This window comes from Strigops habroptila, chromosome 3 (assembly GCF_004027225.2).
Source record: "Strigops habroptila isolate Jane chromosome 3, bStrHab1.2.pri, whole genome shotgun sequence".
Lineage (NCBI taxonomy): Eukaryota > Metazoa > Chordata > Aves > Psittaciformes > Psittacidae > Strigops > Strigops habroptila.
The window spans coordinates 57,371,047-57,442,240 of record NC_044279.2 but is presented as its reverse complement, the minus strand read 5'-3'; the positions used below and the strand labels follow the sequence as shown (position 1 = coordinate 57,442,240).

The 71,194-nt window shown below is 41.1% G+C and overlaps 1 protein-coding gene across 2 annotated transcripts; it reads right to left on the bottom strand.

Moving 5' to 3' along the window:
- Window positions 1–16,078: 16,078 nt before the first annotated feature.
- On the bottom strand, window positions 16,079–38,211 carry EFCAB6 (EF-hand calcium binding domain 6). Of its 2 annotated transcripts, XM_032919816.1 has the most exons (6): window positions 38,080–38,211; window positions 26,462–26,690; window positions 22,297–22,471; window positions 21,356–21,540; window positions 18,729–18,878; window positions 16,162–16,284 (listed from the first exon to the last, which is right to left on the bottom strand). In XM_032919816.1, the coding sequence occupies exons 2-6, from the start codon at window positions 26,513–26,515 to the stop codon at window positions 16,162–16,164; spliced, it is 687 nt and encodes a 228-aa protein (XP_032775707.1). In that variant the 5' UTR covers window positions 26,516–26,690; window positions 38,080–38,211. The 2 variants fall into 2 exon arrangements, with proteins under 2 accessions (XP_032775708.1, XP_032775707.1); XM_032919817.1 differs by lacking the exon at window positions 18,729–18,878 and having other exon boundaries at window positions 16,079–16,284.
- Between the last annotated feature and the right edge of the window lie 32,983 nt (window positions 38,212–71,194).

The following is a 71,194-nucleotide window of genomic DNA, read 5'->3' as shown; positions in this document are numbered from 1 at the left end:
CACTGCATGTCAATTAAAAAAAAAAGGGGATTATTTTCACCTCCTTCAGTCACATATGGCTGAGGATGTGAGATGTTCCTTGGCTACAAGGAACGAGCAAGCTGGGAGTTGGCACCCACCTGAGCAGCTGCCTTTTCCCAGGCAGCCCCAACCCACTGCAGCTGCACCCTAGCCTGGGGAACTGGGTTTAGGCTTCCACGCAATGCTACTTGGTGGCCCCTACAGCCACCAAAACTGCAGCAGTCTTCAAGGAGGTTGCTACAGGGAGCGAGGCTGGTGGCAGCAGCGCGCTGGGCTGGCCCTGGTCGGTGCTTCACTGACCAGGTGGCTGCGGGGAGGGAAGGGGAAAAGCCATTTCTTTGGGCGATCATGGGGACAGGGCTGGTGCGAAGGTACTCTGGCCTTGCTGCAGAAGAGAGCACATGGGGATAAGAAGTAGTTTGTCTTCTCCAGTCACTGATTGCTGCTAATAGAGTCATCGAATGGTTCGGGTTGGAAGGGACCTTAAAGCTCGCCCAGTCTCAACCCCCTGCCATAGGCAGGGACACCTTCCACTAGACCAGGTTGCTCAAAGCCCCGTCCAGCCTGGCCTTGAACACTGCCAGGGATGGGGCAGCCACAGCTTCCCTGGGCAACCTGTGCCAGTGCCTCAACACTGTTACAGGAAAGAATTTCTTTGTAATATCTAGTCTAAATCTACCCTTTGTCAGTTTAAAGTCATAATAGCCAATGTAAATGCTTCAGAGAAAGGAGAAACACAACATTCCTTAGAAGGCAATTTTTGGAATAATCTGCCCATGGGGATCTTTGCCCCACTCCCATTTATTCCTGTTTGTACAATTTCTCTCTTAAAACCTCAGTGCTGATATAACTCACATATAGTGAATATAACTCCAAATGTTCTTTTCTTTCAGGTACATTCCTGTCCCTTTTCTGCAAGTCTCTCTGCATCTGGGATTTTAACGATATTGTGGAACAGCGAGCTCTCTGGGTGAATATGCACACTGCATTAGAACAACAGTATTTCGCTTATCCTTGTACGTGTGCTGCTGTTTGGGTTTATTGACTGTCCCTTTGTTCTCTTTTTATGTGAAAAGTGTAAATTGGAGTACTTATATGTACCTTCTTTGCGCCATTCATTATTTTGTATACTGCCATTATGTTGCATTTTACTCACTTTGTTTAGAAATTAAAATAATTTCAATTGTAGCTAGATTCTATTTCTAACTCTCTTAACTTTCCCATCTCGGAAATGTTCCCCTCCTCTCTTTCTGATGTGTCCTTTGGGAATCGGTGAGAGGCAATGATGCCGGAAGAGGACCTCCTCTTCCTTCTTATCCGAGCATTTGGACACAGTTCACTGCTACTTTCTCTCCTGATCTTTATCCAATTCTGTTCTTCATTTGTTTAGGATTTTGGGGGGTAATAGCATATATTTGCAACCCCCAGTGGAGGACTATGGTGAGCTGCCCATGGCCCTAGCTGGATTTTCTCTTCAAGAGGTGACAGCTCCTCTGGACTTGACTTACCTGGTTTTCATAACCATCACCTCCTTCCTCTCAGGGAGCCCTTCCAGGGGTGTGTCCTTTTCCCTTTTCCCCTGCTGTGGAATGTTCCCTTGGCTTTGGTGGTGCCCTTGGTAATCCTCATCACCTGTGGTCAGGCTTTATTGTCAGGGGCACTTCATCTGCCGTGTGTGGTGAGCAGCCCTGGGGCTGGGGGTGCTGCTGGGTGGGGTACTGAGCCGAGTGATGTTTGCCCAGTCCTCATCCTGCATTTTGGGTTTTCCTTTCTTGGCTAGTGCCCAGCCCACGACTCCTCTTTGCCTCCCACAAATAGTTCTTTCATAAAGGTCTTCATCAAAACCTTTGCAAGCGTCCACACCAATTATATCAGAGATACCTCTTCTTGCCAGGACTTTGATGTACCAAAAGCTTTCAAATAGATTAAAGGAGCAGGCTTTTCTTTTCCACAGTCTGATTGGCTTTGTTCCCCACTCCCCTGCCCAGTGAAGTGTATTCCTGCTTCAGAGCACGATGGGCTAAAACTGAGCAGAGCAATTAACCTCACTGCCTGCCACCAGGTCAGCACACAACATGCCCTGGCACTCATGCCATTTGCTCTGATTCAGCGCAATCTGGGCCCAGTCAGTGAACAAATCCCTTCCCACCACTGGAGAAGAGGCTGTTCACTTACTCGGAGTGAAGCTGCTAGTGTGGATGCTTCTTCCCTGGTTTTGCCAGAAGAGCACCGCTACTCAGTGAGATGGTGCTCGGGGCTTGCAGGGACCCTTGGGGAGAGGGGCCAGCCACAGGAAACAGTGACCCAGACAGGTTTGCCATTTCTGTTACTCTCAGACATTTTTCTTGTAATACTTTCTGCCTTCTGGGTGGGATGAGCAGCTTGGGGAGAGCCGGACGGGAAAACGCTGGGTGCTATAAACGCTCTGCAATGGCTTACGGTCACGTTAAACTTCAAAATCAGGATAAGAAAAATTCTCTGCCCACCAGCTGACCTACCCAATGCCCAGCAAAGGCGGGGGAGAGTCAGACGTGACATTGAAGCACTGTCTTGCCAGCCAAGCCCCAATTGCCCCTTCCCCGCTGCACCTAGAGTCCAGCTGCAGGGACCAGGGCTGGCGCAGCTCCCTGAGTGCAGATTCAGAATATGAGAGGATAGTGGGATTGGTGGTACAGACCTTTCCACAGAGGCCACTGTAGCAGTGGGTAGGGATCACAGAAGGCCCTCGGGTGCCTCCCCCTGGCAAGTGCCCACTTGTTCATGGGGGGACAACTGGGGATGCCATAGTGTGCACCCCAGCAGGGACCCTGCCTGCAGGTGCCTGGGGCAAAAGCTGATGGCATGGGGTAGGTGATTCTGTCTGCACATCTGCATGGTGCAGAGCCAGGCAGCCCTGCTGTTGGGTGCTGTGGATTTCAGAGAGCCTTCCACCTGGTGTTTCAGGTTTCCATTTCAGGCTGGCAGTGCTGCCCATCCACCAAGACACAAGGGACATGGAGAAGTGATGTTTGGGTTCCCAGCTGCACGGTGCTGTGCCTCACCTCCAGTGTGCTGATGGAGGGCTTTGTGCAGGCAGAAATACTCTCATCTGCATGGTGTAATCTCCTGCCCTGGCAGGCTGCTGCTGCGGTGGGAAATTTCATAGCCTCCTGCAAACTTTGCTTCCCACTATAATGGCTTAGGACAAATTTTCCAGAAATAACGAAGTAACGCAGGATAGAGCAATTTAAGTGGAGTGGGCAATTAAACCCGTATTTATATTTCTTCTACTGTTTTATAAGACTGCATGGCGCAGCCATTCTGATTGCATCTGTTACCTGATATCTTAAAATGAACGGAGAGCTGCTTCACGCAGACGTGTGTTGGCTGCAGATTACCTTTCCTCTCTCCTCTGCTTCCCACAGCTGGTCCTGTCAGTCCTCATCACTTCATGCCACTCATGGTGGGGCTCCCCAAACAGCTTCTCATCATGGACACCCCATTCTAGGTGCCTCTGTAGTCTCCCTGGGGATGATATGCAAGCCTTAACCTTGCTCTTGCTTTTGAGCCCACAGGCAAATCCACCACCTTTCCCAGCAGCGCCACCTCCAAGGACCTGCAACAAGCCAAAAGTGGTGTAGGTCCTTCTGCTTGGGATGAGCCTGGGGACATCTCTTGGCACCACCCTGAGCCTCTCTGGGTGAGTGGGTACCCTCATATTGGGTAAATCCCCTCTGTGGGGAGGGAAGAGCCCTGATCTGGTGGGAGCAAATGCAAACACCAGCCAGAGCAAAGGCAACTCTTCACCAGGGTGGCCAAGCTGAAGCATGACAGGGCAAGCCTCCAGAGAGAAGTGCCCAGCAGGGTCCCTCAGCATCCCAGCATTGGAGTTTGTCCCATCTGTGCAATGGTCCAAATATTTGACACCTTGATAACCTCGTGGCCTGCCTGCAGCACTCTGACCAGGACTTCCACCCCTCATTCACCTGCCAGGTGATGCAGCACCTCGTTTGCAGTCCTCTGCAGCCATGTACACAGGAAAGGAAGAGCTGCTGTGAAGCCACCAAGGAGTCAAGAGAAGTAACTGCTTTCCAACTTGCTGACCCATAATTTCAGCCTGTGCCCCCTGGGTACGCATTGCTGGGGAGGGATGATTTACCTTCATACCTTCAAAAGCACCTTGTTTCCCTGTCTGTTATGCTTATAACACAGAGTGTACATCATTATGTTTATTGCTTGTTCAGAAAGAAATCATAGCTCTGAAGTGTTACCTATCTATCTGCTTTCTTTCTGCAGATGCCTGTAACAATAATTAATCATATGTATTAATATGCGGTCAAGAGACTTGTCAAAATTGGAGCTCTCGAGCAGTAAACAGAGCTCATGCAATTAGCAGTCCCTGCTCTGAAAACGCTTGGATTGATTCATTGTTCCTCCCAACACCTAAGAAAGTCATGGAAGTAATAAATCATGAAAATATAGACAAGGCATTCAGCAAACTATGATGAAGACACTTCATCAGCTGCCTTTAGCTCCGCATCAGTGTGTTCCACTGCAGTTGACACTGGCTGAGCTGGTTGCGTGACAGCTGTAACCAGCCAGCACTTACCAATGCTGCGGTAAACCTGGGAATACTGTGCTTTCTTCAAAGTTAAAAGTAGAGGATTTCTTAATTGCTACTAATCCACCTGCTACTGAGCACATTCCAGCCCTTAAAATGAAGGTATATGAACTTACAGTGCACAGATTTTAATCTGTAGAGTAGGACTTTCTCTGCCAAGGCCACAACATCGGGTAGACCAAAGGGGCAAAGGGTGCAGCTGTATTTGCTGGTCAGGAAAGGGTCCTTCCACCCTTCCATGAGCTCAGAAAGCTGCAGTGCGAGACACCTAGCTCTCCTGGATCCTGGGTGCACTTTGTTAAAGCAGCTCCTTTTAACTTGCAAAGAAATCAACATTTGCTAAAGGAATAAAAGAAAAAAGGACAACAGTGGCAGAAAAGGAACGGTTTCTCCAAACTTTGAAGCTGGTGTTATCTATAAGAAACAACAAAAGGAACTCAATGCTGAGAGATGGAAAGCAACAAAATATATGAAAGCAAATTACTTCAATGGGGCTTTCAGAAGTGATGGTGACGTTTTGTGCTCCCTATTGGCTTCATTTCTGTTTCTGAGTGAAAAAGGAGAGTGTCCTTTAAAGAAGTGTTGTCTCAGTAGTCTCCGCACTGGCATTATCAACAGCGGTTGTGTTGAACGATTGTGGTGTTGGTCTAAAAATCAGGAACTCACAGCCCACACGTAGAGTTGAAATAGGAAGGAGGCATATGGGGGTTTTTATTTTTTCATAAAGGAAAAAAATGATTTTATTCTTTAAAAGTCCTTTAGAGATGTAAAAGGCAGTTCCCTCTCTTGACTCCTCAGTGGCTTCACAGCGGCTTTTCCTCTCCTGAGTGCATGCCTACAGAAGATGGCAAAGTTGTTCACTCAAGACAGTGCTGATACCAGCGGGAGGGCTAAGCTGAGCTGAATTTGTGCAAGGCTCTCAGAAGCCCACAGTCCATTGAACCTGGAAACCAACTTACTGCCTGAAGAGTAAATGTCCCAAGTCTGGTTTCCACATCACTCAGGTTGGAACATCGCTGGTGGTACCCAGCCCAATCTCCCACTCCAAGCACTCGGGGCTTCTCTGGCTGTTTTGAGTATCTCCAAATATGGAGAGCTTATCACCCCTCTGGGCATCTGTGTGAGGGGGTTTGACCACTCTCATAGTGTAAAATGCTCCTCCTCGTAGAAGGGAAGGTTTATGCCCTGCATTCCCAAGGGAAGCCACCTGCGCTGCCTGGCTGCCTCAGCCACTCCGAAATGTCATGTGTGTGGGGAGCAACAGCAAAACCCTGGAGCCTGCTGCATTTCTTTCTTTTGCTCTGATGTCTTCAATGCAACAACTTTATTTCCTTCAGTTTTCAGAGAGTAGAAAGAAAACCTACTCTGAAGAAACCAGTGCTGAGAAGTGGTCCCATTGTAATCAGCAGAAGTATGAGCACTGGCCTAAGAAAAATGAGCATCCTCATCTGACTGCACCCTGAAACTTTTATGCAATTTTTCATTATGTTTTCAAGAGTGGTCAAGTTTATCTCTGCACTGTGCCCTTTTCTAGCTGAGCTGGAGACACCCATAGTGCTGAACCTTCAATTTGCTTGGCCACATGAGAGTAGCCTCCTTTCCAGGAGAAACACTCTGATCATGTTCTAATGGAAGACTGTGCTCATTATGTCTGAATTTATGATCCACTTGCACTTTATTTTTGTGACTGTTATCCAAGGGACATTTCAGCTTTTCAAGTCATTCCATCTTCAAAGTAGAATGACTCCTCAGGTGTGTGCCCCTGTGTCACCAAAGTTTTATCCCTGTAAGTGTCAGATGCTCAGCTTGCTGGGCTATGTAGTATTTTGCAAACCGTGGCAGTTTGGTTCAGGTTTAGCTGGGATATGAGAGTTCAAATGCAGGAACCTGAGCTATAGCAAGCAAAAAGATTCATTCTTTGGCAAAGAATTTTGCTTTAGGAGCTATCCAATTGATGGCTGCCTTTGATAAGTAAATACGGTGCAGAGTCTTTACTATTTCCACAAGACAAGTATAAGAAACTTTGTGTGCTGGGACAGTGAAATGCAGAGAGCACCCCCTCACTGGGTACCTGGAAGAAGCAGAAAAGTTGGGGAGGCAGTTGATCTGCAGAGAGGCAGATCAATTCCTGTTGCATGGGTAAGAGGGACATTCTCCAAGGGACAGGCTGGCACCAGAGTGATGAACTGACACAAAGAGTCTCAGCACAAAGGATGACACATCATGAAATCAGAAGACACTGCTGCACTGGATGCAGCTTAACAAACATTACACTCCAAAAGGAGCTGAAGGAGAGGGATGTCCAAGGTATCCTCCTGGAACTAAATGAAGGAAATCAGAAGATGCAATGACCTGGCAGTGAAAATGCTGCTTAACTAGGAGGTATAAGTTTAAGAATATGGGGTTTTACGACACCATATAAACTGCAGTTTGGAAGAGCTTCCCTTCTGCAGAAGACTTGGCTGTCTGGAGCTGCAAGAAGGGGTTTCAATTAATAGAAATGTGTGAAAAGAAGGGACCACCAAACCCTCAGACTACAAAATCTGTGTGTTGGTAACATATAACAGAGACTAAGACTGTGCTGTGCAGAAATTCGTCAAGATTAAAAGCCCAGGTAATAAATGCAAGGAATAGAAATTGCTTGTTTAGAAACATGCATTAGAACTAGCTGATATTAATGAAACCTAATAGGATGACACATGACAGGAATGTTGATTAAGTTGTTTATAATCTTTAGAAAAGATCAACTTGACAAAAGGGAAATAAAACTGGCTCACAGTATAAAATGGTGTTGCTGGCAAAATTTAGGTCTGTCGACTGGAATATTTCTTCATCCACTGGACCTAAGATGTGAAGCTTGTGGTGTCCCTCCAGATGATATGCACTTGACACCATTAAACTGAATTGAGCTTTATAGAGTCTTCTCTATAGAGGATGACCACTACTTAAACACAGATCAATAATGGTTGCAACATACCCCACACTCGGCATCAGAAGGTAGTTCGTTCTGAATGCTATAAAGTGGAGATTTCAGCCTGCCAGAATTTCTACAAGCCCCAGATGACAATTCTCTGACAGAAAGGCTACTTCCAGCAGGAACATCTACACCATGTCTTGTCTTGATGGGCAAGAACTGGTTCACAGAATGAGGACATTGAAGCAGCTTGTTGTATCCGTAGCCATGACTTTGATCACATCCACTGTGTGAATGTAAAATAACGAGATAGAATAAGTGAGATAAGCATTTTGTCTTTCAAAAATGGGAATTTCAGAAAGCCAAAAACTAATGAATCAATGGGGAGAAAAAACACTTAAACAGGAAAACATAGACGGTATTTGCTAACCATTTAAGAAAGTTTGCCAGAGAACAGTCCCAGAATCTAGGAATGCCCAAACTGGTTAAAAACCCCCCCAAAAAACCCCCAACCAACCAAGCCAAAAAAAAAACCCCAACCCACAAACCCATTTTTCAGGGTAAATAAAAGCAAAACAAATGAAGAATAAAGATGTATACCAAACTCATCAAGGAAGAAAATTGTGTTAAAAATGATGAGGAAAGCGAACATGCAGAGGGAGTATCAATGGCTTGAAATGGTAATGGTAAGAATACAAAATCAAATGGGAATGGGAGATTCATCGGCAGTATTAGTAAAAAGGTATAATCTCAAAATAAATCTCTCTGCTGTGGGCAGACAAAAAGGCCAGGTGGTAGCAGGACATTACCCACTGCTGGTGACTTTTCAGCCCAGCAGTCCTTAAACAGCATGTTAAACCACAATTACCAAATGTTATGAACTGGGAACTTTATATCTGAGAAGCTGAGGAGCTTTTTAAACTGTTAATAATGAATTTTCAGACACTTCAGGACATGAGAGAAATCTCAGCAGTCCATAGAAAGCTGAAACTGTGCCAATATTATAAAAAGGGAAATAGGATGGCCAAAGTGAGAGAGTGTTAGTCTGACTTTGATCCTTGGAAAAAAGCAGTGATGGGATTTATTGTACAAGGCTGAAGTAATAAAGAATTAGAAGGGGCTAATAAAATTAAATGATAATCAAGGTGTGTTTAAGTAAAATGGATCTTCTTAAACTAATTTGATATCTTTTTATGAGATTACAAGTTTGGATGACAAATGAAATAGTGTTAGGGTAATAGGCTTCTGTAAGGCACATGACTTGGCACCATTGCCTAGTATTTTGAGGAAGAAACGGGAATGATATAATTTCAACATGGCACATGTTAAATGAATTAAAAACCACCTAACCAATGTAATTAAATGAGGAATTATCTTTAAGAGGCTATATGTTTTGTAGGGTCCTCCAGGTAGTGGTTTCTGTCCCGACATGATTTAACTGTCGGGATCTTGACCAGCAAACCTGCCCCTTCCCCCATCGCAAAAAAGGGTGTTACTGAAACTTTTTATAGATGAACCAAGAGTTGGACCACAGGAAATACAGAATATGAGGGCTCACAGGTATGCCCTGATCTACATTTTTTTATTTTAGAAAATGAGGTAGAGCAAATTGGTCTACATTTCAGTTAGTCACGTATGAGGTCGTATCACTAAACACAAGGACATGGGCCAGAGTCACTTTGCCTCAGGCAGAAGAGCTCTAAGAACAGGACTTGAAGATGGGTCTGGTTGGCAGAAAGTGCCAGGTGTGCCCAGCCGCTGCCATAGCCAGAAGAGCAAATGCAGCAGTTGAGTGGACAAAGCTGGCAGAAGGAGGTTATATGTCCTCTGTATTTGGCATCCGTATGGTTAAGATTTGAAAACTTCCCAATTCGGACATCATTGACTCTAGCGTGATTTTGAGAAGTTGGAATCAACACCAGGAGGACCTGTGGAAATGGGAAAAGGACTGGAAAAATTGCTCTGAGAGGTGAAAATCTAGGGAGCTCACTTTGTCTTGCTGATAAAAGAAGAGGTTCATTAGATTAGATATTAAGGAAAAAATTTTTCACAATGAGGGTGGTGAGGCACTGGCACAGGTTGCCCAGAGAAGTTGTGGATGCCCCATCCCTGGCAGTGTTCAAAGCCAGGTTGGATGGGGCTTTGAGCAGCCTGGTCTAGTGGGAGGTATCCCTGACCATGGAAGAGGGGTTGGAACTAGATAGTCCTTAAGATCCCTTCCAACTCAAACCGTTCAGTGATTCTATGATTTCACCATGATCTTCATGTAACTGCAGGGTGCACAAGCTGGAAGTTGCACAGAGGCACATTCCTATCTAAAACAACATCATCTTAAAAATACATATATATGTATTAATATGTATTTACATGGTGTTTTCTTCACAAAGAGAGTAATTAGCCACTAAAACAACCTTCAAATGATTGCGCTGATTCTTTGCAAACTGGACAGAGCCTTGAGCCACATGGTTTAGGGCAAGGTGTCCCTGCCCATGGCAGGGGGGTTGGAACTAGATGATCTTAAGGTCCTTTCCAACCCTTACGATTCTATGATTCTATGATTCTATGAATTTTAAAATCAAGATCCGATGCGTATCTTCAGACAAAAATTAATTATGTGAGCCCCATTCATTAAAAATAAATAAACAAACAAATACCCACCCACCCATGTGAACTCTTTCAGCTTAACTTACTGGGCTTTGGATCAGGTTCTGCCTTAATTAGGGAGAATGCTGCTAAAGGACCACTGACCAGGGTGCTTCCGCCCCGTCGCCTTGCTGGGACTGTGCAAACCACTGGAACTAAGGAGAACGCTCCTTTACCCAGACAAGTCATTTCACACCCTGGCAGGCAATTAAAATGCAAATTATAAATGTTAATTAGAACTGTTTCAACATCTATTCTAATGCACAAGATGGGAATTCTGTACAGTGTACAGAGAAAGATGCATTGTTCCTTGGGCAAAACCCTCCCGCCAGTCTCGCTCTGGAGTGAGCAGAAATAGCTGCTACTTTTTTGAAAAACCTGACAACAGAAAAAGAAAGAAAGAAAAAAAGAAAATAAAGTGCCAAGGTCAGATCCTGATCTCAAATGCTGGGATAAATTCACCAAAGCAGTCACCGTAGGTTGTTGATTTAACGAGATGAAAATCAAGCCCTGTAAAAATATTTACACTGAAAGAAAGAGCAAAAGGGTATCCACCCCACAAGGAAATGCCTGTGTTAATACTACTTTTGCTATCCCCCCCTTTTCTTTTTTAAATCACTGCCAATTTACATGCAGTGATAAAGCCAGACACTAGCTAACCACTACCTAAACTAAGACTCAGACGTACTGGACGGCCGCCTGGGGCTAACCTTGTTCCAATGGGGATTCAGGAGGTGAGGAAGAGGCTGTGCCACAGCGCTCACCCCCTTGTAGCTCTGCACACACAGCACCAGAACTGTGTTTTTATAACAGCAGCTCTGTAAATGAATGCCAGCAGGTCTCCTTTCCGTGTTGAATATGCGATTGCTGCACTACAGCTCATTGCTATACACCCTGATGTTTAAGACAACTTTCTTCCCTTTCCTACTTAAAATCTACCTACATCAAAGATGAAATCTGGATGCTCCCAGAGGTGTGATGAGGTTATTTTTACAGCTATTTGAGCAGCATGTTATACCTGCTTATTTCAAGATGATGATATTTGTATTGTTGCTAAGAATTCATGCCAAGCATAATTTTGGGGCGTTGTGAAGATCTCATATTTGCATATTTTAAGTATTGATAAAATACAAAATTCTCTTCATGACTCTTTTCACAGCATAATAATACTCTTCCAATTGCATGGCAGCCTTTAGCATAGAAAAATTCAAAAACAGAATAAAATTATTTTTTAGAAAACAGATTTTTTTTAAAATCTGATTTTCATTTTCCCATATTTGGAGCACACCTTAGTACTCAGGACCTGCTGCATATCATCCAGATAAAAACAGTAATTGCACAGAGATATAGACACTTCACACACTTAATGCCTTAATCAAACAAATGACTGTATTCTGAAGAAGTTTGATTATTTTTTTTTCCCTGAAGCACGCTTTATTTCTGCCCTTACAGGCTTTATGCCACATAGAAGATGGCCCATATGAATCTCTTCTTTCTTTCCTTTCTCTTCTGTCCCTTTGTCTAACCTTAGCCCTCTTTCTGCCCTTCCCTACTTCATTCTTTGGGCACAGACTCTGTTCCTGCTTTTGCAGACTCCACACCAAGCCCTAGGACAGAAATAGCTGGTACAGAGCCTACAAACCTCTTCTTCCTTCCACTCCTCTGACTGATTCCCATCTTTCATTTCCCTTGTCCTACTTCCTTATGCTACTAGCAAACAGCTTTTGTTCCATGCCTTTCTGCCCTGCTCCAAAAGAGCTCTTGTAAAGCTGCTCCTTTCCCCCCACAAGCCAACCCCTGCTTCTTGGCAATAGCAGCAAGCTGGCCTCAGGGTAGGGGATTTGAAGAGGCCAAGTAGCTCAGGTGGGCTTGAGGATGTGCTAATGAGCAGCACATGTTTCTGGTGACCATCCATATTTACTGGGGCTTTGAAGTGAGAAAAACCTGAGAGGAAAGATGGGAGGAGAAGAAAATTTGCAGATAGATGCTGTCTTTCCTTCTATAGTCTGCTTCTACATGATATTCACTTTCTGTGTGGTGATGGGTATTTATATTGTACATTAATTCCCTGCAACTGTTATGGTGCTTGGGTGGTGTGAGCTTTCTTGCAGTATACCCCTAAGTCAGAGGTGCCATGCATGAGCGGCTGGCTGTTTTGCTGACAGATGTAGCAATGGGCAAAACTTGGCTGTGCAGGTGGGGAAACAAGATGGGTCTAGCAGGATGGTGGGTGACCTGGCAGTGACATGAGGCTCCTGTGCAGCACCAGATTTGTTAGTGTCTTCAGTCTTATTCAATTAGATTATTCTGCTCTAGAGTGAAGGAAATGAAACTTAAACCAATGATAGAACACTGCTGAAGGACCCATTTTCCTCCAGCCTTAGGAAGCCCTTTGTCTCCAGCGCAGAAGAGGCACATAAGCAGTCACAGAGACTGCTGGTGTGGTCACAGAGCAGCAGGGAAAGGCTGAGGCAGGTCTGACAATGCAGGTTTTTGTCCACAGTTGAGTTAACCCCAGGGATCCATGTCTGCTGTTCTCCAGGCTTTGCTAGAGAAGGCTGCTGAAGGCAGACATCCCCCCTGATTACGGGGTGTGCTTGGCCTCCCTTCACACCTCACAAGATGCCTGACAGTGTTAATCATGATCAGCCCAGCCAGATGCTTGATGGCCACCTGCTGCAAAGCCAAGAACGAGGGCTGGGCTGTAACCAGGAGGCCATGCCCTGACTTTGGTGTGTGAGAGCTAGTACTTCCCTTCCCAATACTGGCAGCAGGACCTTTGGGGAGGGAGGTGAGAGACCTTGCTTAAGGGCTTTTCTCCACTGAGCCCAGAAGGGGCATGTCTGGAGGGAACAGCCAGTGATGGGCTGTCACCCGCTGCTGTGTTTCTGTGGCAGCAGATGCTGCCTAGCAGGGAGCACTGGCAGGGACCCGTGCTGCCAAAATCCCTCCCTCTGCTTCCCCTTCCCAAGTTTCTAAAGCGGCAGCCCATGTGCCTGTGCTGCTCCCCCCAGCGATAACAGGGCAAACGCCGATCTTGCCGGAGCAGACACAGGATCGCTGTCGTCCCCTTGGAAATTACATTTCTGAGCTTTGCATTGATGCTTTTATTTTCATAACCACCTCAGCTTTGCTGCAGTGTTTACATACAGCAGCAGGAGACCATTACCCTGGGATTATGCTCAATCCCACTGACATTATTCGCCTCACAGTGGAAACACGGGATCTCTGCCAGCCCTTCGTGGCTGGGTGACTGACCCTTGGTTAGGGGGAGCAGCTGCAAAACAAATAAGACCTCTTCTACAAAGTTTATCCACCCAGCAGTTTGCAACTCTAATATGAAAAATTACCTTGGTTATTTCAGAACACTGGCAGTTGAAATTCAGTTTCTTTTGGGTTTGGTTTGTTTTTGAGGTTGGATAAACAGTTGGTAAGTGCCACCCCCGCCTTGAAGAACTCACAAAAAACCCCTAGCATGATTTGATTTGTTTGTACAGCAAAAGGATTGTTCTTCAATCCCTTCGGAGTTGTTGGATTTGATACTCCTGCCAGTCGAACTAATGAAAAATCCTCTGTCAGGATGTGTCAGGAAACCTAGAGACATCCATCCCCTTTGCCACATCGCCTCTCCTGATGGCGGTGGGTATCCTGAAAATGACAGGGCAAAGGAAACCATTCCTGCATCCCTTTGTGAAACACAGTAGCCATACTCTGTGCCAGAAAGCAGCGCAGGGATGGCAGTCCTATTGTACTTGATATAAAATTAGACCCAATTATCAACAGGAGGTATAGGAGGTTTTTCTGGGGGGAAAAAACAAAAAAAACCTACCAAACCCCCCCAACAACACTAACAAATAGTTGCGTAAGTAGTTTATCTTTTTCTCCTTGGTTAGACCAGTACAGTGAAATCCGCTATTTTTAAAATAATTAATCTTGTATTTGTGTTATAACCATAGGTATTTCAAATAGCAATTATTTCTTTAACTAATATGAATGATTAATTCAGTATATGAACTGTGTGAAATACTTACAGAAATTAAATTAGGAATGACTGGGGAGGAGGGAAGAAGTTGCTGTCAAGGAACAGAGCAGTTTGAGGCTCCACACCAGTTTCAATGATAAAATTAAACAAAGACAGGCCAGTTGGATCTTAAGTGGGGCTAAGCTGACCCCCTCTTGGGCTCAGCTCAGTTGTTGAAGCATGGTTACCTATTGTTGTTTGAGACGCCCTTCGACACTGTGCGGCTGGCCAGGGTTAACACAGGACCTGCCAGGGTGGGCAGGTGGGAATAGCCATATTGTGCCTGTGCTCATGCAGCTGAACTAGGACCAGCTCTTTTTAGTCTCTTGCTATGTATGTACATGTATTCTTAAACCCTACTCTTTTCCATTAGTTGAACTAGGAATTTTTGTATTGATTTAACATGGAAGAATATCCTTTAATACCAGTAGTTTCAGTCTCCTCTGTTAATCAAATATCTAAGCAGCAATTTCAGGGGCTTACAGACAGCCATCAGTTTTGGGGGGAGGGGGGGGAAGGTGTAGCAAGCATTTTTTATGTTACTGTTTCACATATATCAAACCCCAAATGTATTTATTTTAGAGTACAAATTACATGAATCTTGGAAGCTAAAGGAGAAACATTACAGAACATCCAACCTGAAAACTTCCCAATGCTTTTTACTCAAAATCTTCAAAATATCTCCTGAAAAGCTCCAAATGCAAAGAAACATTTTTTCAGAAAAAACATGTAATAAAGTGCTCTGCACTGGGAATCTTTCAGATTCATTGCAGTGGTTCACACATTCACTAGAAGTAATAAGAAAAATGAGATTACGTTCCACTACCCTTTCCCATTCCAAAGACTTCCCTTGAGATATATATGTGTGTGCATGCATGTGTGTTTGTGCACCCATAACTTGGTCTTTTTTTTTTTTTTTTTAATTAATTTTTATTGACTTATCTTTATATGTTACTTGGGAGAAACAAAGATACCAGATCAGTTCAGGTGGTGAGGACAGGGTTCTTTAGTGTCCCGATGAAAACTAATTCAGGAATCAGACAGTGAAACGTTTATCTAACAGTTCTTCAGAGCATGTATGCGCTTAATTGTTGATATAACCTTAGGAAGCAAGCTCTGATGATCGTATTATCCTTTAATTATCTCAAGAGTTCAACAGTCAAATATCTTTTAATTTTCTCATCAAGATTAGAGTACCTCACAAGATTTTAAACCAGAGTTTTTCTAAAATTGGGAAATCCAACCTGAGGTTTTACTTGCAGTTTACTGTTTGTTGTATAAATATGTATGTAGTATCCTTAAAAAATAAACCTCATGGCTAGCATTGGGAATATTTCTCTGCAAATAAGAAGCCAATGCTTATCGGTAAAGTAGCTTCTTTTCTAAACTGTGCTGATGGATGTAGAAGAACAGTTTTAACAGAGAAAGGTGTGGTGTCCACACACAGTTGGCATCTGCTCAGATTTCAACGGCCGGTCCCTATGAACATGTTCTTTGACAATACACATATGGCACTGCAAGTAGAGGAAGAAGATGCGCCAAGAAATAGGATGATTTTTTCAAATAATGAAGGCTAATATATTAAAAGTAATAAATCTGGAAAATGACAATTGAGGAAATTCAATAATATGTCTTGTAAACTTTTTCACTGAAGTTAAGAGTATGTCATTAATAAAATGCATAAAATTAAATGAATTACTTTTGGAGACGTCTTAGGAAGCATTATTTTGACAAAGTTAATTGTTGTCTTTTTCTTTTTTGATAAAAGGATTATGTAAAATTAATTCTCTCACTATGTAGATTTAATCCACAACACAAGACCACTGTCAGAATTTAGAAGTATTTTGAATTTTCTAATGAAAAGATACAAAAAAGCTATAGTCAAATAATTTATTAGTTTGAAATTTGAAATTATAAATCAGTTGCTGTCTTTATCAGGAGTTTTTTGCTTTTGACCAAATCCTACTGTATGAATGCCCGGAGAAAATCATTATAGGATATTTTTGAAGTCAAAGTTTTATCATAGTATTCCAAAATGTTGAATAACTCCTCTTCGGTTAGGTCAATGTTGTAGTCATGAAGAACCTGCAAAAGACAGAGACAACTTTAGAATTTATTTCAGTGCTTTGGGTGAGCAAGAAGTAAAAACATTAGTTTATCTTGCTAAAATTTCATTACAAAATATCTTGATGATTCAGCCCCGCTCTGTCTTAGGTTTCTCAGAGTTAGAAAATTGAACCTTCCTTTATTATCCCTTACCCTTCCTGTGCCAATACCAACTCCCTGAGATGTGTATCTGAAAACCTGCGTACACAGGGGTTTTGTCCACTAGCTCAGCTAGCACTTGTCTGAGGACACACTGGGAAATGGTTAGCAACCATATGCATAGAAGCTAATTTACAGAAAGCACATATTTAAAAGGCATCCACTGCTATCTGGAGATGAGATGAAGAGGTGGAATCTTCCTATCTATCCTCCTTGGGTGATCTGCAGCCTTTGCATGCAGAGAAACACAAGAAACAGAAGTCTCTCAAACTGTACAAACCCCTATGTATATGATAACGCCCATGATGCACACAGTGCTTTTCATTTCCATAGGACAAATGCTCAGCCTGAAAGCTTCCTAGCACTTCAGTGAGAACTCAACTTGAGCAGGATGCATCTAGTTCACCTGATGGTAAAAGCCGGTTTAGATACCTACATCTGTCAAATATTTTACCCAGTGTGTTTTTCAGCACTTCAGTGGTTTGAAGTGTTCTCAATGCCCTAACATAAAAGAAAATAATGCATTAATTTCTGAGGATTACTTCTGTGTTTAGAGGCACTTCAGAATTTAAATCCTGAAAGTGACCAGCAACATTGTGTGTCCTTGTGTGCTATGCCAGTTGTCATTAGTTTTTTGGCACTCTCAGATTAGTCTGCCCCTTTCCCTCTTAACAGCTCAGCATCAGAAATCACTAATGACCCCTTGCAAGGTAGTACAGCCATAAATAGAAGCGTTACTGAAGTTAGTAGAGAGCTAATTTCCCCATTTCAGTAAATTAAGTTACCTAGGAGATAAAGGGATCTGTACCTCCACAAATCACTTGACGTCTTGTCAAACAGCAGATTAACGCCTTTGTAGTAGGATTTTGCAATCAGGGATTGCTTCTTCAGGGATCTAGATCCACAAAGAGTTAATTTTCTGGTGTGGGTTTGGTGGTTGGGGTTTTTTTGTTGTTGTTTCTTTTGCTTAGCTTGTATCATGTTAGGAAGCTTGATATGAAAGTTGTTGACATTGCTTTAACTACAAATGGTAATCATATGTCCTAGAGGAACATAACAAATTAAAATCAAATGCAAAGGAGCCTGGTCTTCACTCCTCCTCCTCTGAGCCTAGTCTGCTGAGGCAGTGCCCAAGCAGTCAGAAAGCTGCAGTGATAGACAGGGAACCTCAGGCATGAAGTTGATATGGTCTCATTGACACATCTTGCTCCTCAGCCTTTGTAGAGCAGCAGGCGGGGACTCAGGTTTCAGCTATGTGGCAGTGCCAGAACGTATCACATTCCCACCAGTCCTAAACGAGTAAAGATTTGATGGAGCATTTCTGTGACCAGTATAATCGAACAGGTTTATATCTATCAGGCAACAACCCAGCTTCCTGCAGCTCTGGGGGAAGACGAGCATCAGAAACATACCTTATTGTTGCTTATTGCAGCCATGCATTTGTATACTATGAGCATCCCGTCTGCTAGTTGCTCAGTAGTAGTGATACCAAGGGGTGTCCTAATGCACACAGCAATTTTAAATGGGTTCAGGCCTCACTCTATTCTTTTCGTTTTTTTGTTTTTCCTTGCAACTGGATAATAAGTAGTCAGAATTACTCCAGAACAGACAGTGATTATTATTCCTAGTTAAAACAGTGTCAAAGACTTTGAAATCAGTAAAGCTAAGCAAAAATCAAACTCCCCATGGATCTTGATGAAGAATCACTGATATCCAGAATACACAGGCATGTATTTGCTGTTTGTGGAGATACGAGACGCTTAAATATTTGCAGAGGATACAGATCCCTTACTTAGTACAGAATTATGCTGCATACAGAAGAGAAAGGAGAGAAACCAGAAACAGAGGCTCTCAAATCCAGATTACTTGAATCCATTCTAAATTTAGAAGGGACCACAGCAGTTGGAGGGTCGCAGGATCCCGCAGCTGTAGCAGTGCCTGTGGAGGGATCTATCATCAGGTACGCTTCTGTTCTGTTCCCATGTGTTTGTGAAAGATATGCATTTAAACTTGGTATAGGGACTAAGGTAGGTTTTTCTCTGTTTTATCTATTCAGGATCCCACCAAGACCTCAGACCTCAAGGAATTGCAGTCACATGTAGAGAAAGATTACTGTGAGTAACGTTCAGAGCTAAAGTCACAGAGAGGAGCCAGAATGAATTTTTATGCTCTCGTTCAGTACCATTTTCCAGAAAAATTTCAATCAGGAAGCTTAGATTAGACAGCTGTAATTTTCTGACCATAATTTGGTAAATGCAACTTACTTGTCTGAAATCTGAAACATTTAATAGCCCGCTATGAGTTTCGTCATGAGATTTAAAAGTTCGCTTCATTGGTCTCCAGCAGTGCAGGATCTTGGGCTGAATTCTCAGCATTGCACTGAAAAATGATGTGGTTTGTGGTCCAGGACTCAGCTAGCAAAGTTGGATGAGAAAGACTCACATTTACTAACAGATCATGGACACAACTGGGCAGAAGAACTATAGTGCAGAGAGAAAAGATGTTGGACTGTAATACTGTCTTAATACTGTAAACAATAATTTGTTTACAAATTATTGCAAGATACTGTTTACACAAGATCATTTTAACCTATAACATTTTGATATTCTTGGGAAGTGCAGATGGTATATTTACTTAATCACTGTCAAAGCCCTAACTTTTTGTTATTTGAAACTGATTCTGAAGTCAGTGTTACTTCTGCTGAGATCTCAGTATTTTCACATGTATTCTGCTTGCCTTTTCTCAACTCCTTCTTTCAGTCATTTTTAATTCTCTGCACTGTTCATTTTTCAAAGTGAAATTTTTGCTTAAAAGTGACTGAATGCATAAGCCAACTGTGGGAGCTGTACAATATTTAACAAAACCCAAAACCTTGCTATACGCTTTTCTCGGTTTAAAAATACCTTGTAACCAGTTTTAGAATCTTTCTATGGTTCCACAGGGCCACAGGCTTAATTTTCACTGGGACATGTTGTGATCTGTTGTTTTAGCCTGGCTAAACTCATTACACTGGTGTACCCTGCACACCCAAGAACTGCAGAACTATTCATTAAGGCAAAATTAATTCCACTTGTACAAAACTTTAACACTGGTGTGATGAGCAAGGGACTTATCCCAAAGCCAGCAAGCCTCAGTCCACCTGCAGGCTCTGGATCTGCTCTACTACCTTTTTTTAAAATATAAGCCAAACCAAAGCATCTCCATCTCACTTTCCGGGTATTTATTATTGTAATTGGGTGCCAGTTGCCATGTCACTGGAGCCTCCACAAGCATCTGTGTGTGAAGGAAGTGCACAGTTGACTTTATACATCTGCTCTGTGGACACAGAGGCTGTGCTGCACTTACATGTGTTGTAAGAGGCCTGGGGGGCAGCTGCACCATATTTCTGTGCTCTTGGGGTGTTCCTCTGACAGACTATACAGCTAAGAAATGAGTGGGTACATGAATAATGCAGTTTCCAACCCAAACTACTGAGCTCTCCTTGTGGGCTGAAGGGAGAGAAAGAGTACTTTACAGCGACTGCAACATGGGTTATTTTCATTGCTTGGAGCCTGGATGCTTCCGTGAAGCCCTAGGCCATTGATTCTCTCAGGCTTTTGAGAAAGAGAAGGAATTGTGCCTGCCACTGAAAGAAAAGTGGTTTATTTGGGGGTTTTATGATTTCTTTTGATGTGTATCTGTACACTTCTTAGATGAAATGGATTGAGTAATCTATGAGGAAATTTCACTCTGCATATTACTTTATATAAAGGGGTTCAGAACATGGACTGAGACTTTCATTATTTTTTCTGAATAGAATAAATAAAATAAAAATTACTTGAAACAACTACATAGGGACTTAAAAATTACTGCTTTGTCCACTCCAGAACAATGGGGTGGAATTTTACAGCATCAAGTTTGTGTATAAAGGAAATCTTATGTAAGATAATGAAGTTCTTTGATGCAAAACTTAATGGTTTTACCTTACTGTCCCTACTGGTAGTGAATACTTGGTAATTCCTAATGATACTCTCTTCATACCTTGGTAGCAATCTGTTCATTCCACATGTGAAAACAGTTCAGTAATGTAATTTCTCTATAAAATGCTGCTACTAACCATATCTAAACTAGTTAGGCACAGTCAGAAACAGCCTAAAAATGTAGCAGGCTCGCTGAATGAGCAGATTTGGAATTTGGCACCGTTCCTACTATATAACTTGATTGGGATGCTATTACCAATGCCTTCCTTTCTGGCCCACCAGAGCCAGATTTCAGTGTCTCTTCTGATCTTTTCTGCCCTAAAGCAGTACTGCAGGCAGAGGGAAACAGCCTGTGTGTAGCTGCTTTGCTGGGACTCTTTTGCTTCTTCACTGTAGCTTAGGGAGATGGTATATGTGGCAGGGAGAGCTGCAAGGGCACAATGTGTGCTGACCAGTCCTGGATAACAGATATCTTTAATGTCCATTGACAGCACTGCAAGTGAGAGCTTCCTCTGGACTTTTCTTATGGTGCTGGGTGTGGAGCAGAGGCACAGCTTGCTGACAAGTTGGGGTCATCCTAAAACATATCCCATGCACTTTTTATTTCTAGCTTGATTTTATTCAGTTCAACAAAAGCTCTTAAACTGCCAGCTCCCATGTTTTCTATTTGGAATTACTGTCCAAATTCTAGCAAATTTGGCCAATTTACCATATAACCCGGATATACTGAATATGATCCCAAGGAGTTAAATCCTCTAACTGAAGGAGATATCAAATGAATACTAGGCAATTAGTACCATGGTATTAAATAAGAGAAACAAAAATCACTGTTTAAAAATGACTATAGAAACGGGCCATGAAATATCTTGTTGGTATAGCAGAAACTGAAAAAAAACAAATGTCGTTTTTATTTTTGTAAGCTTTGTACCTACTGGCTTTTGTGGCTTCTGTATAATCACCCTCTTCAGCAGTGAGGTTTCCTGTGGTTTTAAGAACAAGATACAACCCTGAAGAAAGTCATAGTATGCAAATCTTCCATTTTTCTTGAAATCATATTTTATTGTTATTTGGTTAATCTCCCCTTCACTTAAATCCAAATTGAACTTCCCTGCTATATCTGAAAGACAAAGAAAGAATACTCATTTTGTCGTTCTTAAAAATAGCCAATCGTTGTCCTATCTTCACAAGTTTTACCAGGAATATGCTGCCAGGTCATCAGTTGCAGTGACTGCTGTGTGTGTTATGCAGATCTTGCTACATGCAGGTGTATGCATATGCATATACCTGTGGGGTGGTAGTTCACTTTTTACACGGTTTCAGGGGACTGATAACATGTCATTTTGATTTTAAATGCACAAGATGTACTCCTTGATGTTAACTGAGATAAAAGATTTGATAAGCTAACATGTTGTTATAGCCATGACTTTACATTTGATTATACAGGTGTGCACTCATCTCACACACAAATGTGTGTGCTTCTAAGAATAAAATCCACGGTCCTTTCAAATCAGCAGGCGTTCAGCATTGAAACCAGTGCAACCAGAAGCACACACAAGCTCACAAGGAAAAGTCTGATGAATCTATTTACTGGTATATCCCCAGGCACAGAAAGGGTAGCAAATTGGGAAGGTAATGAGGAACTTCTATGCATGCCAAAAGTACCCACAAGCAAAGCTGTGCACTCCTTTTTCAAGGAGTAGATGATTCTGAATGTGAATGTATTGCACCCAAGGCTATTCTGCTGTGCAATAGCAAGGTGGAGCAATCATGCAGTGGGTGGCACTTCAGGCCAGATGTTCCTATGGCTGGGACACCAGAAAGACAACAGAACACATGTGAGAATGAATAAAGCACTTTTCAGATGGTAACAAACCTAGGAAGTCCGACACTGGGATTTCTCCTACATTGCTGACATCCTTTTCTTTGCACACTTTCAGTATCCCTTTCCAGGAATGTTGGATTTTCTTTCTTATCTTATTTTCTATTGTTTCGCAGTTAAGGTCACGTGCAGAACAAGTTGTTGTCTGAGGACGACTGGATGCTGGTATCTAAAAGCAAAAGATAATGTCTCATTTTTTTTTTTTTCTAGAGTTTTACTGGTTCTGTAGACAAACCACCAGATGACAAATCCAGTTTCTGGTCTTCCAGACTTGAGATTAATGTACCATTTGAGTCAGTTCTAAGTCTGATTTGAATTTGGTCTGCAAAGCCGTAGGTGAAAATGTGAGAACACTCTTAGTGTCAAAATGATACTATACATTTAGTGGGCCTTAATAATTTTTCTTAATTTGGCTTAACGTTTTGTATTAAACAACAGATACTATATGCAAAAAAAGCTATGTAGAACCATCTTAGACCAGACACAAAACAATGACAGTCACTGAATTATGAAATAACATTGCTTTGATTTGTTACTGGGAGGACTCAGTTCTGCAATGGTCCTATGCAGAACCACAGAAGCAGTAATGTGAGAGGATCCTGGAGAACAGTGCCTTTTGGACTGCTGCCTCAGAAGTACTGTAAGTGAGCTGGAAGCAAAGTCTCAGCCTACAATACGTGCATAAGTGCATATTTATGCTTCCAGATCCAATGTATAATCTCATATTTAGTGAGACTAACCAGTGCTCCCTAGAGGGTCTCACTGAATCAGACTTGCTGAGGCCTCATACTTATTTCCATGCAATGAATGCTGCAGGAACATTCATCCTGATTGGTGTTCAGGCTGGCTGGTGTCTTTCCTAACAGCCATAAGTTTGGGAAGATTTAAGTTCCCCTCCTACTGGCCAATCTAACATTCACAGGCAGTAACAAGAAATTTTCTGTTGCTTTCACCAGGAACTGGATCAAAGCATAAAGGATGTATGTAGCTAATTGTCTGGGCTCTTCAAGAAAGAACCTATAGTTAATGCAGTAATTGAGCCAGTGATGGGCCAACGTTTAGTTTTACCAGCCCTGACAAGTTGTTTGCATCTTTAATTTGCTCAATCTGTTATTTCCTTTTCAGTAGCTAAACATCTCCATGTAGCAGTAGTCAGAAAATCCAAGCATGTTCCAGGCACTGAATAATTCTAAATATTTAGGAGAGGATCAGGTTCGAGACCATCTTAAGAACCTGAACGTGCACAAGTCCATGGGACCTGATGAAATCCATCCACAGGTCCTGAAGGAGCTGGCGAATGAAGTTGCTAAGCCACTGTCCATCATATTCGAAAAATCCTGGCAGTCAGGTGAAGTTCCCAATGACTGGAAGAAGGGTAATATAACCCCCATTTTCAAGAAGGGGAAGGTGGAAGACCCGGGGAACTACAGACCAGTCAGCCTCACCTCTGTGCCTGGCAAAATCTTGGAACAGTTTCTCCTGGAAAACATGCTAAGGCACATGAAAAACAACGAGGTGGTTGGTGACAGCCAACATGGCTTCACTAAGGGGAAATCCTGCCTGACCAATTTGGTGGCCTTCTATGATGGAGCCACGGAACTGATAGAATCATAGAATCGTAAGGGTTGGAAAGGACCTTAAGATCATCTAGTTCCAACCCCCCTGCCATGGGCAGGGACACCTTGCCCTAAACCATGTGGCTCAAGGCTCTGTCCAACCTGGCCTTGAACACCGCCAGGGATGGAGCATCCACAACCTCCCTGGGCAACCCATTCCAGTGCTTCACCACCCTCACTGTAAAGAACTTCTTCCTTATATCTAATCTAAACTTCCTCTGTTTAAGTTTGAACCCATTACCCCTTGTCCTACCACTACAGTCCCTAAGGAAGAGTCCCCCCCCAGCATCCTTGTAGACCCCCTTCAGATACTGGAAGGCTGCTATGAGGTCTCCACGCAGCCTTCTCTTCTCCAGGCTGAACAGCCCCAACTTTCTCAGCCTGTCTTCATATGGGAGGTGCTCCAGCCCTCTTATCATCCTCGTGGCCCTCCTCTGGACTCGCTCCAACAGCTCCATGTCCTTTTTATGTTGAGGACACCAGAACTGTACGCAGTACTCCAAGTGGGGTCTCACAAGAGCAGAGTAGAGGGGCAGGATGGACAGCGGCAGAGCAGTTGATGTCATCTACCTGGACTTGTGCAAAGCATTCGACACTGTCCCACATGACATCCTTGTCTCTAAATTGGAGAGACATCAATTTGATAGATGGACCACTCGGTGGATAAAAAACTGGCTCGATGGCCGCACGCAAAGAGTTGTGGTAAATGGCTCGATGTCAGTTGGAAACCTGTAACGAGTGGTGTCCCTCAGGGATCGGTGTTGGGACCGGTCCTGTTCAACATCTTTGTCGGTGACATGGACAGTGGGATTGAGTGCGCCCTCAGCAAGTTTGCCGATGACACCAAGCTGTGTGGTTCGGTTGATACGCTGGAGGGAAGGGATGCCATCCAGAGGGACCTTGACACGCTTGTGAGGTGGGCCGATGCCAACCTTATGAAGTTTAACCAAGCCAAGTGCAAGGTCCTACACCTGGGTAGGGGCAACCCCAGGCACTGCTACAGGCCGGGCAGAGAAGAGATTCAGAGCAGCCCTGCAGAAAAGGACTTGGGGGTGTTGGTTGACGAGAAGCTTAACATGAGCCAGCAGTGTGCGCTCGCAGCCCAGAAAGCCAACCGTATCCTGGGCTGCATCAAAAGAAGCGTGACCAGCAGGTCGAAGGAGGTGATCCTGCCCCTCTACTCTGCTCTTGTGAGACCCCACTTGGAGTACTGCGTACAGTTCTGGTGTCCTCAACATAAAAAGGACATGGAGCTGTTGGAGCGAGTCCAGAGGAGGGCCACGAGGATGATAAGAGGGCTGGAGCACCTCCCATATGAAGACAGGCTGAGAAAGTTGGGGCTGTTCAGCCTGGAGAAGAGAAGGCTGCGTGGAGACCTCATAGCAGCCTTCCAGTATCTGAAGGGGGTCTACAAGGATGCTGGGGAGGGACTCTTCCTTAGGGACTGTAGTGGTAGGACAAGGGGTAATGGGTTCAAACTTAAACAGAGGAAGTTTAGATTAGATATAAGGAAGAAGTTCTTTACAGTGAGGGTGGTGAAGCACTGGAATGGGTTGCCCAGGGAGGTTGTGGATGCTCCATCCCTGGCGGTGTTCAAGGCCAGGTTGGACAGAGCCTTGAGCCACATGGTTTAGGGCAAGGTGTCCCTGCCCATGGCAGGGGGGTTGGAACTAGATGATCTTAAGGTCCTTTCCAACCCTTACGATTCTATTCTATGATTCTATGATTCTATTTTATTTTTCTGTTGTAGGTTTGGTTGTAGCTGAGGAATTAGAATAAGTAGGTGCAGCTCCACAAGTGGGATATTTCATTTTAATTCCTGTAATGATTTCCTTATCTTTCTGTGAATTCTAACACTTGGGTAAGAGGCCAGCATGGCAGTGGAGAGGTCCAAAGTGCTTTACTGACAGGAAGTATAGGCTTGGATGCAAAAATGAAGCAAAACTACTGCGTTCCTAATCCATTTCTCTTACCTCTCTTGGATCACTGGCCTTCATGGCAAGTCTGTCAGTTAGACCATCAGGCATTAACAGCTGTCATTTGGTATCCACCAGAAAGCAGGCAAGACCACCAGAATGATTTAGGACAGGCCAGCAAATATCTATTGGAAAACTGCAACTGCCAATCCTGCCTAGCTTTGTCAGATGATCACAGATAAGCTGTCTACAGTTTTTTATGCTGCTTTTGCAGCTATTGGACATTTGAAGTTTGAATTGTTTTCTTTGTTTTCAGAAATCTGATTGTGCTTAAACACAGGAATTTTATTAGCTGCACAGCTCTGATGGATATGTGTATGGTAACAGCAGGGAATATTACTGGTAAACATTGACATATATCCTTTGACTTTACTAGAGTTACTGTCTAGCCCAATTTTTGTCACTGTAATACAGTTTTGCAAATTACCTCATTTGCTTATTGGCAGGTGGTTGTGTCTGATTTCATGGGAAATCAATAAGAATACCTTCACGGAGTTCCACAGGTATTATTTTCAACCTATGCACGGAAATGAAAATCCAGAAAATTCACAGAAAAACCACACTTACGCTCTTTAGCACTGGAGAAGATGATGTCTCGGGACGTTCAGGCTGAGCAGACATACGTGGGTCCTGCACACCACGAGTTGTAGCTGACTTGGTAGAAGCTTCAGAATGAGTTGGGTGTTGGGAGTGCTTGTGGTATTGTTACAAGTTCAGAGCTGAACATTTTCAAAAAGTCCTGATATTTCAACTGTCCACTATCACCGACATCCACTGTGTTCCAAAGATTCTCAGACTAATAATGAAGCAAAAGATGGCTTTCGTAAATTCTAGTTTTACAAAAACAGAATCCCCTTACGTACCAATAATATGACAAAACATATATATAAAAAGGGTGAGGACGCCTTGGAATGGAAAGAATCCTAGGGCCCATCTTACTAAAAAAAAATAAATGACAGCTTCTCTGCAGAAGCCTGCACGAGGCTGGAAAAACAATGAGAAAAGGATTTCTGCAGGACATTTTTTAATTGAATTGGGCCCTTAGTGTGCTGTTTCAACTACTAAACCCTGTGATTAGACACAGTGATTGAGCTGCAGTATAGAAGAATAATGCTTTAACATGAGATGTAAATCAAATACATGATGCACCTATATCCTGGTTAAGTACCATGGAGGCAAATTTCTCATGCTATCAGGTGCACCTAAGTTTATACCACCATCTCAGGAGGCCATTAAGGTTCCTCAGTTATTGTATTTACATCAATAAATTATTTCATCCCGAGGGCAAAAATGAGTCAGCATGAAAGAACATAGCAGGAAATCTTTACAGCCTTGAGAAAGAATCACATATAGTTACGATGTACAGCCAGCCTACAGAAGACCTGGGAGCAGCTGTTGCTATCCTTGCTTCTGCTGCCCATGGAGGTCCATGTGCCTGCTTGGCCTGGCACAGGGCACGTAGCCTACCTTCTGGGCTTTGTATGGAATCCTATGGAACCAGCTGGGTTGATTTCCCGCTGAACAGCACTTTATTCAGTAAGTAGCTGCACTGAATTAAATGCACTCATGATATAAGCTACTAAGCAAAGCAAGGATTAGCACAGTCTGCCCTTAAATAAGCTGCACTCATTTTGTGAGTGTTTCAAGAGTCATCAGTATGCCTTTTTAGGGTCTTCATTATTGATTTTTAATATAAATCTAATTGGTAACCTCAGATTGCTTTTGATTTGATCTTTTTTGGCAGAGACTGAAACCCTAAAGGAAACTAGTCACCTCTTTGATGCATGTGCCAAGTTGCAGTCAAACTTCAAAGGGCAAAGGACACATTTTGAATTTCCTTTCAACTTTCCCCCATTGGCCTGGCTGCTACCACATTATGAATTATAAACAATTCTATTTTGCACTTCTGATTATACTTCTCGCTTCATACAAGGATCTCGAAGTGTATTACAAACTTCAATAAAATAGAACAATACCCTGATGAGCTGGGTTAGCTATAGTTAGAAACTATTTTAACACCCAACGAAGTTTAGCCATTTGGGGGATTGCCGATAGTTCAAGGGAGTTCAAGCAAAGAAAAGTGCCTGTGATAAAAAGGGGATGCCAGTTGGTGAGATATTAATCAAGACCTTGTTTGCAGCGTGTTTACCATCCTTAGCCTTTTATGAAAAAGGTCGCAGTATCAGAAATTCAGAAGACCAAGAAGCCAGACTTCAGGAAAAAATTCTTCATTCACTACTTGATGTAGACTGCAGCTGAGCCTTGCTAATAGCAAACAGTAAGCGGCTATCATCCAGGAAAGGATGAAAGAAGATGCTTTCTGTGAAGCCGTCCAGACTGACTATTAGAAACGCTTCTGTAACAACTCTAAGCAGTGACAACAGCCAGAATGGCAGGGGTTTGGATTAGCAGTGGCAAAACCTGTACCCAGATTGGAAGGCTCTCCTGGGGCATCTTCATATAGATATACGTAGGCATATCTTTGAGAAGCCTGTCAAAATCAAAATATCTCTGGAAATACAGGGCTTGAGTCTCACTCACACAAAGGCTGCTGTTTATATAAATGAAGCTCCTCAGGCCTGCTTCTCGTTGCTATTATGGATGACAGTTTCTATTGAGATTTTTTTTCTTCACTTGTCTGAGGTTCTTTTCAGTATAAAATAGCTCCTGTGTCCCTTTGCTGCTTCTGGAGTGTAAAGCAGTCAGCATCTAGTCTGGAGGACTCTTCAGCTGGAGATGCCTGCCTTATGCTTCCAAAAAAAGCAAAGAAGGAAAAAATGAAGATATTTTTCACATCTCAGGAAGGTGTGTGTTCTCCTGCCTCAGCCAGGGCTCAGCTGCAAGCTCACCCTGGTGTTTCTGGTCAGTGGTTCACAGGGATGAAGAAAGAGTATCACTGCATTTTCACTTTTGCTTTCACCTGGTGCTGAGGATCCAGGTTCAGATCCAGTATTTTAGTAGCTCACCAGAAGTGTGGTGGGGAATAGAGCACATAGGACATTTGGGTTTTTCTGCTATTTTCAAGAGGAAGGGAGGTGGAAGATATTCTAATTTTTAGAGTGCTTTCGTCTGCAAGTTTACACATGTGCAGCAGCACCTGATAACATGGCAGATTGTGCAATCTCTTTGTTGCAATCACAAGCAGGCCCTGCTCCTGTCTGCAATTTATAGACAAAAATGCTGGGCCAGAGGGTATATCTGTAATAAGCAAAGTATCAAAATATCTTTCTATAGTGCAGACATGCATATGAGTTTGGAGGCTCTGTGTCTTGTCTTTCGGTTTGCTGTCAAATGGCATTGATGCAATAATGAGCATGAAGGTTAGAATGCTGGTAAGTAAAATCTGAAGTCTTTTAGTCAAGGTTCCCTCTGTTTCATTACTCACCTCATCTTTGAATGAGGAAAACCCATGTTGAACCAGCATTAGCAAAGATTAAAAAATGGCTCTTTTTATTCTAAGATCAGCAGCAGCAGAATCTTATGAAAGACTGGCCTCTCAGGTTCCCCTGAGGCTAGCACTGGGCTAATCAGATGGTTTGTACTGCCAGATTCATGCCATGACTTCAGTCACTCAAGCTAAATTCAGGGTTACATAAACTCTGCTAACACTGACCTGGTGGAATCTTTTACCCAGAAAAGCGGCTGAGAGGTGGCCAGGAAATGTCAAATGCTTGCCCCTTTCTTTGTCCAAGCTGTTCAAAATAGTTACTGAGAAAAAGGAGTTTGCATTAAAGGAATTAGCTTCCTATGGAAATACCTTTTATTCCATGCTGAGAAGGTTTTTTTCCCCCATCAACTGGAAGAGTATTAATTTAAAATTGAAAAAAAAGAAACTTTTAAAATAGCAAATATACAGATAAAGAGCTAGTGAAAGAGAACTACTGTGCTTTAAATTCACACCTTCGCTATTAGCAATAGCATCTCCATGACTTTGCTTTAGAAAGCCTACGATTATTATAGTTCTTAACCATAATCAGAGATAAGGAAAAAAATAATCTCCCACAAATGTAGTAACAAATGTTCATGGAATGATAGTCTTTCTTAAAACATTTTCATTTCATCCAAATTTTTAAACTACTTGCCTAAACACAGCAGTGTGCAAACACATGTCTCTAGCCACAGCCAATTTACCCAGTTGTACACTTAAATTAACAAGACAAAATAACATAGGTTTCTTACTTGTTCTTCAGTCAGCTGCTGAAAATGTCGGTTACATATATCCCAGAACTCCTTTTTTTGATATACTGTAGTATCTTTTGAAGAGTAAATATCTTTAAACTCTTGTGCAATTGTGTTAAAGCCAGCAGTCACTACTTCTTGTATCTGTGAGAAGATACCTCTCTCTGACAGCTCCCAAGCAGATTTAGGCGGGATGACTTTTTGCCCTTCCTCAGTCTAGACGAAAAACATATACAGAGAACCACTAATGGATCCACTGAATAAATTATAAATTGTGGTGTGGCATTCAGCCAGTCAAAGAGTCCATGGAGAAGGCGGCCTTCGAGATCCTGCAGGCAATAAAACCTGCTTCCAGGAATTCTGGCTTGCACCACAAAAAGGAAAAGGGGCTATGCAAGTAGTTAAGGGGAAAAATAGACTATAAATGTGATCCAACTGGTGACAGGCCAACAAAAGCACAGGATTCCAAGACTGACCTAAACTTTAACAAAGGTCTAAAAAAAAATGGGTGATCATACAAAGAGGGTTATTCGGTTAATGCAGAAAAAAGGGAAGTGAGCACTAACTAGCCCAAATATCCCAAACGTATTCTTCTCATCTGAATAGTCTTTAGCAAGCAGTAGAAATCTCTTTGATTGAAAAGGCACTTCAGTCCTGAGATGAAAGAGAGGGCAATTAAGTCCCTTTCCTTTCTAAGTTCTAGGCATATATATGGCGGTACTTTTTAATCTGGTCATCCACAGTAGGAATACTACAGCTAAATGACGCAGTTGAAGGCTGCAAAAGTACAGAATGTGTGAGGGGAAAGCAGGGAAAGGGTTGGGTTCAAGAGGGTTAATGCTAGCACAAGGTGTGTGCAAATCCCTTTTTTTCAGTGTGCTGATTTCAAATCTAACACCAGTGTATGGCTTTTAAAATTTACCCCTGAAGCTTGTTACTGATTTAATTCCCATTATGCATTCTGCATGGGGAAAAGCACACTTTAGGTAAATACAGGAGAAGGTCAAATGGCAAGCAGAAATAAAAAGAACAAAATACAGTTGGTTGGAATAAAATGCAGAGTAAAATGCTGCTAGGCTTGGTACGGACATACCTGAGAACGCCAAAAGTCTAGCTGTGCATGCAAAAGGCTACATTTAATAAAGTTAAATATCAATGAAATCTACTCAGCATTTACATTCTACTTCCAGAATTAGCAGTAAACTGCAGTTTTTAAAGTCAAACCAAGTTTTACTTATAAAATTAGTCTCAAGAATGGCACAGAGTGGAATAATAATAATAGGCAGTTTCAGAATTTTGAAGACGAAACTACTTATTTTCAGGAATGGAAGATGACTTTCCACCCACTGCACTGTCTAAACTAAATATGTAAAATATCTTGAAAGCAAAGTTTTCACAAGCACAAGTAGCAGCCAGTTTTACTATAGCTGTGGTTAAGATGTCCTGGTAAAAACAAACCAAAAAAAAATCTGGTTTTGGTTCAGATATTTCTTTACAGCATGTTAAATGTTACTATCATATTTTATACCCCCATGTTTAAGCATACAAGCTTTGCCACCTTCTTGCTCCAATGCAGTATGAAATACCAAAAAAGAAACAGATGGCTTTTGGTCCTGCACTCCTATTTCCTTGTCACGTCTCACATGATCATTATAACTGGATGGAAAAGAAAATATGTTTCTTACAGAACTGCAAGAAACCTGCCTCCTAATCAGAAAAGACTCCACTATCTTCAGATGCAAATAACACTTTCCAATATTAACCATGCTTTACATAAAACATACGTGTGGGACAGGCATTGCGGCTGCGTTATTACTGAGGGAAGAAATACGAGAAGTGGAATTGTGGCTGCAGAAGCAGAAGCAGGTCTGTGCTGTAGTCAGGAAATGAAGATTGTTGGGCATGGTTCAGCGCAGGGCGCAGCTTCTGACTGCCTAATATTACTGCAACTAGAAAGCACTGTACTGCTGGTTTTAATTATTCTAATGAAGCCAAAGACTCAGGGAAAGTGTTACTGCCCTGCAACCTTTTAATGAAACATATTTCGTAAGTGCAAGGTTTCCTAATTTATTTTATTTCAAGAGCTTTTTGTTTATTTCATAAGACCTTACACACTTTGATCTTAAAATGGTTAGAGAGCCAATAAAAAAATAAATCACTTGTTCTTCTTGCAAACCACAGATTGAAAATCAGAAAACCTTTTATATTCAGTTATTGCATTACATTCATCTGCCACATGCAGTTAGTGCATCCAGTGTGTATCTATGATACTATCATCTGCAGTTAAAATAATCACCTTTAGCTGAAATAATGGAGCTGGAACCTAAAATCTCACACTCTGGACTGGGCATCTGGACATTTAAGTGCCATTTCTGCATTTGAAACTAACCTTATACACAGTGTGGGTACATTTCTTAGCTTTGCTGTGTCTGGCTTAACCTCATGAGCGAAAGGGAGCAACGGAATGAAGCTGCCTTAGAGCAGAGCTGTGTAGCGTATGCCCTAGCATACTCTTACAGATCATTTATAGAAGACTTTCTGTTGGATAGAAAAGGGGTTACTTCTCTTCTAGTGATTTCCTGATATTTGGTGCCGTGTGCTCCACTCTTCCCATCAAGCTCTGTATGTATATCACTCCAGAATTTAAGGGCCAGGACTCTGCTCCTGCTTCGCAGCTTCTCAGACTACCACGTGGCCTCTGCGCAGTACCTGCCCCATGCCGTGGCCAAATGTCAGCTGCTGTCCTAGGCTGTGAAGTCCAGATTACCTGACTGTCCTGCTCAGCTCTGCACAGGCTTTTTGCCCCTTCCTAACAGAATTTGAGGGCACCTTGGGAGGACCATGTAAATCCACTTTCACCTCCTGCTTTCACCAAGAAAGGGGAGGCATTATTAGGAGGTTTTTCTTATGGGCTACCCTATGTAGCTTCCTTGCTGTTCAAAGTAGGGCTGTATTTTTGTTCTTTAGAAAGTTCCTTCAGAGCCTCATGTCCTTTTCTATAAATGGCATAACTATGCTGATTAGTAATAAAAGAAGGCTCTGCCACCCACACCTGCTTAGTGAAGCTCCATTCCTGCAGCTCCTTCCTGTTTCTGGAAGATTTTTCTATTAAGAAGAATTCTTCATTAGAAAGTAAATCGGTACGTCAAGATAAATTGCAATCTCTCTAGTCCTTCTCCCTGCCCTGTCACAATTCTGACCTCCCTCCCTTTCTGGGGAGGCTCAGAAAGAAAAGGTCTTGGGAAACAGCTTACACAAGCAAGCCCTTATATCTTTCCCTGAAAAAGGAAACATGTACATTTCCCTCTTTGTAGGTGGGAATGACCTTTGCCAGAAGTAATCATCCTTTTGACAGTTACACAGTTTTAGAGGCTTCTGTGGTTAGCCCATGGGCCCTCCTTTATCCTGACAATACGTATCTTCAAGTTGTTTTCCATAAATGCTCTTCCCTATAGATGTGTGGAAGCAGCAGTTAGTTGTCTGAGCATGGACTGGGCTAGAAATATGCTTTTTCCTCATGTTCAGATAACTGGTGATTCACCAGCCAGTCTGTTCTAGCTCTCAGCACTATAGAGGAGCTTATATTTTATCCCTGGGTTACAAGCAGAACTGTATCCTCATCTGGCAGTGGTCAGTCTAGCTCCATTAACCTGAGTGCTGATTCATGCCTGCTGAGGATTTGATAGCTGTTGTGCAACAGAAGCTTGAAACAACAAACCCAATTATAAATAAAATATGAAAACTCTATTGAGGGTCATTCTGTAGTGTACCATTTTCCTTTTGACCAACCGTTTACAACAAACGGATTTAAGTTTTGGGGTCACATCTGCAGGATAAAATACCCTTGGCAATGTTTAGAATACACAATGGTATACAATGGTTTGACAAAATGATTTGACGAGTCAAAGGTGGCCCACATGCCAATCTCTGCCTTGTCTAGGGAAAAAAAAAAAAAGCCACATTCCTCTAAATGTAATTAAAATAACTACTGTATTAAATGAGTATGAAATATTAAGCCTAGGTAGAACTGGTTAAAGAAGCAGGAGCCACAGTGAGGCTTCCCTGCTCCTCTGTCTCTCCAAAAGTGTCTAGCCAGTCAGCAGTACACCTGGTGGTCTAATACTACGTTCGCTATTTTCCATTATTCCTACTTTCCCCTTCTCCTCTACTCTTAGTAAATACAGAGTGAAAGGCTTCCATCCCAAGGAAGAATTTGCCATTTTAAAATTCCATTAGAACCTTTTCGCCACTCATCAGTGGGGAAAGAGCCCAAACCAGATACCCTAGCACAATAAGGGACAGCATGTTATAGTCTTGGGGAGAGCACTGCACAGGAGAGCAGGGCAAGGAAGGAGAATTTTCAAAGCAGTTTTGCTATGGATAAAGAGGAACATGGAGTTAGATCATGGTGTTAGGAAAGCTTTAACCTTTCTCAACCTGATGCAGATGTAATATTCAGAAATAGATGCAAACATGCAGGCATCCTAGAGGGTGCCTGTAGCACAGGTGTTCTACATGAGCACAGACAAAGTTTGTGGTGCTGCTGACTGAGGGCAGGGACATAATCAGCAGGCCTGCAATCTCTGATGCTGGTGCAGTGGGTCATGGCTGATGACAGTCAGTTGTCTGATAATATCAGTGGCCCAGAACAGGAAGGCTCAGAGGTTCAACAGATGAGGACAATGAGTAATGAATAAACCTGTAAAATGCCCATCCTCAAGACAGGGAAAAGCACCACCTCTGTAGAGCAGGTCCTTACGTAGTCCTGCTGCAATTTCACAGGTAGATCATGGCAGCAAAATGAACTTCAACTCCCCGTGCCCGAACACAGTGCACAAGGGCTGGGTTAGTAACACTGTTGGGTTTAGAAAACAGGGTTGTGGAAAGACCGAGGATGTCACTTTTTATGTTGCATAGGTTTTTTGAGCTCTGAAACTGTATGGTTACAACAGATACACTATGGAGTTGCACTCTGTGCATTCCATCACTTGCTGGCAAATTGGTGTTTGGGGAGCCACAGCACAGCCACTCTCCATTCGTGGAGCTAGTAAGCTGTGTCAGTGCTGTCCCCTCTGTTGATTTAAGAATAGTTTCCAAGATCACATGAAACCTGTTTTTATACAGGAAGGGGCTGTAGCAGGCACTGCTGAGAGCAATGTGAAAGCAAGTGGCTTTAGCTCTATAGAGAGATATGAACGTGCTATACTCAGGGGAATCTTCTCATGGGTACTGGTCCAAGGAGAAGCAGGATGCTCTCTCTGGCAAGAACATCAGGGATGGACAAACAAGCCTGCAGTTTTGCAGGCAGGTTGATTAGATGGAAGTGGCCGGAAACAAAATGCACTCAGCTGGTGAAGAAGGCACTCTGCAGTATGAGACAGACTGCAGAGAAACTCAAAAGAGGAAGCACAAACAAAAATGGAGAATTTAGTGTGAAAACAGAAAGTTTAGGATGAAGCTAAACCAAATGCCTGATTTGATATTGAAATGTTCTGCAAATCTTTCTGCAAAGAAGTCCTGGAATTCAATCTGATTTCCAAATTCCATAATTTTAGATGAAATCCCCTTTAAAAAAACCAATAAAATCTTTGCTAAGTATGTTTCTACTCATTCCCTTTGTCAGCTGAGAGACACACGTGTGTCACATGCCAGAAAACTCCTAGTTAGCTCAGTTCCTGCTCTTGAACAGACACAAGAGTTAATCTGTCACTTCTTCCTGCCATCTCCTCAACCTGGCCTGTCCTCTTTCTCCTCACTACTGGACTTGACAGGTAAAGGTTTACTAAGCTTGCAGCAAATCACTCAGTGGTCCCAGCTCCAGGAAGGCTAAACAACAAATTGTTTGACATTGATCATAATCCATCCTTTCCCCATATATTCCCCCCTCCAGGCAGCTGTGCTGATGCTGTATGAATACCTTGCTGTTCTAGACCTGACCAGCATGCCCTGAACTATTGCTTTTTACACATTCTTTACTTTTTCTCCTTCCACATCTGAAATAGCTCACAGTGGGGAAGGACACATAAGTACATTTTCTTTTGGGGGAGTCTGATTCTCACCTGAGCTTTCACCAGGCCAGAATGCATTAGCCACTTACTTTAATGCAGAAGAGCTCCATTCAGGCCTTATTAATCACAAGACTGGCAGATCAGCCAAGTTCACAATGCATATTCCTAGCTTGACTTTTACAAATATCCTCATAGAGTCCACTGGTGGTTAATAGCATCCCATCCAAGATAATGTCCTCTCTGTCTCCTTCCTTTGCTCTTCTGTGGTTGGTTAGCAACATCCAAGCTAAGTGCTATAACTGTGGTTCTTTCTTATTTGAATATTAAGCTGCAGTCATATTGCTTAAAATGCTTCACATTTATTTTATTCTATTTTTGTACAGTGTAGCCCTAAAGCTTTACAGAGCTGTGTTTCAGTGAGCAACCTGCTCATATACAGATGCTGTAGTGTGTATTCTAGAGAGTTAATCAAGAATGTAAAGCTCATCAACATATGTCAAAGCCATCAAAAGATCCACATGATGCATAAAACATTCAGAAATAATTTCCACAAGATTTTTTTTCATGTCCCCTTATTCAGCTGTTTTCTAGGAAAAATACAACTTAAACCTGTATGGCGTATGGGTTTGTGAGTGTTTGCCTTTGTGGTTGTGGGGTTTATTTATGAGGTGACATTTGAGACAAAAGTCATCCCAGGCTCATACTTTACTAGTTCAGTAAATTTTCCATACTTTAATGATCAAGCTGCATACTTTACTTGTTACTTTTTAATATACTTCAGTGATCAAATTGTATAGCTTAATGATCAGTTTTCCTAATGTGCCTGAATTGAGTTGCATACCTCATTAATTTAGATACATACTTTACAGGCCAAAATTGTAGTGTGTTTGGATGAAGTGAATAATTTAACAACCAGCCTTCTCTCGGAACCTGCACAGGAGCCCAGGAGTATGTGTGAACCCAGGGTGGGACGAAATTGCAAAGGCGTGCGAAATTTTGGGTTGAACCCAAAATGAAAACATGAGATTTGAGAGCACCTGGAAGCTGAACCAGCACTGTGAACCTGGTTCGTATTTATTTTGTCTTTTCAAAAATGTTCCCTTGTGGATTAATTTGGGATTTTAATGATAGATTTATCCCTTCTACCTCTAAAACGGCATAGAAAACTGCTCAAGATGAATGCTCAATATTGAAAAAGCAGTATAGGCTCCAGTCCTGTCATGACTCAGTAGCCTCCTGAAAGATGTGGAGGTAGCTTATTGTTTTGCTAAGTTGAGGTGGAAGGTATTTGGGGTCTTAGAGGACTAATTGTTAAAGATGCTTCATGTTGAAACATACATTCTTGCAGAGCTTGATCCCAGGAATTGTGCAGCTTGACAAGTTATTAAGGAGGCTTAGCAGCTACTTGGAGGATGAGAAGACATTACAGCAAACCCTTCCCTAACAAAAGCAGCTACCTATTCTAAAGTTAACATGGAAGCTTGCTGGCAGGTCAATATTACAGCACACAAATGCATTCTTAGAATAATTATACAGATATGTTGTATTTCATACAATTGGTCTTTGTGCTAATATGACTCAGTTGAAACTTACTGAATTTGTATCAGCATAAAAGCAGGAAAGGGAGAAACACTGCATTTTCTAACCTATACAAAGTATTCCACTGTTTCACACTTGAGAACCATGTAATCTATTATATCTCTTAAGACAGCATTTTGATTTTAATAAGCTGAAAATATAAATGTTTAAAAATCCCCCCAACTATTTTTTAAATAACTATAATTATATGTAGCCCTGCCACTAAGGACAAAGTAACAGTTGCACTACTATAAATATTAATCCTAAATTTACAGAGAATGAAATACATTTAAGCAACCTTATAAATTTTTGAATAAAGCAACACTTATAACAAGCACTTTGGTAAAGCTATTCCAACTGGTAACTGACATGTATAGATAAAGTCTCTAAACAGCTACAGAAACCTATAACATTACATACATTTGATGCTGTTTAGAGGTCCTCCTTTATTTGAAATCTGTGGTCCCTCCTCCTTCTCGTCCTCCTATGAGTCGCTCAAGTCCTGCAATTATTTGAAGCCTGACAGACCTGAACTCAGGACATGAAGAGGCTGCGGCAGATCTCACTGGTTTTCCAGCTTCTACTTTATGACACAAGACTTAATCACCATATAGCTCCATACAGATTTGTTTAGCACAACATTCTATTATCGCCATGGCAATAAAGTGGTAGGCTTTTTATATGGTTTTCCATTGGATGATGATTATTATTTTTCTCATTTTATTTGTGCTTTGAGCACTTACTTTTGAAAATGAAACAGTTACTTCTTAGAATATAAGATGCAAATTAATTTGGTTTTTTTTTTTTTTAGAACTGCTTTTTATCCAGCTAGCAACCAGCTTTCACATCCTTAACCAAGTTCAGAAATGAGCTGTAAGGTAATGTCATTTGGACTCCTGCACCCTCAGATGTACTTATACTCTCTTCCCAGTGGTAAGCCAAACTAAGAGGAGAAAAGCCAGAGGGAAGGGAAGGACTATGAAATTAAAATTGGACAGAGAATTCTTTTACTTATACTTTTGATAATGTTCCTGCTATTTACAGATACGGTAAGAACTGCTGTACTGATAAAAGGATGTGATTATGGATTGAAGGATCTGTTCCTGCAGTCTGCACCAAGTTGTGAGAAACGCGCTCACCTTTAGAAAAATTTAACTGGGGACAAAGTCGGTGGAGCAAAGATTTATTTACAGTGCTGGGTGCATGCTTTCATGTCCTACATGCACACCTGTAAGTACAGAGTCAAAGTTTCTTATAGTCCAGCCTTTTACATATTCATAGGATTTTTAGGAAGACGAATCCCACCTCCCAATGGTTGATGTCATCTTCATTCTTTCTTCCAGGAGGGTTTTTTTAAGAGGTAGTTGATAAAGGCTGTTAGTCTTCTTTGTTTTATTTAACTCTGTGCCTAAAGCCCTTATCTTATCTTTCATATTAGATGTTGATTCAATCAAGAATGACTGCCACACATCCTATATCCAGCCGCACAAGTCCCTTATTCCTGTCTGTTTCATAGTTTCAGGAATTTACATTCTTCCCGTCCGCCTATACAATGCAAAAAACCAAAGATAAAGCAAGCTTTTGCTGAAGCAAACTATTTATATTATCAATCACAAAGTGAATGACTCCAAGAGAGGCACTGTGGACACAAACCTCTGCCACAGAGAAACAGCAGCTCTACTTCAATTTGAGTTGTTGCAACATGCATATTCAGAGCATCAGAAGACTCTGTCTCTGACTGCAGTCAAGATTTGCTCTGTACTTGACTAATCTCTGTATTTGACCTTCCTGCTACTTCTACACTGCTATTATTATTTGTACCAAGAACCCGGTGGGCTTTCCACTCCACTCATTTTTCTATCCTGCCACTGCCAGTCCATCTAGACAGTTCAGGGATCATTGGGCATATTTGGATATCTCATGTCCTGCATTGCTCAGCTGGGGCAGCCTGGCTGCATACTTTCAGCTTGGCACATGTACAGACCTAAATCTACCCGAGTGTAAGATGTAACTCCTTAGAGCAGTTTGTAAGGAGAAGAGCGCTTCTTGGAGTTTAACAGAAATCAACAGAAACAGATGTGAATTGTGCATGCTTAGTCAGTCAGTTTTTTAAAGTCTAAATTTTAAAGAAATACATTATAGTTTGGTAGCTCTTCTTATCTCTGTGAGGGGGTTCATATTTTTTAGGAAAACTTTCCAGTATACTATGAAGTCCTCACAAAGGTTAAGGTACTTGAGAAGGTGCCTAGTTCAGGCACCATTGTCTGATAATTTAAAGCAGAAATGGTCAAGTACTTGTTGAAATTCTAGTACTTTAATTACTTCAGTGTCTTCTTTATCAAATAGAGAAAATGCCTGAGAAGTAAGAATTCAAATTATTTAAGCAAACCTAGACATGCCAAAAGAGAAGTCTTTTTTAGCAACTATTAGCACTTCACGTGGAAATCTCCTGAGGGCAGCTGGGGAAGGGCTGCGCGGCTGGGGGTCGGGGCCGGCCGCAGGGGGTGGAGCGGCAGCACCGGAGGAGGGCAGAGGAGGACACTCGGGCCCGGTTAAGAAAACGCTTAAGGAGCCCGGTGTGGGGCCAGCAGGGCTAGGGAAGTGATCGTCCCTCTGAACTCGGCACTGGTGTGGCCGCACCTCGAATGCTGGGTTCACTTCTGGGCCCCTCACTACAAGAGCTGTATTAGGTTGCTGGAGTGGGTCCAGAGAAGGGCAACGAAGCTGGTGAAGGACTTAGAGGACAAATCTGATGAGGAACGGCTGAGGTAACTGGGGGTTGTTTAGTCTGGAGAAGAGAAGGCTCAGGGGGAACCTTATTACTCTCTACAACTGCCTGAAAGGAGGATGGAGAGAGGAGGTGGCTGATCTCCCAAGTTACAAGTGATAGGACAAGAGGAAATGGTCTCAAGCTGTGCCATGGGAGGTTTAGATTGGATATTAGGAAAAATTTCTTCACCAAAAGCATAGTCAGGCATTGGAACTGGCTGCCCAAGGCAGTGGTGGAATCACTGTCCTTGGAAGTGTTTAGAAAACATGTAGATGAGGCCCTTAGTGACATGGTTTATGGTGGACTTGGCAGACCTGGGGTAAAGTTTGGACTTGATGATCTTAAAAGTCTTTTCCAACCTGGTTGATTCGATGAAATGGCTCTATGAAATACCTGAGACCCACATGCCCTTTACTTGCAGGTATTTTATACACGAAGAAGAAAAACACATTTCTCAGAACCTTACTTAGTTTGAAGCTTTCCTTTCTTTAAAAAATGAGATGCAATTGTTGAAATAAGACAAAAATAACCTGTATTTCTGTGGCACATGTAAATACAAATATGGAAATGAACAACAACCTGCAGTAAAAGCAAAAAGGCATTATAACAAGTATCCAAACATTCCAGAAAAGGCGGTGGTTAAGACAAGAAAGGAAACAAACAAAAACATGCAGGCTGCCTTAAATAACTTAAATTAAGGTATTTTTAATTAAGCTCAGCTGAGCATATTTCATTTGCTGTTTGTTTTCCTCTCAACTGATTGTCTCTGGTGGGGCAAGTTTGTTTTCTATTCTGTAAAGGACTCAATAGTCCCTCATCCTCATCCTCATCATCTTCAGCTCATCCTGAAAGATTACTTGCTCTATTCTTGTCCTCCCTTGCTCAGAACACCCAACCTGTTCTTCATGGGAGTTTCCCAAAGGTTTCCCAGGGGAAACAGATTTGGTTTAGTACAGTTGCAGCAGGAGGTATACAAGAGAGTAGTTCAAATGAATGGCAGAAATACCAAGATCTAGAAAAGTTGTGGGTCATATCCACTCTCATTCTGCAACTGACTCACCGTGCCCCCTTGTTTTATTCTGCCCCTTATGATGCTGCACATATAAATCACTGATTCCATAAATTGGAAGGAATATTATGCCTTTCTAAACTTCAGGTTAAAGGCCTGTTAGCCTGCTAAAACTATTGCATATTGGTGTAATACAGCAATTTCTGTTTTACCATTAGAGCTATTCTAAATAATGGGTTTAAAAATGCATATTTATTGAACCTGAACCATGTCTATTGGCAAAACAAATGCTACCATATCCAAAGGTCATTGGAAAGGAATCCTTTGGACACTAAAGAGGATTCTGTAACTTCTTTAGATGAAAGTTTGGTCTTTGCTTACATACTGAAAGTCTTACAGGGACAAAGCAAGCACTGAATACATAGCACGCACTGTGCCAAGTGTAGTGAAACTGCGTGGGAAATGATTATGCCGGCAGAGGACACACCTGAATTCTTAAACTTTACAGTAGAAGAACTTTCATTTGTGGATGTCATGGGTGGGATGGGATGGTTTGGTTTTTTTTATTTAACTAGCTGGACTCCAGGAAATGTGCTTTCAGGTCTGCCTCTTCTTAACAAAACATTTTGTTATAAGTTTGTATCGTTAGAGTCCCCCATCACATAGATGGCAGCAACTATTCATCAAAAAATGGCTCAGAAGAAAATTGAGAACTTCCTTATTTTTCTCACGTAAGGGAAATGAGAACGAGTTCTGCTTTTCCAAGGCATGGTGGACAAAGTCTGGTTCTCCATGAAGAAAATCGCTTGGTCCCTGAAGTTATATTAACTATCAACTGGTATCCTAAACAATTAAATAGACAACCTATTCATGCCAAAGGCCATTTTCAGATCGTGTCCTCAGCAGACAAAACTATGACCTTTGCCATTTCCCGGTGGCATCCCTGCCCATGGCAGGGGGGTTGGAAATAGACGATCTTAAGGTCCTTTCCAAACCTAATCATTCTATGATTCCCAAGATACCCAGGGATGACAGGAAAGATATTGTCTTCTATTAAAATGTAATCAACACTAACCTGTGCTATTGAATTTATCTATTTCTTGTTTCAATAACACAGACCACAGGCAGGCTTTTTTTCCCCCACTTACTGTGAAAAAATGTAAAGTGATTATATAAATATTTCAATATCCTGTTTAATAGTTAATCTGTCTAGCCAAAAATAGGAATGTGGCCCCAGCAAGTTTACAAACATCACAGAAGTCTCCAAATAGCATGAAAAGAGATTTCTGTAAAAAAACAGCATCTCCCATGGTACTACTTTACTTTTGGGTGTTTGTATGAGTGACATCACTAGTGATGTCTTTGCTGGAAGCCTGCATTATTTTTAACTGCAGGACAGAGTCCACAGATTGAGATTTTGGAAATGCAGCCACTGATGATAGGGAATTTCTACCCCCAGCCACTGTTCCCTTCTGCTCCCTTGTGCAGGTAGCAGCTCTCCCATGGCCACACACAAGTGATCAGGCTTTTGTCAGGTTGAAGTTCCCTGACCCAGGTCATTGGGTGGGAAGACAAGTGCTGGTTTTGACACAAGGCAGGCAGGAAGACCACATTGTTGGGGATACAGGGGTAGTGAGACCACCTTTGCAGGCATAAGCCTGCCTCTAAATCCATAAGCTTAAACTTGACCTGAAACTGAAGGTGCACATGAGATGGCTCTACAGTTCTTTGCAATAGCAATGTTTCCTTAAAGGTATTTTTGATTATTCTTTCCCATGCTTGAAAACAATCTTGCTGTGGCATCAAGAATTATTTACTCTAGAGGCTGCTGCATTTCAGTAAACTCCGACACGACAGTCTAAGACTACTTAATATACAGCATTTTTTCATTCTTGGCTTTCAAAATTCTGCAGAGAAGTGGTTATTTTTATTGCTCTCATTTTACAGGGGGGAAAACCAGGAAACTTGCTGCTTGACAGCTAATGCACCTTATCTGTCTGTGTCAGAATCAGAAGTGGCCCAAAGCATAAACGCAGATAGCTGCAGAGCCCCAGCTGACAGGTGCTAACTTCTGCAGCCACTATAATGTGCTCACATCTGATCATATGTCTGTACCCTCAGTTGCTACATGATCCTTTCATCTGATAAAACCATAATGCCTGTCTGCAGTAGCACACTATGTCTACATATAATCAGTCTCAGCTTAGGAAACTCAACAGAGCTATTTGAAAGACGTGATAATTTACATGCTTGGAACACACTTTATAGGCAACTAAAGGAGGAAAAGAGGTTTGGAGAAGAGAGGAAGGTCCTGATAATGTGCTATTCGGTTTTTCTTTTGCAATCCTTACCTTCACAAAAACTCTAGGCTTGATTTGATATGCTTGTTTTGTGGAGTAACCAGAATACAATCCATTCAGAAGTGTGCAGTTGTCAGAAGATGCTATTTCTGCATAGGCTGAGGTTGTTGGTAGCACTCAATTAATAGCAGAAAAGTTTTGAAGTCTTTGTGTTAGTCCCCAGCCAGGCAGGAAAAAATAGACATTAAATAAGATGTGGTGACCACATGAAACTTACCTTGTACAACAAATCATGAGATGATGCAACTATTTCTTTTATCTTAATTAGGGTCTGTTCTAAGCTGAGCACTGCAAAGCTTGCAGGTGGTGTATCCTGTTTTTGTCTCTGTTGGTATTTAGATGCTCTGCCATCATCTATTGCTCTCAGGAAATCAAAATAAGAGAGCTTGCTGTCATGAATGCTGATTCTTAAGCTAAAGGAAAAACACAGAATGAGATATCAATGATTTTGAATAATTATCTCACTGTTGTCTTACTGATTAATTATTATGAAGTATTATTTGTACTGCAGCAGCACTTCAGGATATGCTTGTGCTGTCAGTGTATAAATCTTGTTAGTTACAACCCAAGTTCTTTCTCAAGTCTAAGAAGACACCAATCCTGTCATTTAAATGCAACCATACTCTCACATGCAGTTCCAGGCCAATCTCCAGATACTCAAGAGGAGCCCTGCTTTAGCCTGGGCCCAAGTGCACAGCCTTCCCATCCATCAGCATTAACTTTATGCTTTTTAAACGCAGCACAGTACTTCAATCACAGTCTGCTGAGGAGCTTACCATCTTCAATGTGGCTGGAGGACATGGTAGGCTCCCAACCTTGTCATTGAACCTCCTTTTCACATCACAGCATAAACACAGTCTAATGGACTCTGTTGAGGAGTAGATGTTAATTGTGCGAACTCCTGGTATTTTCCCTTGACTTTCTGCTCTATAAAAATACGTTTGACTCACAGATGCTGAAGTGCTACCTAAGTCTCCCAATATGTTATGATTGTTACAATTCTGAGAGAAAGCAGCAGAACCACATACAGCCTGGTAAGCTGTTACCAGACACAAGCTAAGACATCCAGTACCACTCCATGATCGTTTCATGGATGTACCAGCACAGGTCTATATTCACTCACAATTTCTCTACCATATGGGAGGTTCCATTCAATGCTTCTCCTTATGTTTGTGATGGAAGGCCTTACCTTCTCTCTCAAACTGCGCATTGCACAGCTTGTCAGGCAATAGGGAATTATCTTACATGTTCTCGGCAGGACTCAGCCTCACTCTCTCAGGCACTGGCCCTCCCTCTTTTGGTGCATCCACTGAGCTGCATGAGGGGCTGCTACATTTGACCCAGCAGCTGCTGCATTGATTTGTGGCATGCTGTGTCCTGGGAGGGTTTCTCTTCTGATGGCTTGTGGTCAGGCTGTACCTGGGAGCCCAGCCCATGGGTGCTGCAGGCTGCACTCACAACTTGCTTAATTTCTGCCTGTCAGCTGAAACATCTGCTGGATCACAGACACTGGGGAATTTCATGTTCTCTCACATTGGAAATTCAGTGGGCTACAGAGCTGACTATGAGTAGCTCCAGGTAAAAACAGTGAATGTATTTTTGCATCAAATATCAGCATGGGAAAAGACGAGCTCTTGCGTATGATTTGGGAAATTGTTTTTGCAAAGGACTTTGTTACCAAACTGAATTAATTTTAATTCAAAGATGTTTTACCATAAAAAGACTAGAACTAAGGCAAGTTTTACAAATACAGAAAATATGTGATTATAAAAGTTATTTAGCAGGAAACATTAAGAAAAGATGAACAGCACTAACCATTACATGAAAAGCTACTTTCCTCCAATGTCCTGTGACTTGTGACCACTTAATGAAAAGACACCTGGTATATTTTAAACAAGGACTTCAAACCTGTCTAATGAGCCTGGAGAGTTCATCACCACAAGGGATACAATAGCAGGGGTTTGCCCTGCTCTTGCTTATAAAGCCAGCATAAAGCTAGCACAGTCAGTCTGTGGAATTTCCTACCATTGAATGATAGAGTGTCTCCAGACTACAATATACATTAGGTGTTTTTGATACAGATCCATTGACTCCCGTGGAATTATTCCAGATTGACCTTAGAGTTACCATTTTTGTAGAGGTTTCTAATAGACTTTAGTAATTTTTTAGTCAACTGCAAGAACTGTAGATTCTTTACACGTGTTAGGTAAACAATTCTTATGCTGCAGGGGAAAGGCTGGACATTTTTAGTCTTGCATTCAGCTTTTTTATTAGAATTATGGTTAAAGCAAGTCCTAGTAACCCAAGACTTGACAGAGAAGATGGCCCCACTACACACCCCTGATTTTCTTGTTTAAAACTGAGTTACTGTAACATACTTTTGTCATCTGTTTCCACAGTAAATCACCAGGGACCAATGCCTCAGCTACCAATCACCAACATATCCAGTTACAAGAATGCCTAATTAATGGGGAGAGCCAGTAAAACAAAGAGGAAGCTTTATAAAACAGGCTGGAAAAGAAATTAACTATAGACCCCATATCTGCTAGTAAGAAAAAAAAACATTCAAGAGCCCTGATTTTGCATCTTGCAGCTGCACAGCACTCCCACATACTACCCGTGTCAAGCTGGCTCCAATATTGGAGACTGTGTGGAAAAGGAAATAATCAACACCATTTCAGCAGAGAAGTAAATTGCCAAGTGGGCATTAAAATTTTAGTAATAAAACTAAATGCATATGCTAATCTACTCTGCATTATTTAGAAAAGACTATTTTGGATCAAGAAAAGAATAATCTGCACAAAATTACAATGAATGGAGGTGTTTATCATCAAGAGGTCTTTGAGAAAGAAACAAGCAGCAGATTCCTATTAAGGTTTCAATTCACAAAAAGTTGATCACCCAGTTAAAGGTGAACTGTGAAAAGACTTTGTTAATTTTATTTCAAAAAAAGAGTCTGGTCTGGTAGGCTCTGGAGAACAAAACCCAGTACTGCAAGGCATATAACCTTTGGGGGATTATTTCATGAAAAGAACCACAGTACCTAATGTTGGAGCAGGTCCTTTTTGTTCTTCAGCCTCTACAAAAGATTTTTCTTCTTACTCATATTAACAGGGAAAATTAAAAGCATAGTTTTTGCATGCCAGCAGAATTGGAGTATTTGATTATTGCTATCTTATAACCTGATTTAATTCTGATTCTGTTTTGAATAGGATATGTTTCAGACACTTGCTCTACTAAATTGAAATTAAATAAATAGAACAAACTAGCAAATGAATACAAGTACTCAAAGAATACTTCTTATGTAAGAAGCCATTTCACTCCTGTTACCTGCAGAATTAATCAAGATTTTCCATGCCTATGCAGTTTGATGCATGTAGGTGTCTCCATTGATTTTAACAGAGCTTCTTATATGCTTAACACTAAATAGAAACTTAGTTCTGCTAAGGCTTTGCTGGGTGTGACAAAGAGGTGCTTAGGAGATAATCATACAAACCTGTTTAGAAGACTGCTGAACTGATTGTGATCAAGGTAATAGTTGAATTCTTGTACTATCCTGTACAGGTCACATAGTGTTACATAGCCATCTCTATTTTTATCTACTTTATGAAAGGCCTTCTTGAAATCTTGGAAGTAATCCCTAAATTTATCCCTGAAAGACAGCAGATGTTTATTTTAGCTTCTTTGTTAAATCAGATAAAAAGGATGCAAACAAATATACAAAATAGGGGTGCAGGGGCAGAGAAAGAGTTTGAGCTTATTTGTGTGTGATAAGTTCGTATAATTTATTCAAAGACTGCCAAATTGTTCACAAATAAACCTCAAACCCAACTCCCCTCCTTCCCTCCCAATTTAATTTGCACATGGAATTGCATGGCTCGAACTGCCTGTTGTAAAGAAATGCTTCCTGGGAGATTAACTGCCTACTCTCCCCACTCAGAACTGCAGATGCAAACCATTGCTCTCTCTTTTAAAGTCTGGCCTGAGCAGAGTTACAAAATGTTTAATTCGGCCATTAAAATGGTAAAGGTTCAGCAGCATACTTTCTGCAATTTGAGGCTCCTGAAACTTTGACACAGCAAGAACAACTATTTCAACAAAACTGGTTAGATCTGACCAAAACCTGGACTAGCACAGGTCCTGATCCCTGCCCAAGAGCAGAAGTGCAGAGGTTCTGTGGACTCGTGAACTTTAGATCAGCACCTTAAAATGTCTCTGAGACATTTCTAATTTCTTACACATGATTGAATTCAGACCTGTTGTGGTTTAGCCCTGGCCCACAGATAAGTACCAAAATCTTGACTCTTCCTCCCGCTTTATTTTGTCACTTATATTTCACTGGCATCAGGGATCTCTTGATCAAACCTTAGAAACCCAAGCAATATGCCTCTTTGCCTCTTGATTCAACCAAAGCTTCTCCACATTGTGGCTCAAGAGGACAAGGCAGGCACAAACATCTCTCATTACTTCATGCCTTCAACTAGCAAAGTGCTTAAGATTAATGTAAATGAGAATAGCTGTGAATTATGTCTTGATGTAGAGTACCAAGTATACATAAATTATCTACATATATTCAGCACTTACAAGATGCTACCCTTATGGCAAAAATAACAAGTTTGGATCTGGGTTAATACCTACAGCCGCACTCCATTTGCTTTGGGATTGCTCTTTCTGACAGCTCTATGGTTCAGAGTGTGGAGGCTGGGTTCTTTAGAGAGTCAGCATTTGTAGTATAAAAGGCTTATTACAGTGATAGCACAGTTCAACAGTGTAACCCACATAATCAGGCATGATTCATTGCCTCAGCCTCTCATCGAGCCTGTCTGTGGATCTAACAGCTCAAACCAGTTCACTTTGCTCCTTGTTAAGCCACCGTCAATCAGTCAGTACCTGAGCCTTATATTTTCTCCATTGTATGAATATGTGCAATCAGTTGTTTTAAGGCCAATGTGGGACAGGCTAAACTTCATATGCCTTTTAGCAATACTCAGTCTTTTCAGAGCTTTACAAACTCTCACAGATCTCCTCAGAGGCGTCTGTTCCCAGCTCCAGTTATTGGTGCTGTCTTTCCTCTCAGAGCATTGCAGAACTCTTGGTTTTCCATTTGTTTTCAAGAAGCTGCAAGTTCACTGTAGCCTTTACAGGAAGAATACATTTTCCATGCCAGTGTTTCTCCTAAGATTCTGTCCTTTTGGAGTTTGCACTTCATATGAACAAAGAGTAATTTCCCCACAGCCCTCAGGGTCCAGGAAACACCATTGTGTATGCAAACAGCATCACCTATGTTAAAAAATCTGAATTATGGTATGACTTAGGTGGGTTCTTAGCAATTTATTGTATGCTTCAGACCCATTATACTGTTATATGGATTAAATTGGGAGTACCAGAACTCTCTGCTTAAGCAAGCTTCAGCTGGCAAGAAACCATTTTTCAATGATATTTCTCTCAATTTCAGTGACAGTATGGATCACTTCTCAGCTTCATAGATTGCTTTGAACTGCTTTTTAACAGTTTTAACTCTGCTCACCATTGTATTCATAATATCAGGATATCCTTCATTCCTTACAAATCATTTCATGTCTGAGCTGCTGAACAGGGCACCTGTGGTAGACAAAAGTTCTGGGACTCAACACCCAAACAAATAGAGCATTAATATATGCCATAACATGTTCTAATGTTAAATTCAATCCAAATGCAATTTCAGGCTAAGTCAGATACTTACAACAGGTTCAGATGTATCAACATATGTTTCCTTTCACATTTTTCAGCAGCTTTGTGAGTGTCCTGTTCTCTGTGAGGCATGTCAGGTCATAACACATTGACACTGCTATGCTGTTACCTTTGAAGTGTGTTCTGCTAAACACAGAAGACTCTGATCTGATTGGTATATATAGGCTTGGTACGCAATGCCCTCGCTACCCACAGGTGGTAACCTTCATGACTTTCTGCACTGTCATCTCCAGTACAGCCTTGCAAACCTTTCTTTCACCACTTTCTTCTGAAATAGGATATTACTTTTTTTCTAATTGTATTTCCAGGTGTTATTTCATTCTCTCTGCTGTTTGCAAGAGAAGACTCCTTGAATGTTCTAGAAAGTATGTTTTTGATTAGTTATTTTTGATTAGTAATTATTTCTTCAACATTATTGTCAAATTGAATGGTTTTACCTAAAAAACCCCACTAAAAGTCACACTATTTTTATGTTCTAGAAGCTGGTATTTCTTTTGCCTACAAAGTGGTTTATCTCATCTCTGACCATAACAGATCGATAAATAATTATGTGACATTTCTTACAATTGAGAGCAGAGCCAGAGTTCTGCTCTCTTGGTCTATGCCTTGAATTGTGGTGTTGACAAGCGCCCTAGAAACACAGGCCACACATTTCCATTGACGATTTTTTAAATAATGCTGCCTGTAAGCCACCTTTTGAAGACTTTGTCTTCTAGTGCCAGTATACCTAAGGTCAAGAGTTGTCTTTATTAATGCCTTTAATTTGGGAATTCTTTTACCAGGTTTACTGCCCAGCATGTCCATTTTGTGTAGCAACTCAAAAGCGACTTGCAAAGATTGCCTATGAACTCTCATGTAGCATTTACATGCTAACAGGCCTCTGGACACTCTTGTTATCTTTGTGGATGGCATATTTGTAATGACTCTGGTTTATCTTGTTGACAGTTAATCTTTTATGTTATTTCTCTGCCCTTACATTTGCAGTTCTGTCTAATCCTACTTCCCAGGCCCTCTTGGATACTTTTTTTCCAGGTTCCCTACTGGTTTTCTCTCTCCTTGATATCTTCAGTATCTGTTTAAGCAGTCACAGCTGCTTCAAGTGAATGGCTTTTCCTGCACTTTACTGTGAAAACTCAAGAATGGGCTTTAAGCCTACATGAAGTCTTTGAAGGCAGAATCTCCTGTACGCTGGCCTAAAAATGCTTGGTCTTAACTTCTCTCATGAGAGGAAGTTTAGTTGGATACAGCAGAACCACCTGAATTTCTTAATTTTTGTGAAAAATATTAATATTTGTAAAAACATATGCAGTCCTTTTGCCTGAGAATATCCTTTATAAGACAGTGTCTGTCTGAAACACATATTTAGCCACATTGGATGTAAGAACAATATCAGTGACTTGTCTTTTCATCTTGCTGTTGCTAAATGGTTCTTCCATTTTTAAACTTCCCACCATTACTCCTACATAATCTATCTCCTTTATGAGCTTCTCTCTCAAAATCAGTGGAATGTTTCTAGTAGCACACATTGCTGTGAAAATACAGCTCTATATTCTGTGTCTACTTTATCTCTGACACTGCTGGTTACTGATCTCCGTATGTTCCTTCATCAGACTCACTGCTTTAACCAAGCCTAGGGCTAGGCATATTTTAGACCAAATATTAGCTCTTTCTGCCTACAAACTTAAACTGCGGTATTTATCTTCACTTTTCAATTTAAGTCCATACAATGCTTTAGTAGGAATTAAATTCATGGCAGATGCCCCCAGTTTCAGCAGTCTTTCTTCATATGTAGATATTCCTAAGACAGAATTTTTACAGTGTGTTTGGAGGTAACATTGACTGAGCACCAGTTTTGAATTTAGAGGTGTTTATTCTTCATCTAGAGCCCTCTTGTGCAGCTTTTGCACAGAATTTCTGTGCGGTATTTTGTTGCATTGCTGGCATGTGCACCATCACATAGATCTGGGGATATGGAGGGTATTCACTTTTGCTTCTGTTTTTCCAGTTACAGGGTCTTGAAAAATAACTGTATTTCTTATAACTGCTGCAGAATTTCTAAACTCCTGCACATAACGTGAATCTGTGAATTGTCATATATTTTGCTTTGGCTACTTCTTGCAGATACCTCTGACAGTCTCTCCAAAACTCTCCTAGTTTCCTTTCCTGACAGAGAGCATATTCTGCTCCCCTTCTGAAATTTCCATACTGTCCTTATGACTGTGCTAGCTTGACTAAACAGCAATCTGTATCTTTGGATCTTTTATCATAGAATCATAGAATCATAGAATAGTCTAGGTTGGAAAAGACCTTTAAGATCACTGAATCCAACCATAAACCTAACACTGCCAAGTCCACCACTAAACCATAACCTAACCACATCTGCATGTCTTATCTGATCCCTTAAAATGGAATCTCTGAAAATTCATACCTACTTGACTGATTGGTTATTTTAAGATCGGCAAAAAATTCTTCAAAGGATTCTTCCTTCTTCATTCTCATATGAAACCTGTGTCTTTCAAAACCTCAAGGTTCCTTAGGAGAGCAATATTTCTTCAACTTACTTTTTGTAGCTGCATGGACTGCCCTCTCACCCTGGCTTGGTTTCATGCCATTAAAAACTTTGATAGCTCCTACTCCTGTAATATTCCAGAAAACAGTCGTGAGCTTCTTTATGATTAATCTAGCCACTGTATTCAGGTTTCAAAGCATGATGTGAATCTTTTCAAGGAAACTGCAATATTGCCAGTGTGTTTTAGAGTCTCTTAAAGGTCCTAAAAGAGCTATCACCTTTTCTCTTACTTTCGAATATCTTTTTATCTAGTTAATTCCTTCCTCTTTTTCACATTCTCCTGTTACCATGTGGTACTTGGTTTACACTTAAAGCAAGCCTTGTATTGGAAAGAGCATAGAAGTATTCTGCAGAGGGTGCACATCAGTCAGAGAGCGCTTGCATTGCACTGAAGCTGCCTTTTACTGTCTTCAATCTCTATGTATCTAATTACTGACTAACCAGCTTAGACTCATTCAACTTCGTCTTAGATCTGAGACCCTAGAGATCCAACATCTGCTAATTACATCTCTGAGTTTTAACTTTTATTATGTTCAGAAGCCTACAGACTTTCCAGCTGAGACACAAATCTAAAATCTCCTGACAAAAGGTTTTCTTTTCTTTTTGAGTCACTGTAATGTGCCACAGTTTAAAAACCATGGCTTTACAGTGGCAATAGTGGGCAGTAGTGGAAGAAGATGGGTACTGAGGCCCAGCAAGAGACCAAGAGAGTCACACCTAGGAAGCAGCCAAAAAGCCAATAACAGCTGAACACCCTAAGGGTAGTTTTGTGATTTCAGTGAGAGTCTGGTCTCCTCCAGCCCCAGAAGACTGTTGAGCACTGCTCCTTCCATCTTGCAAGGGTGTGCCTTGAAGGTGTGATATGGCCTATGCTGTATCCTCATAGCAGAAAATTTCTGGAACCCTTCTCAACTGTATATTACTTTTAGTGTCACTCTTCATCACTGCTATCATATTCCGCTTAAATCTTCCCAAAGAAACTAAAGGCTGAAGGAAAATAAAAACAGTTCTTGAGATTCATATTTTTAGAAAACTGAGGCATTCAACATTTTTGGACTGATAAAAGATTTCAAAGCAGTACTTATTCCACTCACGGCAGTAAATATGTGCGTGGAGAATATCAGGATTAAAACCATAGATCAAGCTACAATGCCAAAAAAATAATATTTTCTTGCAAATGTTTTATATTTTTCTTGAAGAGCTGGAGAGCCACTGTTCAATGTCTGTTTCTAATTTGGGCAATTTGTTCCTGTGAGTTGCAACAAAAGCAAAAGGAAGGAAAAAAAAGAAAGTGCACAGCAGTATGTTTTGAATTGTAAGATGTCCAGAGCTTTTGTCTGCCTCACAGTGTGTAATCACAGGGCACTGAAACTGCTCCAGAGCTTTTAGGGTGAGGTTCACAGCCCTTGCAGAATGCCAGAAGAAAGGATACAGGCTGGGTGCAGCCACTGTGTAAATAGGGCTTAAGCAAGATCACAGAAGGGGGAGTGTGTGCTGCTCCCAGTGCTGCTGACGTGGATCCTATAACCAGCAAATTCACACCTCAGGCACATACCTCCTCTCAGTCCAAATTTGACAGGTGAAAGGAGTCAGTTTTCCAACTCATTGAGAATGAACTGGTGACTGAGACCCAGGTGGATCACTATCTTAGGTTCTGCAGCCACTGCATCCATATTGCTGACCAAGAGCAGATCTCCTTACGCTGACCTTTACAGTACGAGGGCATGGTGCCCACATGTGCTTCCCATATGTCAGCTGTCCTGATGTGGTCCTGGAGTGGAAGGCTGACAGCTGGCTGGATCTCTGCCTTCACAGCCACCACGTGGACAATGACTATGGCTTAAGAGTCATTTATGTCTTTCCAGGGCCTTATGTGAAATCTGAGGAGTCACAAGGCCTGGATTCAACTCCTCTTGCACTTCCAGCTTTCCAAGAGAGAAAACCAGACAGGAACTGCTACCATAAGACTGCTCCCACCAGGCAGGAGGTGGGTGAGGAAGTGTGGGAGACAAAACCAGAACATTCAGCAGAACTGAGAGATGGCAATAATCGATAACAGGACATAGTTTTGCAGACCACAAGCTATTAAGCTGTGAACTCATTCCCAGGTGAAGCTGCAGATGCCAGAAATTTCATTAGATTAAGAACAGAACTGGATGTCCTATATATTAATCAAGAAAAGCAGAATCTAACAAATAATTGGAACATAATTTTTGAAAGGGATATAAGTCCTATCTGCACACTTAAACCAAATGCTGTCATTGCCCAGGATGAGGCAGCCCCAGTGCAGGGGGCAGAATATTCCACATTATTCCTATTAGAAGGCTGCTCCACCTCCACCAGAAGCATTTGGTTCTGGCTGCTAGCAGGTAATTGAATCATTATACTTGACTCAGTCTGTTAATTTCTGTTTTCCTCCAAATTATGGTTAAGCAATTGCTATGCATTTGCATGTATGTATTTGTGTGTATAGTTGTCATATACATAGTTCTATACATAGTTGTTGCTATGATAGGTTCTCAAAAGTAAATAATTCTAAAGAATGTGGACCTGCCAGCATGCCGTATCATGACTATTTTATTTTTACCCAGCATGTCTTCCCCATTTGTTTAATTACTCTCCAGCTGCTTCAGGATGAGTATTTGCATCTTTGAGCCACACCGCATAATTTCTGCTTGCAGCACAGCATCTTCCCAACTTGCAGAGCTGCTGCTTATTTATAGCATTGCCTGGCACTTGGCATTGCAATAAAAACCAAAGTTTCTAGGAAAGAAATGGAACGTTCCTGACCAAAAGAGCTCTTCATCCAAGTGTAAGACTAGAGACAACTGACTGGTACAACAAATGGAGCAGAAGAGCCAGTATGAGACAGTTAAGGCCTAAGTCTCACATCAGGCAGTTACAAATACACGAATAAGCAACGCCTACAACACAGCAGCTGCCTAAACCTCTCTGTTGTGGAATGCTTGTTGATACCTGTGGGTGTCATAAGTGGATCTTTATGCCAGAGAGATGCAATGCAGGTGGGAGAGTTGTGATGCAGAAAAGAAAGTACAGTATTGCCCTTGATTTCTTCAGCCTATTTGGGATATTGAAAGCTGGAATTTAAAGAAGCAGGGTAAAAAAGCAAAAGCCTTAGCTTACAGGCTTCTGTCTGTGTTTTGTGAGGGTTTTGTTTTGGTTTTTTTTTTTTGTCTAATGATTTCCCAAGCTGCCTCTTTATCTGCAAGACAAGGCTGCTCTTTGTTTTTGAGTGTATCACCTTTACCAACGTCATGGGGAATTATCCTTTTTATCAATAATAATTTATTAGTTCCTACAACTGGCACTACCCAAGCACAAAAGAAAGCAAATCTGTGCTCTTGGGGGTACATTTGTAGATGTTTTTTGTTCCTGAGGGTTTATATTTGCAAATAAATAAATAAATAAATAAATAAATAAATAGGAAACTGTTCAGGAGAAGAGCGAAAGCACAAGCAGAAAACATGATAAGCATCCAGGTGGTGTCTATCCACAATCTGGAAAAATAGTTGTAACAGCACTGTGCTGGGGCAGAGGATTCTCCTGCTGCCTCAATCTGCTGGCAGGTGCAGGAATCCTATAGCAGCATCAGGCTAATCACTGCTGACTCACAAGGGCAAGCATGGATCATTAGACTTCAATCTGAGTGGGATATAATTTTGTCATATGTTTGTCAAATGCTTTTCTCAGAAGCAGTGACCTATTAACTCTGTGAGTGTTGATTTTGTTTGGGGCAGAGTCCTCTTGCTTGGTGACAAGATGTTTATTTCTGTCATGTGAAGCCAGGGTCCATCCTTGTTAAGGCTGGTTTTTCTGCATCTGCAGAGACATTTACTAACAATTTAACTAGCTGCTAGAGGGATGTGAAACCAACTGCGGTTGCTACTTGGCCTTCATCCAAGGAACAGGGTAGGGTATGGGACCGAGGTGTCCTACACCCCCACCTGGCCCAGCTGCAAGAAGAGCCCCTGTAATTAGGTAGGTCTTGCCTGGAGCAGTCTGAAAAGAGGAGACCTGCAGGGTGACAAAACTCCATTTGCTCTTCTTCCTCAATCTAAGCTGATAGCAGTGTTAGATCTGGAACCACAAGCTGAGATGATATCAATAAACAGGCCAGGGATTGCTCCGGGCACAGAGGCCAGCTGGCACATCTCTGTGAACCTTCCTAGCTGCTGAAAGGGAGCAGCTGCCTGCAAACTGCGTATCAGGAACAGTTCTTGGAGTATTCTTGCTCCCAAACTGTGCTCGGGGTGATCAGGGAAAACATTATCTGACACAGGGCAAAGCATGACAATAACTGTTTTGGCAATCTAGCATCATAGATGAGTAAGTCTGGGAATGTCTCTGAATGTTCTGATTTGTCAGTATAGATGCTGCCATAAAGTCTTTAAAGTAAGTCATATAAGCCATGGAGAATATCTGTGAAAAAGTCTCACAGTACACACTGAACTGTGTCCTACCTGCCCCAAATCAAGAGAGTAACACTACAAATAAGCTTGGTCCAGTAACTTCTGAGACTCCTTTTCAGTGTTTTCTTTTTCCTTTTAATTACATTTGTAGTATAGAAATCTTGTGTCATCTTAGCAAACTGAACATGAACATGGAAAGTTATATACTAACCTCATAAATAACTTACTTGATCTGCTTTTTAATTTCTTTTACATGCAGAGCTTTTGTTTGCTGCTTCTGCTTTGAATGCTTCTTCCGTTGATTATTATACTGGGCTTGTAAATGTCCATAGATGTCTGCTATGTTGTCTGCTGACAATATACATCATAGTTGTCTGCTGAGCCCTGTGTCAGTGGGTGCAAACTCTATCCCCAGTTTCTGTAAAAATTCTTGGCAAGACATCCTTTTGCATCTGTATCACACCTTGAAAGAAAAAAATGCTCTTTTAAAATATTCATGTGTTCCTCACAGAGAGGCATTACAGATCTTCTTAAGTGACTCAAGAGCTTAAATCTCACTGTCTTCCCTTCCTTATAGAGGCACCATACCACACTGAGAATGAATATGTCAATGAGTATGTTCTTTATATGAGACTTGAAAGATAGAGCATATGCACTGTAATCACAGAGTCAATTCTGAAAATACTACCCTGAGGACCAAATCATCAGGACTATTCTCTAGCTCTCGGTACTGCTGCCTTTCAGTGTCTGGCTTGAGATGCAGAGAACTGGGCTCCTAAAAATCCACTCTCAAGTGTCTCAAACTGGTCACACAAGTCTGAGATACTCAGAATTGTAATCATACTTCAGAAACATAGGTTTAGGTTCATAAACACTTTTCATATTTTCTTGGGCATAAACTCTTCCATAAGCTCTTTACATTGCAGTTTCTCCCTCTGCTAGTGCTCTGATGCATGGTAATGCCTAATTTAGACACAGCTTCACTCTAATTCCTTTATTCGAGTTACAGACATATCAGGCACGTAAGAGATTTTAGCTGTTCTATAAAAGGAGTGGCTGAAGGGAGTGAACTTGTGCAGCAGAAAACCTCATGAAAAGGATACTCTTCAATGTTCCATGGCATCCATAAGGAATAAGGAAAAAAAAAATAACCTAATGGGGTAGAAAGTAATTCAGAGATGAATCTGTGCTAAAATATCTATGTAGTTAATGCAGTTTGAAACTGAAATGAAATACACTCAGGTTCTATATGTTAGAGAGAGTGACTATTTTTTTAAACAGACCTGTAATGAAGGTAGCTTTTCATATAATGTCACATACCGCTGACATCTATGTCATTTCACACACCGTTTATAGCACAGCTCCTTTGTTGAAGGCAGACAAGTATTTTCCCCCACTTCACAACAAATTACTTGTCTATAAAAACATTTCATGATATTACTTGCCATCTTTACACAGCATGAAATTACCTTACTTTGTTATGTATTTTAGTATGTAGCATTTTTCTTTTGACTGAATCATTTTTATTTATTTATGTTAAAAATATTATAAGTAAATTTAGTGCTCTGAGAATGAGAGGCTGGTAGCACTGCCTTCAGACAGGTATGCAATGTGGACTGTCCAGACCTCATTGATGGAAGCTTTGTCTGCAGTTCCAACCTGACCCAAGACACCTGGGACTGGCTTTCCCCCATCATAAACTCATGCAAGCATTTTTGTGTATAAACAAAATTGATGAAAACAAGTTAATTTAACCAGTGACCTAAAGTGCCATCCAAGAATAAAATGTGTGTTAAATTAAAAGGATCAGTAACACTGAAGCAGAGAGAAAGCCCTAGGTTTGAATTAATTGGAAACTGATGGATCTAATTGTATTCTTGAGCTTAGCATGATAAAACGTAGCTTCCTGTAACAGTGTCATGATCTGAGGTCACAATCATAACAAAAGATTTCTCATGCAGTGTAATCTATTGTCATTTGCTGCACTACCAAAGGCTCTGTAATCCTGTAAAAGATGCATTATTGCAAGAGCTAATCATTTAGAGTTGTTATACCTTGCCCAAAGCTGCTTAAATTCTTCCAGGGTGATTGGAATGCCAAATCTGAACACGACTGTTTTCAAGTCCCTTGGCTGTATGATGCCCTTTCTTTCACTGTCAAATTCCTGGAAACTCCAGAATGTAAAATAAATCATCACTAACAAGAACCAACAAGTTTGACAAAATGTTTGATCTCTCTATAAGCTTAATGAATAATGGGAATTGAGAAAGATATGGAAAATCATGCATGTCTGAGTTTAGTCTTTTAATGTTTTTTCATTTGATTTTTACTGTTTCCTGCTTTCTGCTATGGATGTGCAATTCGCAAAAGCTTGAATTGGGATTGTCATCACAGGTGTTTAGGTGATGTACTTTCCACACAAAGTTTCTTACTGATGGCAAACGCAGGGGATATGCTCATGAGAAGCTTGCATGCAGCTGTGGGTATGTCCACTGAAGCATACCAGTGGAGGACGAAGGCAGTGGAAAATGGCAGACCTGCAGATTTTTCCCCCAACTTGTTCTATACCCAACAAGAATTGAATCTGCTCTGGGTTTTAAGTGGTTGGCTGGATTTATTGTGTTTTTTTACCACTCATCTTGCAAACTGAGACTATCAGGACTACCTTATAGCAGCTTTTCAGTAACCTAAGGGAGCCTACAAGAAATCTGGAGAGGGACTTTTCACAAGGATATGTAGTGATAGGACAAAGGGGAATGGCTTTAAGCTGACAGAGGGGAGATTTAGATTAGATATTAGGAAGAAGCTCGTTACTGTGAGAGTGGTGAGATGAGACACTGGCACAGGTTGCCCAAAGAAGTTGTGGCTGCCCCATCCCTGACAGTGTTCAAGGCTTTGAGCAACCTGCTGTAGTAGAAGGTGTCCTTGTCCATGGCAGGGCATGATGATAATGTTTAAGGTCCCTTCCAACCCAAACCATTCCATGATTCTGTGATTCTTTGAAAACAGCATCCCCACTCTAGGATTCTATGATTCTAAGATTTACACTAACATTTAATGAGAAAATTATATTCCTTTTCCCTTGTGCAACTCTGTTGTCCAAATATTGCAACTATTCAACAAGTTGAAGATAAAAAGGTGCATATAATTTTTATAGGACAGTTTTGTGAGAGTCTTTTTGGATGGTAGAAGTATCACAGTCAATGATTCATAGTACTGGGCAACACTGGGTGTTAGTATAAGAGCAAGTGTGTGTATACAACACGTAGTCAAACCAGCCTCAGATGAAGCCCATTACTACCCTTACAATAGAAACATTAAATCAATCCACCAATAGTAAAATATGAAGAAAGTTTTAGAAATAAGCATCTACTACATAATAGTTATGAAACTTGAATATTATTCAAACTGTTGAGTTTTCTTAATCACATAGTAAGTTTTCATCATTAATGAGCTATTTTGCAATGGTTTCTTTGAATATTTATAGAATCTGAAGATCAACATTGCATAATGTTCTGAAAACTATTAGTGTTGCTTATTTATTTAAAGAAAACATTCTTCTTACCCTTGCTAGGTCATGCCATCTGGTTCTTGCTTTGATAACAAGGTAGTAATGAGCGTGATCACAAGCTAGCTCTGCATCCGTTATCATCTGTTTTTTTTTCTCAGAAAATTAAAAAAAACTATAATAACAACTAACTATGTTTTACTTTAGTGGGATCTTTAATCTCCACAACTTTTGTTCCCTTTTGTTGTTCTTAACAGTAATAGTGGTTTTGTTTCCTAGTTTCTAAAGATACCCATTAAAGACTGTTACTTCACATCTGTGTAAACTTAATTCTAAACTTAATTCTTTAAATACTGCCTTATTTCCCTAGCTACAGGTTAGCAAAGATGTTTTAAATTTTGTAATTCCCTATTTATTTTCAAATCAATGTTGTTCAATTCTCCCTCAAACTCAAGAGCCAGCACAGATCATTTATATGCATAGAAGGAAATGTTAATTATCTCAAAAACAATTATATCCTGGAGTGACTCCAGTAAGATTATCCTTGATTTACATCAATAATGTAGACCAAAACTATCTTCATGAGTCACCAAGGCATGGGTACTAAGTCTGGGGAGTAAGACCCACATTTTCAAATTCAACCACCATTACAAGTGCCTAATTTTTGGGGCCCTTGCACTTCTGTTTGAGTCCAAGCATGCAGATGAACATGGGTGCCTCAGATTAGGGTCTGGCATAGCTGTCGCACTACACAGAAAGCTGACTAAATCCGCATGCTATGTAAGAACACACCTACCTGAGAATCGAGGGGACCTTACATCTCACCATGCTTTGAAATGTGCACCTTTGTTCACCTGAGAAGAGCAGTCCTTTTGGTGCCCAATTTAGCTTTTCAAAGCACTTCTAGTTAGAAAACCAAGGAAAGGCTGGTCATTTCTCTTAACACACAGCTACCCTCCTCATGCTATACCCTAGCACCTATTTCTACTCCAGCTATCACTTTGCAGGGAAATGCTGCAGACATACGGCTTCAAAGCCCGGTTCAGCCACCCTCCAGGAATATGCTTCCTTGACAAAGATTCTCAGATAAGAGGCAGAGGAATATTGGGTCTGCAGACCAGGCAAAATGTGGTAACTACATCTGACCTACCCACTGAGTTCCTGTACCACCCATGGCACATGCAGACCGGAACTTAAGTCCTGGAGAATTGCAGCACTGCAAACTTGTGCGCTTCTGAGCTCCTGGGGCTCTGGGCCTTGAAAGCTTTTGCTGAGGGCTCCCTTTGGATTTAGAAATGTGAATGCCACATTAGCCTTTTTTAGATGCCTGGGAACGTTCTGAGTTTTCCCCACTTGCACTGCTGGAGAGAAGATTCCATAAGCCTAAACAACCGAGCAACAAAAGTAGTCTAAAAACTTAGCAGGGAAAATGCAAGTGCTCTTAAGGCATCAATCACTATTTTTTTTTTTTTTACTGGACTTCTGAAAAAGTAATAGTATTTGAAATGAGGAAATTCTGGAGCTATATTCAGAATGTTTCAATTTTTAGCTACGTCCAAACTGAAACAGAAATAAGAGTGCAACAGTAATTGGTCTCAGATTCCAACTGTTAGCAAGACTCAATCATCATCAGTTTCCTTTCTTATTTTGGGCTGATGTCCTTGATTCACCAACTTGTCCAATTTAGGAAAAAAGAAAAACAAACCAAGCAGATAAATATTACCAACATCAGAGCCAACAGTAATGCTGTAAAAGACAAATAAAAACTGGGAAATAAGCCTATGTGTATATATCACATCTTCACTGCCACAGCAGAGATGAGTTGCTGATCAGGAGCTTTTTCAGTCCTGCTGTATCTTGTAATTATTTTTATGAATTTATCTCTGTTTGCATAGTTAAACAGAGTTTCACACTGAGTTTTTATGAATTTTTTAGTGCCTAAATGCTATTTATCATTAAAGTTGAGCTCAAACTTTAAAGTTCCAGACATTTTAAGCAGGATCACTTTTCACAGGAAGAGAGGCTGCAGTACTTTTCTCCTATCCTCCACCCAATTCACAGTATCTTGGTGCTTCTGTGCACCTCCCCTGATCTTGTCTACTCTCAGTGCCCTGGCAGTATAAAGGTCTGGACAATGAGGCTTTGGGCTACTGTAATGTATGCTGGCAACATTAGTCTCAGATCTGACAGACACTGTGCTAGATGCCTAATACCCTGGCTACTCCTCAATCCAAAAAGTCATCTGATTCCCAAACCATGTTCCCAGTTCTGCTACTTGGAAGATACAGCCAAGTTGTCCAGTTTGGAGGCTAGCTCAGCTCTAAGGCTCCAACTCCAGAACCAGTATACATGTTTGACCTTACAGACTTAAGCAGTCCCCAGAGGTAGTTCTGGCATTTTAACCCAGTGGTGGATTCAGTATCTGGCTTAATGGAGTCATAAATCACTAAGAACTTGGTAAAGCTACCCAACTTCAGCTTCATAAAGACATATTTTAATACTATCTTTTTTCAGTTATACCCAATACAAATTTTCACACAGTATATTCATTTCTGTAAACCCATCAGATTACTTTAGGTATTACACAACTTTTTCTTTCTTACTTCTGAGATGGCATGAGCTGAGGAGGTTCCTCCATATTTTCTTGGTTGTGGAACAGTTAAGAGAATTCTTAATAATTTAACATGGAGGTCAGGTTCATTCCTAACAAACCAAGGAGGCACAGGAATTCCTCATCTCTAAGATGAAGCAGAAAGCTGCCCAAGAGTTGCTGAAAGTCAAGCATATTGATGATACCGTCATGATTACTATCTGTTTCATGGAAGGCAGAATAGGTGTCCTAGCAAGGAATATTTATCTAAATATACTTAACACGTCAACTACATATTTTTAAACATAAATAACAAATGTTTGCTCTAGACTTGTTTTGACAACAGTCAAACATTTTAATGCCATTTGAGAATACAAAGCATTTATAGTACTGCCTTACTAAACACTTGGGAAAGTCCACGGTAAACTGTGGTCTTACTGCTTTCATTTCGAGCACGTACAGAACTGGGCAAAAGTAGGGAGCATCAAAAAGCCACCCCCATGCAAACTTACAAATGAACCTCCACTTTCCATCAGTACTACACTGAGAGGTACCTCATTTCAACCTGTGCGCACCCTTAGAAAACCTGTAATGAAGAGAATTTACAGCAATCGATGTACCAGCTGCTCAGCTTCTCCAGTTAAAATAGATGCAAAATGATCAAAAAATCTGGTGCAGTTCTTCAGAAATCTGAAGTAGTATTGGTCAATATGATCAACTTTGCTAGGGGTGTCCAAGCTGGTTTGAACAGAGGATCCTACTCCTGAATGCTGGTCTTTCCACTTCTCCCAGGAAATAGGGATGGGATGGAGTGAGCAAAAAGGTAAGGACTGTGCCTTCTCTTCTTTGTAAAATGTGATCTCTCTTACTCTGTACATATCCATAATGGGAATTCAAGGAGTACATTCTAATAGTAATTACAGACAATAACAAGCAAACTTAGAAAAGTTGCAAAAAAACTTGTTTAAGATCACTGTGTGGCAAACTTTAGGGACTAAGAACTTCTTGAAAGACCATTCTCAAGAACAGATGGACTATTCCATGAATGAGTAGAACATAGTTACTCTTTCGTAATTGCAGAAGCTTTAATAGCTATGCTCACAAAAGGATGGATAAAATAACTCATCTTATTTTCCTGGTAAAGGCTATACAGAAGACAATTAGGAAAAAAAAAAAACCCAAGCTAAACTTTTTGCCTTGAAAACTGAACGTATTTGAACTGGAAGTTTCTGAGAAAACAGAAGACAGGATATCCAACATAATTTTAGATTAACTTTCCTGACAGCTCCTCCAAACCAGCACATGTTTGTATCAAAACAACAACCAGCTTCACTGCCAAAAGCAAACTGTGGCTCAATGTATTTACCCCATGGACTTCCATCAGCTTATCATTAAGTTGACTGAGACATTCTTCAGCAGTCATGTAGTGATATTTAACATCATTTACTCTGTAGTTTGGGCTGTTACATAGTGTAGCTCCTGGCCCATTCAAACTGGCATCTGCAATAATGAAATCAAAGTATAGCAAACATCGGAAAGACAATATTAAACATATCTGAAAATAGCACAGGAATATAACATAAATAAAACAAGAAACCCTGCAATTGTATTCTTTACAGCCCAAACATGGCAAAGTCCAATAGCTGTATGCAGTATTAGTGGTGTCTGCAGAATTTACAGTAATGACCTCAGCTGATATAGTTTTCTCAGCACAAGCTGAAGAAGGTAATCTCAACTGAAGAAAGCACAGCTAAGACATGGCCTTTTTCTTTTGCTTTAGCCTTCTCTGGTGCCTGACTGCTTTAAGGAAGGAAGGTATCAGACTGGAGGAGGAGAAAAGGAGCCCTGTGAAAGCCATGACTTGCTGTCATATCGCCTGTCTGTCTCAGTGAGGGAACACAGGAATTGCAGACAGTGTCAGAGAAAGTAATTTGTTACATCTTTGACTGTGCAGCACAACCACTGCACACTAGACCATATTCCCTGGAGCAATTCTATCCTGGCTAAGCCCTCCTCCAGTCTGAACTGATGTGAGTTATTTCAGGAGATCTGCCATCAAAACACTCCTGACTTAACAGAGCATCGCCCCTGAAACTGTTTGCCTGATGTTCTGTTCTGGCAAGACTCAGTCCTGCAGAAACAGCAGCTTCATATTGTCACAAGTTTATTACCCCAAAGGCCGGCAGGATCAGGGAAGGGAGATAGTCAGCTTCCCAGCAGGGCAATCAGGTACTTCCAAACCTGAAGGGCTAAGGTACTTTTAGACCATAGAAAAGCTATTTTGGTCACTGTTCCAGATCTGATTCCTTCTGTTCATTGTGCAGTGATACTCTAGGAACCTATTTTGCCTTGCTTCTGGGGAAAAAGAGACTAAGCATCTTTTGTAGCCTCTTGAGCATTTTAGATTTTTTTCTGCAACAGATGAGCCATAGGGAACTAAAGTAATTCACATCAGATTTTAAAATGGGAAAAACTTGCAAAGAAAAACGTACACACTGACATTTTACCACACCTTACTCCTGATTGATAAAAAAAAAAAAGGCTAATGGCCTGTTCTAAAGAAAAGTTTATTTTATTTTTAAAAGATTTACATACAGTGACACACAAGTGCCTGTACAACTACTGTGAAGAATCACTAAATAGTATTCACGGCATCATTTTAAGCTCTCTTGATTTTACCCTTTAAGTCTTACTCCCCCCTACAGACATGCACTGTTCTTCCCTTTTTTTAATTTCAATTTCTATTGAAATCTAGTCAAGAAAACTTGTACTCATGTTACCTTCCCACTAAAGCCAATAAGAAGAAAATCAGGTCTCAGACCACCTTCCACCCCAGTGAACCATGAATCATTGGAAATAAAAGTTAGGATTTTTTCTTTGCCTTCTGATTTCGGAGACTTGCTTTATGTTAAATGTGGGTCACACTTCCTTTTACAGCTATGAGATACAGTAATGTGTCGAAAGAAAAGCTGTGATTCTCATAATTGGCAAAAGCAAAAACTTTAAATACAGATAAAATACTGTTGATTCTTGATTTAAATCAAAGAGCTGGCACACTCATTTCCCCTGAGGTTAACGTGTTTTAAACATCTTTTATTAGGCTATTGGATGAAGGCACACATATTTTGGTGGACAGATGATTAGCCGGCTATATTCACAAACTTCTAAGCTTCTAGGACTGAATACAGAAAAAACTGAATATTATGTCAGCCAGCCACAAGTCAGCTCTCCCTCTTGTCTTAGTTCTAAAAGAAATAATGGCAGCAGAAAATAATAGGAACAGTGTGAAAAAGGTAAATGTGCACCTCTGAGAAAAATAAGAGGCATAATATAGAAGTTAAAATAGGCCTTGAAGCCAATGGCAAAACTGCCATTGTCTTCAGTGACATTAGAATTTTACCCACAAAATCTGGACTTAAAACATGAGTATAAAAGAAAGTAGAAATGAATAATTACTTAACAGCTTTAGTCTGCACTCAGGGTTCCCCCCTATGCAATCAGTTCATATTCCATCAGCTTCATGTTCAAGAGTTGAAAATCAAACCCCTTACTTACAGTGCCTTGAAATCAGTGAAATTACAGATGCGGTAAGGCAAGTAGCTGAGGTAAAAAATTGTGCTCCCAAATTATGAATATATTCCTCTGGTATTCATTCCTCAACAATAGTATGTCAATGAAGACCACATCCTCATTATGTGGGTGGACACACAAACAGTAAATCTTGCTCTCTCACTGGGATTCTTGATACTCTAATAAAACTGTCAATTACATTATAGATAACCACATTTCAGTGTTCTCTAGTAGCAATGTCCCTTAACAACTTTAACATTCAAAAGCAGTTTTCTTTAAATTAAAACCACAAACCAATAAGTAACCAGATCACACCACAGAGCTCCAGTTGTATATACTGCTACTAAAACTCATCACTAATGGCTTACTAACATGTCTATCTTTCCTGGAAGGACTAATTGCTGTCTTCTGGCTTTTTACTCAGAACAGAAAAAGTTGCTGGACACCACTATTATAAAATCATTCACCATAATCTAGGATAAAGCATAATTCCAAGACAGCGCATAAGAGTTAGAAATGCTGAGGACAATGATCTACTCAAGACAGAGCAATCAGTAAGTTACTTTTTGCAGTCTGTTAGTGACAACTCCATGGCATCTATCTGTGTACCTTTAGTTACTTCACATCCCCCATGTTCCAGTTTCTCTCCAGTTAGATATTTGGCAGCTTATCTGGATCAGGAATCTTATCTTAACTACAGACAGGAAGTTCATCTGTGTGCTAAAAATCTTATCACTGGTCTCTTCCTAATTTCACCAATAGCCTTTCCTTGGAAGATAAAAGTTCTGGATCTTCCAGGAAAGGTTTTTTCCATGCTTTATTGCTGTTAAAAATCCTTTACCTTCCAGTATTGCCACAAAATCCAGATAACTCAACCCTCCATCTGGTAACCCTAGCTTTTCTCTTAGTAGATTAAATTGACTGTCATCCACTGGCATGCCATGATCTTCCAATAGGTGTTAGAAGAGAAATAAAATAAGTTATATAATGGCATATTTTCTTGCTTAATATACCATTTGGAATAGTTAATATTGAGTGTTTTATCCTATCGCTCAACTTGAAATTACTCTGAAAATTGATCTCTCTTCCTTACATTTATAGTAAGCCATTTATATCTACATCTATTCCGTACAACTTCAATTCTATACAAAAAGAGATAGAGAACAAAATCTGACTATATTTTTGAGACTGGCATTTTAAGCAAAAGCACCATGTGACAGGCTAAGATTAAACTTCACCTGGAAGGTAAAAAGTGACATTAGCTCATTTAGCAGACTGGAGGAAAACTGTCATTTGTAGAATTTGCTGCTACCACTTTTCCCCAGAAGCCTGCCACAACTACCTGCTGGACAACAAAGGCTGCAGAATGGATTCAGGCCCCTGAACCACATACAGCTGCAGTAAGGTGGAAGGGACAATTCATTCTGCATTGCTGCTCTTCAAAACAGATTTGGGGATCCATTTTAGGTAATCTATTTTGGCAAGGAACTTTCTGAACTTCCTACATTCCTCCCATGTTCCATTCTGGGTTTTTTTAACAGACCCTCTAACCTCACTGCGTCTAGGAGACGGAGCATTCCAGAGTATTGGCAGCCTCCTCTTGTGGCCTCTTAATATTACCTGGCAGCCAGCTGAGGAGGGGTCCCTGGTTTTCTTCTACTCTCACCTCCTGTTTCCCTGAAAAGTTGTAGTTGCAGCCCCTACTGCTTCTGAGGGCTTTCTCCAAACCTTTCATTTTCTTCAGCTGCTTTGTAACTCCTGATTTGGGTGTATTTCTTTATAACTATCCTGGATGACTCTGTCCTGGCTTTCCAAGTGTCCCTACAGCTATTACTCTTGCCATTACATTTTAGTTAATAGTACAGATTAAAAGAAAAAAATCATTAAATAGCTGAACAGCATAAGGAGTATTAAAAAAAAGAGAATAATTCTCAAATTATCATTCCTTTGTCTGAATGTAAAGCTTCTGGATAAGCAAGCACATTTTATGTTCAGTTGAACAAGTATTTACCATCAGATCAAATGCTTAATAGTAGTGATAAGGAAATCTGGCTGCACAAATCCAATCAATCAAAGCTGGAGAGAATCAGTCACAATACTAATGTTGGTGGCTACAGTCTCAACTATTAGCACTTTCATCTAGAGAAAAAAGTGATAAAACTCTGTGAAAACTGCATGCAAGATTAAGTCATATTTAAAATTGAACAACTAGGTCATTGACCTGTGCTGAATGGCTCACAAAAGTCATAGCTTCTAAGTCTTATTTAAAGGACAAGGATTGATGACAACCTTACAGGGAGGAGATATTGTAATCCTTCACAAAAGTGAAGGCACACACAGAAATTGTGGATATTACCCCTGGACCCCTGACAGAGCTTCAGCTACCATCTTCCTGATTTGAACTATCTTAAAAATTAGACAATTAGTCCAATTAAAAATTAGTCCAAAGGTGCAAAAGCAGGCTCTATGCCTACTCTCCCTGTTCCTAGGAAAGCCAGACAGTGAAGCCAGAGTACTATGTTACTCTTTGGTAAAAGAGGTGGAGTTCATCATCCCCCTTCACTAACCTGCCTCACACCTTTGGTATTTCACAGGCAAGCAGCTAAAAGGTGTCCTTATGCTGTAAGCTATAAAGAAAAACACAGAGAACCGGCAGTGTTAGTATAACCCTGCAAAAGTTAACTGGTGATATTATGTCTGCATTTTTTGGTTATTCAGGCATAGCAAGATCAATTAGCCTTCAGAGGAATGAAAGGGTGCATTCTGCCCAGCCCTTAATGCTGTTGTTGTAACATAATGTTTTACAAATAAACACTTAAACAACAAATAAACTTAAAACACAAATAAACAAGAGCTTATCCACTTCCAAGTTGGGCAGACAGCTTTTGCCCACTTCTATGGCTTGGCTGGAAATAACAAATCAGAAAACAAGTATGCTTTTATGTTTATCACTGCCACACTACGCTATTACTGTTTGAGTAACCTATTCCACCTCTAAGGACAAGCAACTCTGCCCAGTTTTACACTAGCTGCCTGGCTGCTCTAAATGAAGCTGTAGATCAGAATAGCAGTTTCAAAAGTGCCAATAAGGAAGGCAGTGACATTGCCTACAGCTACAGAGTCAGGACCCAAAGAACAGCGTAACACTGTAGATCACTTTAACTTCAGTGGCACCCCAATATGCCTCACAACCTACTCGCCTAAATGCACTTAGATAGGTCATATTGCCTGCACCATTTGCGATAACCTAATATATCCAAAACATCTATATGCAGCTGGCAGATGAGATACAGAGAATCCTACTTCCTTCTGAAACAACAGTTGGAAGCCAATGTAGATTCTCCACAATGCCTGCCACATTTCTAGATGTTCTTTATCGATCACTGAGGCTCCATAAGCTCTGGGATGAAAAGCAGCTGTTCTTCCAGGGCAGGGATTGATGAACATCTTTGTAGAATTGTCAGGGAAATTAAAGCAGGAAGAATGTGAAAACTCCCACTTGGAATGCTACCAAGATGATGATGAGGGAAAACCCTTTATTTAGCAAAAGGTACAGAGATCTTTAAAGACTACGAGTTATGGAGAATCAGTTTCAGTCTGTAAACACATATGCCCAGTCAGTTCCCACAGACGTAGGTTGTCTGTCGCTTCAGTTCTGATGAAGAATTCCTTTTAATCCTCCTTATTTGCAAAGAGCTCTCATCCTCACCGATTCCAGGTTAGGCTTATTTCACTCGCACAAGGCAGAGCAGAAGAGGACTATAGCAGGGAAGCATGCCCCTTATGAATGATCATAAGCAGCATCAGCAGGACAGTATTCCACCCAGCTGGACTCTGCTGAGCTTGCAGAGTCCAAGAACATCACAATGCAGTGATGCATATACCCGGCTGCAGATACATGATGATATTTTATCTTTTGTGCATTGCCAAAACTTGAGAAATGCATCATCTGTAGTGTAATAAAAGAACAATGAAATCACAAAGACTAACTGTTCAATATCTTCTGGTGCTATATAAATACCTTAAATGTGAGTTGTACACAGACAGCCAACGCAGAAGAAAAAGCAGCAGGTAGAATGAGTTTGTTCTGCATAACACTGACAAAATGCATGTTAGTGCATTAGCTGCAGGCAACACATAAGCCTCTTAGGTATCACACTAGTGTAAATTGCAGCAACCCAAGCTAATGTCCCAAAGGTATGTGTTACAGATGTCAAATCTGTATAGAAGGATGGGCTGTAGCTCTACACATTCTTAATAAGTGCATTATTAACAAGAAAATAGTAAGAAAACCGGAAAATTTTGTATGTGCTTTGTCCTCCCTCCTTCCCTCCCCTTCATTTCAAAGCAATTTCACTTCCCACACACAACTGCAGAAAGATATCCACCTGAGGGTAAAAAGATGTGTGCCTGAATGCAGCTACAGTGTTTGTGGGGGAAGGCTCTGTAGTAAAAGCCTTTGTCCTGTCATATGATGTGGAATGCATACCTCATGGGTCTATGTTGAGAAGTGGAGAAAAGAAGACAACAGCTTGTCACCTCCTTACAGTCGGTACATTTGGCCCTGCAACTGTAGCTGGTGACAATTTGTACAGCCTGTGGTACATGGAAGAGAGATTATGCCTATTGCTGAACCAGAGTAAAAACAGATTAGGACTAACTTTCTCAAGGGACTATGCAGGCCATTTTCAAAGGTACAGTTCTGATTTAACCCTTGCTGACTCTTACCTTATTTCAGCACCTGGACAAAAGGCAGAGCATGCATTACTGTCATAACACTATTCAGCAGCAGGTCTCACACCGAGGAAGACTAGGGAAGTATTACTGCCATCATATCTTGTTTTCTGCCCAGTCTCAACTTTCAGCAAAGAATTTTGCTTTGAAATGTGAAAAGAAAGAAATGTGGTGCCATCAGCATCACAGCTACAATCCCAAATCCATGACCTCACAAGTCTGTCCAAAGCACAACACGCACTCAGATAAGCCATCAAGTCTGCAG

Coding starts and splice junctions, on each gene's coding strand:
- EFCAB6 (XM_032919816.1), bottom strand. CDS start 26,515: ATGTCTGCTCAGCCTGAACGTCCCGAGACATCATCTTCTCCAGTGCTA. Junction 22,472..26,461: donor CTTCTCCAGTGCTAAAGAGC/GTAAGTGTGGTT, acceptor TTTTGCTTTTAG/ATACCAGCATCCAGTCGTCC. Junction 16,285..18,728: donor ATGTTTCAGATTTCAGACAA/GTAAGTTGCATT, acceptor TGTCTTTTGCAG/GTTCTTCATGACTACAACAT.